Genomic DNA, 72,089 nt, shown 5'->3' on the forward strand with positions numbered 1-72,089 from the left:
GACCTTCCCTCAGGTAAAACAGGTCTAGTGCACGTGTTGCTCTTTTACAATGTTACTTGTGTGTCACACACCTTATTTTTCTTCTTGATCATGCTTCTTGTGTGGCTTGAATCTTTACTACTGTAGAATGATTCCTGCCATCCTGGTGAGCACATCTATGATCCAGACAGAAGGAAGTCACTGTCTTTTTCATTACCTTCACAGTCCTTTCCAATGACTTGTACTTCTCATTCCTTGGCTACACCTATCTGCAAAGGAAACCTATAGGTACACTCTTTGAGTGGGGGTCTATGAGTGATACCAAGTTTTGTCAGTAAGGCAGAATGGGACAACAGACATTGAGTGGGTCACCAGCAGACACTGCCATAATCACGGAAGTACCTCCCAGCTTTGGAATTGGTGACTTTAACCCCACAGGTGTCCTTTGGTCATGCAGTTTAGAGTCCAAAATCTCTCCCAGAAACTCCATTCCTCATGAACTTCCTATCACATTCTTCCTCATTTTCTTTTCTTCTGCCTCTTCAGTTTTGCCCTTCTACCTATTCTTCCTGGTACTTCACAAAGAAATTGGATAGAAAGAAATGAAGGAAATTGGCAACCATACCATCCCCAGAAAATAGGAAGTCACTGGCTAGAATTATCTTGTTCCATGTTAATGGTACTGAGAAGCACATGAGAAAGTGTCATATCTATAGAAAGAAAGCCAAGAATGATCAGAGACCCATTAGTAAAGAAAAATTCCAATAGACACTCTAAGAAGTGCTCAGGGCCAGCTCATATCAGAACCCATAAAACAGATCAGTACAACTGTAAGTCATAAAACATCCAAGGCACACAAAGGTAACAAGAGTATTTTGAACTATTGTCCAGTTCTTGATGTTGAATTTGGCAATCACAAAATCAAATGAAGCAAATCTTAAAGGAAGTTGTGTGGAATTTTTCCTATTGTCCAAGAATTAGCAAAGACTCATGCTTGAAAGCAATAAATACTGTGTACTCCACATTCTAAAGGAGCAATTGGCACTGAGCTGTTGGATTCCAGGAACCTACACAGAGACCTTATTAGAAAAGAAAAGAATCAGCCGTAGAAAAATCAACTATTGCCTTGTCTCCCCTTACCCAGTCAATAATACATAAAGAGAGATAAAGAAGGGAATTGAGAAGTGAAGTCTTGGAAGAAGAGGTACCTGTGACAATGGGAAACTGCACCCAGTTCTCCAACTGTGTGAGTTCTTGGAAGAGAAGACAGATTTCCAAATTTGTGATGTGTATATTTCCACAGACACTAGCACTCCATCTGCTCTGGAGATTTCTGAAGAGAGTAGACTTGCTGGAGTAGCCTAGAAGAAAACAAAAAGGGCTATGACCCAGGGTGCCTGTGAAGAAAGTGGGGTAATGCTGAACCTCATTCCTTTTTTCCGCAACTCTTAAAGGAACAGCAGCCCCCGCAGTTTTCTATCAGCTGAAGAGTGGGGAGAATGGAGCCTGTGGACTAAGCTCCATTTTCTCCCACACTTTCAAGTATTTCTTTTCTAGATTTTTCTAATATTCTTCACCTTTCTTCTTTCTCTTTCACGTTGCCTCTGGTGCCTCTGCAAAATGGTGCTATAATCCATGTTTGGGTTGACTGTTAGATAACCCAGCATGACCCGCTTCAACATTTTGCTTCTGGAGATCACAGATGCAAAGCTAGCCCCCAATCATGTCCACTTTTATCTAACCCCACTTAACCTAGACCATTATTGTTTCTGACCCAGAGTTCTCTGATAGTCTCCAAACTTTCTACTTGTAGTCTTGTCCTCTCTCCCCAACCTCCTCTCCATGGTATAGAAAAAGAAATTTCATTACAACATAAAATGCATCCTCACCTTGCTTTATGATGTCCATCATGATCTGGCTGCTGCTTCCCCTTCTGGCCACATCTGCTTGACTAAACGTTCTACTGAAGAACCTATAACTCTTCTTGTCCCGCTCTCCCCTTCTCACTGTTTCAGCCACAGATTTTTCAAATTGCAGTCATATGTGAAAGCTTTCTTACTTCAGAGACTTTGTTCAAGTCTGTTTCTTCCATCCCGGTCTCTCTTCATGACCAACTCCTCCTCTGTGCCTTTGATCACCCAATCTAAAGTTAACTCCTCCGCTGGGCCATTTTCTTCTACAACATCACAGCAGCAGCGTGTGGGGGAGATGTTTTTACTGTTGATCACGATTTTAGGTTTAGGTACAAGTTTACTTGTTTGTTTTTATTTCTCATTTCTTATCAATGTTAAATTTCAGGGTGCTGAGGGTTTAAAAGCACAGGAAAGAGGAACAGTGATGGAGGAAGGTGCCTGAAAGGAGCCAGCACCAGAAGACTTCTTCAACATGAATAAAGGAAAGCAAATGATAACAGTTGAAATGTAAACATGCCTGTCAGTGGAGGTGCTGGGGAAAGGGAAGAGGGGACTATGAGGGAGTCCTACTGATCACTTCTATCTCTCTGGTGAAGAGATATATAATAAAATATGAAATATATTAAAATATAAAGTAAAACTGAGCACCAAAATAGCAAAGCACAGGACTTCAAAAGAATGAAGAAGTTCAGTAAGAGCTGCTGAAGCAAACAGAGAAGGCAGCTGATGAGAGACATTCAAAATAGGTTTATATTATAGCACAATGAGATCAAGTCTTCATTTTGTTATCCATTCAATGGACAGAGTTACAACTCAGTTTCAGGCACTATACTTATTTCTAGCGTTGCAAAGATAAAGGGGTTACAACTTGTTAAAAATCCTCTGGATTGGAATTAGAGGAGCCTCCCGTGTCGGATGCAAACACACAGCTACCTCACTTTGCTCTTTTTGTATGTGGTCAGAAATAAGACTCTGGTCATGGAACTTCCTTGCTCAGGGTAGACTCTTGCAGTTCATGAAAGGGTTTCTTGTATGGAATCTACAATTCCCTCATTATATGAGCTTGTGATATTTGAAGATTTTGCAAAATATCCCCATTCCTCATTGATAGACCTGTCTCTTCCATAATTCCCATAGGGCACAAGAGCCTCTAGGTGGATGCCATCCTCAGGTGAAAAACGACAGATTATTCTGCAATTTCCTAAAATAGATATCATGACTATAAGAGCAATACTCAATTCATAAAAGTAAAAAAAATTCTGTACATTACCTCTTATATTTTTTAAAAGTTAATATCAGTAACATAAGCCCTCCTAAAATCTACCTACCATTTTTCCTGTTTAAACAGTATCAGCTTTGCTGCAGCTCAAGTTAACATCCAGATTCCTGAACAAGTCAACCCATTCCTACAACTCAGACCACATGGTGCCTGCCTGGAATTCTCCCTTCCTTCCTTTTCTCCTTTGCAGATCCTACCTATTTATGTTAAATCTCAAGCCCTTCATTTTTGAGATTCTCAACAGTTCCAGGTCATCTAAAAATTCTAGGATATCTAAATTACTTGATACATATTTTAATAATTAAATCTTAAACTGACAGTCCTGAGTTTAAAAGAGGAAACCCCCAAATCCCACAAAATCACAAACCCCATATAAACAACTAAAATACACAATCCCTTAAAAATTTAAGACTGGAGATATCTGGGTAAATAATCTCAGACTGAGATTTTAAAATCAAAATTGGGAGAACAAAAGAAACTATTGTTTAGAAGAAGCATATGTTCAGATCTTTTGGCTAAAAGTTAAAGAAATATTAGAACTAGGTTGTTAAATAGAATCAAAAGTTATCGAACCTCATCGGAAAGGCCACAATAATGTTCAGAAATAACTGGGACTTTGTTGACTCAGATGGCTTATTCCATCTCTCAGGAATGCAAGTCGTTAATGGTAGCATAAGAGATGAGGTGATCTACCCATAAACACAGGGCTCTGATTCAGCCTGAATGTTAGTGATTTTAATGCCAGACACATCCACTTTCAGCTGGAGGGTATTTGTTGAGAGCTGCCGTGGAGAATACCCACACTTAGAAAAAAATGCACACCCTTAGCAACCACTAATGAATAAAATACAAACCCACCAACCAGGATTTGGAAATGGCCAAATATATAAATATATATATATATATATATTGGTATTTCAAAGTAATTCCAGGTATACAAACAAAAATAGAAGTAGCAAGACAGGTTGGCTTCTGCTGGCATCATCCAAGCTATCCTTTCTTTGTGATCCTTGGGAATTTTGCCCAAATAAGCTCTGGGAGCTCAAATAGCATTTTTTAAAATTCTTGGACTGTCTTCTTCACAGTGTGCAAACCGTATTTAGCAGTGGGATTTTTTCTGAGTGGTGGATTGAAACCTATGTCATGCCGACTGGAATTTGTCTGCCTAAAGAACATATCCACCGCCAGAAAGGTATAGAGAAATGAAAAACCAGTTGCAGATTGGAGTGTGCCCCAGTACTTCTCCACTTCCACCTGCTCATCCCACCCCGGACGTTGACCCAAATAACTATTTTACAGAGATAACAGAGACTGAGATTGAAGGAAGGTCCAGGGAAAGCACTCTGCATTAAATGACCCCCGACATCCTCCTCCTTCCATGTCCATTTCCACTACTGATAAGGCCTATGACAGAGGTGGTGGACAAGTCATATAACCAGTTTCCAAGTCGTATTCCCTATTGGTGAAGAGGGACTCAAGTGCTTGCTTCACCATAACTCATTTACCTGTGCTGAACAATGAGTATAGGCCAAGGGAGTTAGTGCACATTATGCCAAGCATAATCTCTATTTTCAGGCAGCCTACTATTTATTCGGAGAAGAAAAACAAGCAACCATACTATCAATGTATAACTACTTGATAAAAACTGCTATAAAAAAAGTATTAACAAATAGAAATAAAAGTAACAGGAAGATTCAACTTAATTGGGGAGGTCAAAGAATATCTCCGTAGGGAATGAGATTTAAGCAAGGCGGGTGGGAAGGGAGGGGGTGGAAAGAACATTCCAGAACAAGAGGATAACATGCGAAAAGGCCCCAAGGCAAGGAGGAGTGTAATGTGGTCCAAGCACAGCAAAGGTTCATGTGGCTACACTGAGGGGGAAAGTGGCAGGAGATAAGGCTCATGATGTTATTACAAGAATTAAAAGAGAAATGTGTGCGAACATGCTTTTCAGAGTACAAAGTCCACAGTACTGTGAGAAGTGACACAGGGTGTATCAGGTGTACTTTCCTCAGCAGAAGCCAATCAAAAGGGAGAAAAAAGACACTTGAATTTAGATTTTACTTCTAGTCCACCCCTTTAAAATCAATGATTTCTCTCATCTTTGTCATCAACCAAAGCACAAGACAATTTTCAATTTGCACTGATGCCAGACTTAAAACAAGACCTCATTATCTCACATTTACCAAACTGGCTTTTTAAAAGCCAGAAAACAATATGACTGAAGTTCTTTTATGTCTAAGCAACAGAAAGCAGAGGACCTTAAATAGCTAGAATTCCACTGTATTTCCAAATACAAAATTCCATATTTTCTGTAACACACAGAAAAAAATGACTGTGCATGATTCCTGAGGATCATGCAGAAAAAAAGAATGGGGAAAAGCTAAGACTCCCTCTGCTTACTGTTTCATTCTCCTCTCCCACTCATTTTCCAGTGGAATTTAGAAAATGGAATGTGGGAGGAAGAATGATGGGGCTTTCTTCCAACAAATGCACTCACTCATTAATTCATTTATTCAATAAGCAAATATTTACTGAGTGCCTATCAATCCCTGTTGATGTTGAATGTGGGGATTCCAGAGGCTGACATTTATTGTGTTGAGTTAGTTTCACAACTATACACAGGAATCAAGAACCTGGGGAAGATTCCCATTTAAGTTATCATCTTGTCTCTTTTGTGTAAATATATTGTTAACCCATCAGGATGATATGGATTTCAGCTTCCTGGACAAGGGCCCAGAAATTGGCTATTTAGCATCAAGAAGCCTTAAAAATTAAGGGTCAAGAATGGAGGGGTCTTCTGGTATGGGGGCATAGGGGGCACTGAGGTGCACCCAGGGTACACTGGTGACAGTATATGTGGACAATGTGGGTAGATGTGAGCTCACTTTTCTCTGAAGAGTGCATTAGGAGACAGCCTTGCTTGGAAGAGATTCTCAAACCAAAGTCATCAATAAAGCTTGTGCCTAGTTCAATAAGTGCTGTCTCCAGACCATTTTGTCTTCTGTTTCCTAAACACTGAATACCTTGGGAAAACCAAGCTGACAGTGATGAATAGCAAGATATTAGGCAACTGTTGCAACGAGAAACAGAATGAAAGAAGAGCTTCTGAAAAGTTTCACATAAGGAAGGATGCAGAGAGAAGTAGAAAAGAATTATATTAATGGGGTGCTGTTCCTGGAGGAGGAGTATGGAATCATTTGGGAATATTTATCTGCATATGATAAAGCTGACGTTTGATTGAAGCAAACAAGCAACACACAGATTCAGTAGTTAACTCATCACAGAAAAACTTCCCAGAGTCTTGGGAAAATCCCTTTAAGTAGGGTATGATAACACTGTATCAGCCAACCCCTTTCTCCACACATAGGGTACTGGTATTAGTGGGGCAAAGGAAATAGCTAGACATCAAATCATTTTTTTTTCTTCTGATTTTTCCAGAAAGAAAAGCAAACAATACAGTGTAAGTGTAACACAAAAACTAGTAAAAACTGATAAAGAGAAGTCTCAAGAGCTAAGCTAGTTTACTCTTAAGGAGGAGATAACTTCATATTTCATACCATATCAAAGACAAAAGAAGAAGTAGAAATACAGAGAAGAGATAGAAAAATTTTAAAGGATACACAAAAAGTCTATTACAAATAAACACCTTATACTTTACAGAACTCCTTTCCCGAACACTGTGAGACTACAGGAAATCTAAAAGGAACATGAGCTCTTACCCTGATTTCTCTCTTGCTTTGCCTCTTTCCGTACGTCAATTATCCATTACTCTCCTTTCGGTTATTCAACCATTTTAAAAGGCGTTGAGAAGGACTTGATTACAGTCATTTCACTGTCCAATCCAAATGATAATTTTGGTTATTTAAATTAGCTTAAAAATGAGATTAGATGTTCCCTGAAAACAACTACCACTACAACTACCTCTTTTGCCAAAAATGCTTTCAATAAGATTTACCAAGTCAGTGTTAAAATGAGGTTAAACCAATGTGAAAAGTCCTCTTCACCAACAGCAGGGAATTAACGCTGTCCATCTCCTTTGGACACATATTAAATATTTATCTAATTGGACAAGCCAACTGCTAGTAAACAAGATCCACTTGTAGAAGTAGCAATATTTAAAAGGGCAAAATGCTTCATACTTAAAGATTCTTTTTTATCTCATTAGCTAGTAAGAGACTTAAGGAATCACTTTCAGATACGTCCATGGGGCAGTTTCTTTTCTGGTGCTGGGGATTGAACCCAAGGCTTTGCACATGCTAGGCAAGCTCTCTACCACTGGGCCACATCCCAGCCTCTATGAGGCAGTTTCCAGTGGTTAGTTTGAACTATAGGTTGTGATAGAAGAAAAATCACTTACGAATGTATGTATAAACTGTACCCTTCTGCATAGACAACAATAAGCATGCAACTTTGCTAAAGGCATCTACCTATTAGCCAAATATATTTAGAGAACAAAGAGCTATTGTGTTGACAAATTCTCCCCAATCCTTGAATTACTCATTCAACTCAATCTCTTAATTGGAAGTGTTTATAAACTTTATAATGATTTACTAATTGTGAAATATATTCCTGAGCTCTTTCATCAAAACCTGACTTCTCCAATCAAAAAGCATATTGTCATTCCCCAGTTACAAGCTTTAAATTTTTCTGATTTCAATGATCTTAATAATCTCTTAATTGGGCTTTCTTCCTCCAACCTATCTCTGCTGAATTCACACTCCACAGTGGCAGGCTATCTCTCTTCCTAAAAAAAATAATAAAAAAAAAAAACCTAATTATAGATTTCTTTTTCCCCTCCCAATGATGCTAGAGGATAAAATCCAACTCCTCAGTCTGTTACACACCTGCCTCCCACATGTGCCCCTACCTGCCTCACACTCTCACTACCATTTGAGTCTCTGCCACTCAACCTTCTTGAACACTCCATTTGCTTTCAAATGCTTGAGCCTCTTTCTTGCATTCCCTTTGACTGAAATGTCCTTCTCCTCACCTGGACCCATAAAACCCTACTCTTCCTCTACAAACCAAACCTTGGTACCACCTCTCCTATCCTCAGAACCTTTAAAACATTATTCCCTTGTGTATACTTTGTCTTTAAATGTTTGGAATGTTTGTTTTTATTTTTATTTTTTTTTTCTTGTTGGAGGACAGGCCAGGTAAAGCTTTATTTTTCAATGTGCCATATAACAAGAAGCTGCAAAGCACCCTTCTGGATACCTCACTTAAGGCACCTTATATTGGTTTTTTACATTACTTCTATTGATCCTCTGTCTCCCAGGGAGGCTCTCTGATGCTTGAGGTTAAATTCATCCCTTTTGTGTCAACTCCAATGCCTCTACGAGATTAGGTATTTTTTTGGATTGTACTGAACTAGAGTACAACAAATATTTGTTGGATTATACAGAGGTGAAAAACATGTGCATTGGCAACAAGGACAATTCAACCTAATCCATAGTCAGAGGAGGCTCCCATAAAAGCCGCTGTTCATGGACATTCTGTCCAATGGTAATTTTTTTTTTTTTTATAAACTGGGAATTGAATCAAGGGATGATTAACCACTGAGCCACACCCCCAGCCCTTTTTAATGTTTTATTTTGAGACTGGTTCTCATTAAGTTGCCTAGGCCCTTACTAAGTTGCAGAGGCTAGCTTTGAACTTGCAATCCTCCTGCCTCAGTCTCACAAGTCACAATGATAATGGTATTTAAACTTTTTTCTCCCTTCCCTCCTTCTTCCCTTTCTTTTGTAAAGTAACACAATTCTGTTTTCAACATGAAGTTTACTCCAAAGTCCAAGATGCAGATCAGATAACCATCATTCCTGTTAACACAGGGGGAGCCCATTCATGTGTTTCTATCTCCTCTTAAAAAGAACAGTTTAAAGTACACTTTATAGAAATTAAAAACTGCAGGGAAAGAATATATACATCCAAAATTGTAGTACCCAGATTATACTCTGTCTAGCTGTATCAGAAACAGACACTGAACACCGTAAACTGTCAAGTGGAGTGAGTTATTAAGAATGTGGGAAACTTGCGGCTTCTCAGATGATTCCTAATAACAACCAATTTCAATATGCTCATTTTTAAAGCTCTTCTGGAAAATGATTCGCTCAAAGGCAAGGTCCTGCTGTGTTTCTGTACCCAACACTGTCATACCACCTTTTTGACAAGTTAGGCTCCCTACTGTCTCCTTATATTTAAATGGAGCAACAACTGTACCTACTTCCTAGGGTTTGGGTAAAGATTCAATAAAATAATGCAAGCATGAGCTAAGAACAGCTACAAATGTAGGAAATGTTCAGTTAAACTGGGAAAGTTCGTTAAGGTTCATGACCAGGAAGTCAAATGAAGAGCACCACAGGAGCCACTGCTGGGCTCAGTGCTTCCCAAATGAAAAACGTAGTGTACCCACTGAGGTTGTAAATATTTGCATGTTGCCTAAAGTTTTCGTTGTTCACTTTGCCAACCTAAAGAAATCGACAACTGGTTGAATTATTCTCTTCCTTTAAAGTAAAATATCTGATGATAATAAAAAAATCCAACACATATATGAACACATTTACAGGGTTTCCAATCAATAAGTCTTGCTAAGTAACAGCATAATTATCCCGATATTCACTAAATGCTTTGTTTTCTAGTCATGCAGACTTCTGTCAGGGTACGTGACTCTTTAGGTACAGATGTTCTGCATCTTCCTTAGGGTAAGCCACTTTTCATCACTCCAAAAGCAATTCCTAGTACTCATTGGAGCAAAAGTCCACCAAGGAATAGGAGGAGAGCCTAAAGTGGGCAGAAGAGAAAATGTATTCCAGGTAGTTACTCTGAAAATAAAATATCCTGGTGACCCCGTCATCATGAAGAAAAAGAGAGGATTGTCTTAGAACTTCCTCTTAAATTATTTCACTGAACTGGGAAAGCAAAGTGCAAACTTGGATGAAAAATAAAAACAATCAAAGCAAAATAATTAGACGGTGGTCACCATTGCACATTTCAGAAGCTCTGTTTCATACTGAACAGCTGGGCTGCCTGATGCTTCTGCAGAGCTGATGTATTGTCCTTTCTGTCTTTAATTACTAGATCTCTGCAGAGGCTCAGCACAGTCCAGGGAAGGTGGGAAACTGAAAAAGGCTGGTCTGCTGGGATATTTTTGGGTGACTCAAACATTCAAAAGTGAGTTTGGTTGAACTTGTGGACCAAACTGAGAATTAGGATAAGGAAAGTTCTCTTCCAGCAGGAATTAAGACAGCTGGAGACTTAAACACCTATTACAGAAGCCTGACAAACCAAGGATGCTCAAATTTAAAAATGCAAATGAATTGTCTCAGCAGTTTACAAAAATACATAATCCAAATTTTAATAAAGAGGGTGGACTATATTCTTATTGTTTGACACTTGAGAACTTTTAGATCCCTACCTCTACTCCACATTTGGGCAATCCAATATAGAGGAACTACATATCCCAATAATTCTTTGACACTGGAGGGAATTTCAGATGTCTCAAATCTCCAGCTCTTGCTTCCAACTCTTCCTTCATTTACACCATCATTATTATAATGACCCAACTTCCTTTTGTTTTCCTATGGACCAAATTTGATGCCTTCTCCTTAGAGAATCCTGCTATTTATTCTGTATACTCTATTGCATATCTATATTATTGAGATATACATATATATATATGTATGTATCCTTCATTTTTACCTCTATAAGTTTCTGATCTGGGGCTGCTCAGCATCCAGAAAAGGATAGGTACCCACGCCAAACACTGGGACAGATGTCAGGGATCCTAACTTAGTAAATGATGTACTGGAACATTGGGCTCACTATCACTACCTGAATTCTAAACAAGTATCCCAGGTTAAACTGTTGCAGGTGATTGACAAACTACTTCAACCCTCTTTGTTATGCTTGTTCAATCTTCAATATAAATTGTATGCCTGCCCTCACTTTTCCACAGAGCTGCATCAGATGTTCCAATACACTCTTATGGCCCCTCTTTCTTCACCATTCCTCAATCCTCTTGTAGTTCTTTTTCCACCAGATATCCCCTAAATAAGGGAAAAAGAGAACACTAGAAAGAATCACAATGTGCTTTATCCTGGGCTTACTTCCCTAAAGATGTACTGTTTATCCCTTGTGATATCTCTTCATGGACTGCTCTTAAATTTAGACTCCATAAGAACACAATTATCTGAGGTTTAACAAACCAATAAAGTGAATTTAAAAGACTGAGAGATTGTAACAATAGAAATATAGAAGGGCACCTTGGCTGGACTTGACTGAGTCATCTGATGACTATGGGATCCTGGATCTCCCACCACCACCACCATCACTACAATGGTGATCAAATGATCTTTTGGCATGAACTCATTTTCTAGGGTCTGAGTCAAGGTAGAAAAGTCCATAAAATGGAGGTAATGGGAGAGGTACTTGGGAAGGGAAGCAACAGTAGAATGAGGCAGAATAATGTGACAGTCATAGATCTGAGTGCTACAAATAGAGACAGCATTCTTATTTCTGTTCAGACCACATTCTGATTCTAGAGGAAAGAAATTTGAAGATAAGCTGGTAGTACCTTGTGGTGTGTTAGTACCACAAGGATTTTTCAGTTTTGGAAATTCAGGAGGACACCAGACAAGGCATACTATTTTAGTAGTAGTTGTAGACACCAAATAACTTCAAGTGGCTTGCTGGCAATGGATAGTAACAGCAGGCCTGACTCAAAGTATGTGAAGAGACTTGTTCATAAGCATATTGGAGACTCAAGTCCAAGATCCCTTGGCTGCAATGGGATCACAAAGCTAGTGACATACTAAGTACTGAGAGTGCATGTTAATAGCCTCATTTGCATACATTTATCAATTATTACAGTTGTACAATGAAAATAAAACTGACAAGTATTCTGTGAAACATATCTCCTCTAAAAGAAAAGGGTCTACCTCCTTCCAAGGTCTCAGTCTTTCAGCTTTTCTTGAAAGACCAAGGAAGTTTTATATAATAGATAATGTGTAAAGTAACTCTGAATTTGTAATTTTTAGTATACCTTTTGAATTTGTCATCTTTATCATTACTTAGAAAGGTACTACATATACAACATAACATAGACATTTTAAGAAATCTGGAGGAAGAAGCAGAGGTAAAGGCCATTTAGAAGTCATCTCAAATTCATGTAACCACAAAAAAAATTTTCAGGAAAGCTTCATTGGTATCCTGGCTAGCAGGTCACTATACTTCAAAAAGAGAGAATAGAATGTTCCTCACCAGATTGTAATTTTCATTGCATCATACTCTGAAATATGCCCCTGTACAATACAAAGGGTATCTGCATTGGCAGTTAGTTGCAAAGACCCAAAGTCTCAAAGGAAATCACTGGGAATTTTGTGCCACAGAAGCACTGCTGTCTAATGGACAATGCACCCACACTTGTTTAGCTAAGTAATGAGATTAGAAATAGGTGGGGTATTTTTTGTTTGTTTGTTTGTTTGTTTTCCCTGTTAGGAAAGCAGTCTCAAACACCAAAGATACACAATCAAAGAATTCAGACCCAATGGACTGTTAATTGCCTTTTACCTCCTACAAAAATCATGTCTGCTTGAAAAGATGCCCAGGGAATGTATCATCTAAAGGGAGATTGAATTTGCTATGTCATAAAAGGTTTGACATGCTTCATCTCACTCAAAGACTATATTCTAATTACACATGTGTTAAAGAGATTTCATCAGTACCCATAAGGATTAGTGTTTCCAGTGTCTACAGAGACAGAAAGACATTTTGGAAACTACCCTTGTAAGAAAAGGGTTTCCATGTGTAATAAATATTAAAGTAAGTGATTCCCACAAGAATTTTTTAGGAAAATAAATGGAATAATGTTTTTTTTTTTTTTTTTTTTACTTTTCGACATTTTGTCTTATTTTGAACCAAGATTCTCCAAAGCAGAAAGGAACAGATCCTATCTGATGAAAGTAAAGTTTTATATATAAAAGCTTTGGTGTTTTAGGTTCCAAGTTATAATTTGGAATATAAAACAAAAATTACTTAATTAATTAATTAATTAAAAAATGGGTTTAAAAATAAGATTCCCAAACAAATACAGAGCTCATGATTTTGTGTAGACTGAGTATAAAATGCAGTATTTTTTATTTCTAAATTTTGATTTCAAAACATGCATTTCTTTCAGTGACAGAAGTTTTATTTAGGAAAATACAAGTTCAATAATTTTTTTTCTTCCTTCTTGCAAGTTAAGATATGTTAAAGGTAGAAATTTTTCAAAATACAAAAAAAAAAAAGAATATTAAAACAAACAAAAGAATAAGAAAAGCAAACCCAAAGAATTCTGTTGTGAAACCAGAGATAGAATTGGGAGCACATAGCTTGGAGATGACAGAGTGCCTTCTGGATTCTCTTTCCCAAGTACGTGCCTTGCTCCCAGTGGCAGCTTTAGTTTCTCATCTTGGCTCTGTGTGGGACATCTGTGGACAGCCAGCTCTTAACAGGCCGGGAACTTATAACAGAGAACATAGGGAGTCTTCACCTCTATCTCTGGTTGGACAAATTTCAGGGAAGGACCCTGGGCAACTCAGTTTGAGTCACATACTTAGGCCTGAAACATGGTATCCTCTGTATGACCCAGTCAGATTCACAACTCTCCCCTATGTCCTCGTGAAGAGGTAAGTTTTCTCCTTTGCCAACAGAGAAAAAGATATATTTCTGGTAAATAAATAAAGCCATACCCTTAAAATATGCTATAATAAGTAAAATAATCAGTTTTTTTTAAAAATCTTCTCTAAATATGTTTGACAAGATGATATTCCATAATATTCCAAACTAAAGTCTAAGCTAAGGAGACAAAGCTAAGGAGGGTTTCAGTTAATTCTGTCCAACTTGGGCTGTGTTGAAAGCTGTCAGACAGACGGAGAGATGATGCGTAGGTGATCATGATCTTTCAGGTGTGCTACATTGCTTACGGCAGATAGGTGAATTCTGACCAGGTCATGCTCTGGAAAGCAAGCCCTGACCTCAATTAGAAGTGTTTTATAAACCTCAGGCCAGGAACGGACATACGTAAAATACCTTTTTAAACCAAGAGTATGCCTTGAGGTCAAGGTCAAGAGAAGGTGTGACATTTAGTCAAATAAGGTGCTGGAGTTAGGCAGAGACATTACAAGTCAACAGAGAGTAGCAGCAAGGAGAGCAAAACAGAACCGGTCACTGGAGAACAGTGACAGAGAGTGCCTTGTTTGGAGACTTACTTATACAGTACTAGCATTGAGCAAGTTACCATAAGCATTTAGCATTCAAAGAATAGTTATTAGAGTCAAGCACAAGCCTATGGGAATATTTCCTTTACCTGAAAAGTTGAAATACCTTTGAAAGGTTTTCTTATATCTTTCCTTCTGTATTGTGATAGAAGTCTTCTGTTTGGGCGTGAACCAAGACATCAGGAAAACCAGGAAGGAAGGTAGTGGAACACATGGCAAAGAGGAATTAAACAACAAAAAATTTCTGCCCTCTAGCTACTTGCACCTGGTAGGGCATGTCCAAAAAAAAAAAAAAAAAAGAGAGAGAGAAAGAGAAAAACCCACAGATTTATGACTGGGGCTTTGCAAATTAAACAACCAAAAAAAAAAAAAAAGTGCATTAATTCTTTCAACAAATATTTATTGAGTATCCATTACCTGTCAGTTTGTTAGGAGATAGGGATAAAAAGGCATACAAGACAGTCCCTTTTCTTAAGGAGATTACAATATCAGGCTGAGGCCAGCAGGTAAAATGTGCATTCTGACTAAAGCTCTAACAGAGGTATACATTACTAAGAAAACAGATGAGAGAGCATTTAGCTCTATTTGATGAAAATAAGTAAAGGGTCAGAATCAACCTATAAAGAATGATCCAAGACCCATCAAGACCTATACAAAACTAAGGCAAATTGGAAAGACTGGGTTTAAGTTTAGAAACTACCAGTGGGTAAGGAAATCATGTTCAAACAGATCTCTTATAAATGTCGAGTACTTCCCGCTTTGGGACGGGCTAGAAATACCAAGATAACAAGTTTTGTGTATTCTGCTGAAACTAGGAAGTAAAGAGGACCATGAAAATGAAACCTTTAAAAAAACATAATAATAATGAAAAAAACATTTAAAAGATTTGATGGGTCTGGGAGAATAGCATGAATTGCATAGCATGCACAAGCCCTGAGTTCAATTCTCAGAACCACTAAAAAATGAAATAAAATAAAATAAAATAAAAAAGAAATTAAGAAAAGAGAAAAAATAAGTTGATGGACAAAAATTGCTTTGAATTTGGAATAAGACATAGGAAACTGGCATACTACACAGTTTAGAGATATCAGTTCACTAACTCAATTTAATATTTGCCTCCTTCAATCTAGAAATCTTGCAAAAGATTAACAAGTATTAATTTTGTCCCTTATTCAGCAAGAATGGCAATACAGAGAACTTAAAAAAAAAAAATCTTTCAAGCTCCCTCTCCTCTCTTCTCTCCTTCCATGACCTCTTGTAAGTCTTTGATCATTTGAAAGGAATGTGTGGGTGGTGTGTAACCTTTAGAAATGCTTTTCTGCCAATTTACTAGAGGGAAGATTTTTTTTTCTCCCCACCCCCTACACCTTGCCCTAAGCTCTGCACAAAACCACATCTCACTGCATTGTACAAAGCTGCTCAGAGGTGTCCTTGAAAAGACTCCAGTGAAGAGAAGGGAGTCCAGGCTGTGAAACCAGACAGCACCCCCTCAAAACCAGATTTTGGTGGCCCAAAACAATCCTGTCTCATTGTGTGGGATGCCTAGTGGTTGGTGAGTCATACTACCAGGTGTATTTATAGACCATGAACTAAAAAATAATAATAATAAAAGTGGTTACAGCCTCTTTAGAATCTCAGAAGCAAAGAGACTAGCCAAAGGAATAGTGGAAAATCAAAAATGTTGCTATTATTAAGAAAACAGCCCAAATTCAACAAATCATCTAATATAAAAGAGTTCATTCAAAAGACAGGAATCCTGGCTGAGTCCTCTGTCAAGTCTATAAGAATCTTCACAGAGTAGCTAACCCCAAAAGATGATCAACAATTATTTCTTGTGGGAATAGCTAGTAATGATTATCAGGAACAAATTGGGTCTTATTTATTTCATTTATCTATTTTTCATTTCAATTTGAAATATGAATGGCATATAGGAATGATATTCTCTTTCCTTAAGTTTTTTTAATATTTACTGCAGATTAAAGTTATTTTCATTAAATATAATGATTAGACTCCTGATAAATACTAACCTGGATGTTATATAGGCAGAGAAGAGCCAGGAGTGGTTACTGAATCATGAAACCTTTCTGTCCCCAAATCACCTATTGATCTGATAAGCTGAGTTCCCAACCAATGACCTGAGTTGGGAAGGTGCCTCACTTTTAGAGCTCAGAACCACTCAACCAGTTGTGACTTGCTTCACAGAGCATGCTCCTCCGGTAGGAATCAGTAACATAGGAAAGGATACAAAAGGCAGTTTCATTTTTGAAACAGGAAAAATTTAGATAGTGGTGGTAAAATGGAATTGAAACAATCAGATTTTCAACAAAAATAGCATCAGCCATTGAGGTCACTGTAGACAGTTGCTTAAATTACTCTCCAAATTGGGAGGCACAGATCCAAAGCATGAGCAGGTTCTTCCACTGGAATGAGGGGGGAAATTAGAAATCAACATTGATATGTATTTTGCCTAAGAAAGTAAAATTTTATGACTATCCAATATGTAGATTTAAATATATACATATAAATATGTACATATATGTTAAATACATTCCTATTTATAGGTTTTATGATGTAATATTTTTCATTGGTTGACTTTGTTTCTCACTAGCTTGTTCTATCTTTCTATCAGTTTGTTTATGGATGCTTCCCAAGGTTTAGAAGAGTGCCAGGCTATGGAAGCATTCAAAACATTGTTTTCCAGTGAACTGGAATACATTTGATCACCAAGATTAGAGAACAGAGGTTTAAAGTGAGTGTGATAAAGGTGGGGTTTTTCCAATGATTAAATCAGCTCTAAACATTGAATCATGCTTTTGCTCTGGACAAATGTGTAGATTAGAGAAATAGTCTTAGTCTGTTAAGGCTGCTATAAAAATGTTCTTGTTATTCCCATAGGGTGTCTCATAAACTCCAATATTTATTGCAACTGTATTTCTCACAGCTCCAGCTGCTAGAAAGTACAAGGTCAGGGCAGTGGCAGATTCAGGGTCAGGTGAAGACCCACTTCCTGGTTCTTACACTGCTATCTGTTCATTTTGCTCTGACAAGGCAGAAGGGACAAAGGTTCTAATCCCATTTATGAAAGCTCTGCCCACATGACTAATGAAAACTGAAAAGTTCCCACTTCCAAATAATACAACATTAGGGATTAAGTTTCATCATATGAATTTGGGGATGGGGGGACATAAACATTTTGCCTATAGCACTCCTCAATGGATAAGGTAGGAGTAAGTAAAATGATGTAAGGCCCCAAATGAGCCTGTTCAAAGGCCAGAGAGGAAGTAATTTCTTTATCTGGAACTAGAGACTAGAGAAGACTGGAGGAGGCTTTTGTAATGGAGGAGGATTCGGGAGAGTTGGTAGATTCTACAGGATCCTAGGCAATATGATCCCAGTCATGCTCAGCCCAAAAGACATTAAGCTGCTCAAAACTACACAGTTGACCTTAAACTGGACCAGAAAATTTTCCACCTTTTCTCAATTTAAGAAGAAAGGGGAAAACATTAAACCCTAGGTAAAATAAAATAATCAGATCTCCCATTAGGAAAGTAACATGGATTTTTTTTTTTTTTGGGTACCAGGGATTGAACCTAGGGGCACTTAACCACTGAGCTATATCCCTAGCCCATTTTTATTTTGTATTTTGGAATAGGGTCTCACTAAGTTGCTTAGGGCCTCACTAAGTTGCTGAGACTGACTTTGAACTTGTGATCCTCCTGCCCCAGCCTCCTGAGCCACTGGAGAAACATGGATTTTTGAGTTATAAAGTAAGGGATTCAAATACCAGCTCACTTACTTATTATTCTTACAATATTGGGAAATTTTCTTCTCCAGCTTCTCTCCTCATTAATTAAAAAAGACATTATCTCCCACTGATTTATTTTAATTAATGGAACATTTCTCACACCTTAGTCTTTCTTATCTTTCACAAATTTTATTAAGTCCAGTTAATACCAAGTATATTATTTATTCTTATTGTGTTCCTTAAACACATTTCAAAACTTTGTATCTTACAAAAATTATCACTTCATGTAAACAGAAAACATCACAAGATAAATATGCATTGCCCAACATCAGGGGGATCACATTTTTCCAGTTGTCTGGAAAGTTTATTTCTGCCATCCTGGTGTAATTATTAGTAACATTACTTTTGCTCTTAACTCTGTTCCAGTCTAGACAATCAACGATATGATCACCTACCTAAAGCTACCTGTGTGCCCCAGGGTGCACATACTATGGAAAAACACTGACTCACATGTAAAACCTGCCTAGCTGAGCACCTGGGAGACACTCAGCCAGGACAGGTGTCTTCCTTCCCCATGGTGCATGTGAGATGGTAACCACAGTCCTAACTAGAACTGTAGGGAGCACATACACACTGGGGGAAGACCGGCAGAGAGGCCAAGAGCTATGGTTGTTGATCCTCTCATGTCCTGGTATTCACACATGCTAGCATCAGAAAAAGACATGCACTGGATACCAGGTAATTTGGCATATTAATGAATTAGCATGATTTGGCAACTCTGAAAGAAAAAAAAGTAGTTAGATTTCTAAAGAAAATGGGTAATAAAATAAATCAACCACCTATCTCTTTCTCCACCCTTCTCCCTTCCTCTCTCCTCTCTCTCATCACCTCCTCTCCTGTCCCCTTCCCTTTCCTCCTCTCTGTCCTCTATCTCCACACTCTGTGTTCATGTGGCACATGTATATGTAACTTACGTACCTGAGAGCAAGGATGAAAAATTATATGAGAATTTGAAAGACTAGCTGGGTGTGGTGGCACACCCTTGTATCCCAGTGACTCAGGAGGCTGAGGCAGGAGGATGGCAAGTTCGAAGCCAGCAATTTAGTGAGACCCTGTCTCAAAATAAATAAAAAGGATTGGAAATGTTGCTCAGTGGTCAAGGGCCCCTGGGTTCAATCCCAGGTACCAAAAGGAAAAAAAAATGTATTTGAAAGACTAGAAATTGTGACAAAAATCCCATTGTTTTATTTCAAGTTTAGACTGACTTAACTTGGTAGGGATAGAGGAGGAGGGTTGATCTTAGACTCTCTCCTGTATCTGGAATCAAGGATGAAAAGTGCATAAGAATCAAATTCATAAACCAAATCAAAGCTTTCTAAGCATCCAAATCTAGGTGTCTTCCATATCCTAGAAAACATTTTCTTTAATGAATGAATAAAATAGCTTTGGACTATATCTGAAACAGAAAATAGTGGAACAATAATGATTGAAAGAAATTTTTGAATTATGAGGAAGGAATATAAACCAATCATGAGAGACACTGTTTGCACAACTCTGTCTTCCTGTGAGAGTTACAGTCTTTGCAAATAACACATCCTTCATCTTGGGGATGAATACCAAGAACACTTGTTAGCCAAAAAGAATGTCTCCAATAGTATAGAATAAAATGAGTAAACCATTAAAAAAAAAAAAAAAGAAAAGAAACCCAGGTTTAATATCTTGCATGCTTGATTAATTGGAAAAGTACCTTTTTCATTCAGTAATTATCTCAATTCCACATCGTGTGTTGGTTTGTCCTATTCATAATAGTGCTGAGGAGCACTACTCTACTTTCAATACGTACTGAGTGTTACAAAGTTCAGTTCTAAGTAAAAAGTGTCCATGGGAACATACTAAACTCCAGAAAATTAACAAAAATAACTCAGATTTGCAAAAGCAGATGAAGGAAAATATTAGCTCTTTAAAGGTCAAAGAAAACTTTCAAATAGCTATGGTTCTCTGCATTTGCCCTATGAGGCTTTCTGAAAACTCCTTTAGAGCAAAATATCTTTCCAAGTGAAGTAGTTTTGAAAGTAGTTTTAACTCTTCTGATGTGTTACTATCTAAATCAAGAAAACACTTCTTTCTGTTCATCAGTAGGTGCTGAAGTTTGCAGAAAGGATGAGGTTCTGAGTGGAAGGTACTTCCCCAATCAATACCCAGTAACCTGAACTTCTAAATGCTGGGCTATTTGCACATTAGAAGAATAGTTTTTAAAACAAGTATGAGCATTGTGTGCAAAAAAATATCCTGTGTTTTTCGTTGGGGTGGGGAAGGGTAGAGAGAGGGAAGATTTCAAAATGTACTTCATTATAAACTGAAATATTAGGTAAAGTTAAGTTTATGTTGTTTCCTTATAGGAAATTTTTATTCAAAGTTTATTTGAGGTTACCTCCGAGCAAAATACTGGAGACATAGAAGTAGTTGAAATCCATGTTAGACCTTTTTCTGCTTTTATTGCTAAGTCTGACTTACTCTCTACTCTAATACTAGTAATTTGTTGTTACTCTTTTTAGAACCATTTTTAAAGAAGTATCCTAGCTCCAAATTGATCTAGAGATTCAATGCAATTGTGATAAAAAATTTCCAAAAGGCTTTTTTGTCAAAACTGACAAGCTGATTCTAAAAGTTATATCGAAATGCAAATGACTCAGAATTGCCAAAGCAATTTTTAAAAAGAACTAAAGTAAAAGAATTGACTACTTGATTTTAAGATTTTATGATAAAGCTGTATCAACAATATGGTAGCAGCAAAAAGTAGACTTACTGAGAAAGGGACAGAAAAATCCAGAAATAGAACCATATATATACATTGTCATTTGATTTCATTAACGTTTTTGGTGGGGGATAGTGGGGATTAAACTCAGGGACACTCGACCACTAAGCCACATCCCCAGCCCTAGTTTGTATTTTATTTAGAGACAGGATCTTAATGAGTTGCTTTGCTCATCCCTTTTGCTGGAGGCTGGCTTTGAACTTGCAATCCCTCCTGTCTCAGCCTCCCAAGATGCTGGGATTACAGGCGTGCACCACTGCGCCCCACTTAATTTCATTAATTTTTAATGCACATATTGACAAAACTATATATATTTATGATATACAATATGACATTTTAATATATGTATGCATTGTATAGTAGCTAAATCAAGCTAATTAACATTTTTATAATAATAAGAACTCAATACTCATCATTTTTGTAATGATAAGAACTATAGCAAAGGAAGTAATCAATAGAGTGAAGAGTCAACATACAGAATTGGAAAAAAACACTTGCAAACTATTTACCCAATGGGATTAATATTCAGAATATATATGGAACTCAATTCAGAAGCAGTAATAATAATAATAAGCTAATTTAAAAATGGGCAAATGATCTGAATTGACACTTCTCAAAAGAAAATAAGCAAAGGACCAACAAATATTTGGAAGAATGCAAAAAAAAAAAAAAAATCACTAGTCATCTGGGAAATGCCATTAAAACACAATGAGATATCACCTTACCCATTGGATTGGCTGTGATCAAAAAGACAAAATATGAGAAATATTGGTAAGGATGTGGAAAAAGGGAAACTCATACACCATTGGTGGGAATGTAAATTAGCATAACCATGATGGAAAACAATATGGATGTTCCTCCTAAAACTAGACATAGAACTGCCATGTGAACTGGTAATTATGCTACCGGGTATATACCCAAAGGAATGAAATTAATATGTCAAAGAGATACCTGTGTTCCCATGTGTAAGACAGCACTATTTATATTAGCCACAATATCAAATCAACCTAGGTGTCCATCAACAAATGAATGGATTTTAAAATGTGATTTATATATAAATAATAAAATACTATTCAACCACAAAAAGGGGATGAAATTCTGTTTCTGGCAATAATGGATGGACCTGGATTTCATAATGTTAAGTGAACTATAACAGGTGCAAAAAGATAAATACTGCATGACTTTAGTCGTAAATGGAATCTAAAAAAGCTGAGTTCAAGGAAGAAGAGAGCAGAATAGTGGTTACCAGAGGCCAGGGTGGGTAAAGGGGGAAATGGGAAGAGATTGTTTAACAGGTCCAAGTCACAGCCAGGTGGGAGGACTAAGTCCTGATGTTCTATTACACAAAATGGTAATTATTTTCAATAATATGTATCAGATAATTAAAAACTGAATTAAATTAAATTAAATAAATAAAAATTAAATAAAAGGAAAGAGAGGATGTTCAATGTTCTCATCACAAAGAAATGATAAATATTTGAGATGATAGAAAACCTAGGTATCCTGAGTTGATCAATTCACACAATGTATAAATTTTGTATGACATCACATTGCAACCCATAAAGATGTGCAGTTATATCCTGGCAAGGAAAACTACTCTTTTTGTACTTTTCAAGAATGTAACATATTATCATTCACCACAGTCACCATGATATACAACAGAGCCCTTGAACTTCTTGTTCCTATCTAACTGTAATTTTGTATCCTTTTACCATTATCACCCCCGTTGCTCTTCAGTCGCCAAACTCTTAATTACCATTCTACTCTGTGCTACTGGGAGTTAGATTTTTTTAAACATTTCATGTGTATTTGAGATCATGTGGTATTTATCTGACTCACTTTACTAAACATAATATTATCGAGGTTCATCTTTATTTTTACAAATGACAGGATTTCCTTCTTTAAAAATTCTGAAGAGTATTCCATTGGCTATGTGTGTCACATTTTCTTTATCCATTTACTATGGTTTGAATGTGTCCCTCATGCAAGTGGTTATTGCTAACTTAATCCCCAATGCAACAATGTTGGAAGATGGAGCCTAACAGGAGGTATTTAGGCATGAAGTCACCACCCTCATTAGTGAATTAATACCCATTTTTTTTTTTTTGAGAAAAGGTTGAGGTTTCCAATTTGATCTCTTGTTCTCATGTGCTTTCTCTCTGTCCTCATAACCAGAAGATACTGCAGCAAGAAGGCCCCTGACCAGATACCAGGCCCTCAGTATTAGACTTCCCAGCCTCCAGAACAAGGACCCAATAAATTATCTGGCCTGTGATATTCCGTTATAGCAGCATAAAAGGGGCTAAGACAACATTAATCCATTGATAGATATTTAGGTAGATTATATATCTTGATGATTGTGAGTAATGCTGCAGGGAACATGGGTGCATGGTCACTTAATTTTAAATAAAAGTGTAAAACTAATGGGAAAATTCAAGAGCTTTTAATAAACTAGAACACTAGACACTTGTACAGAAAAACTAAAAACAAAAACCCTTTGACCCTTAGACCTCACACTTCAAACAAAAATTAAATGGATCCCAGATCTAAATATAAAAACTAAAATGTAAATTTATAGAAGAAAATATAAGAAAATCTTTATGACCCTGCATTGAAAAAAATGTTTTCTCTTTTAGATAGAACACACACACACACACACACACACACACACACAAACACAAACACACAGAGCATGAATCATAAAGGAAAACAGAAATCCAAGCCACAAAAAATATGAATTGTCAGTATAACTAGCCAATCAGCACTTAAAAAGATATTCAACAGTATTAGCCATTGAAAGTTCAGAGAGATTTCTATGTGAACGTTCTTGGAAGCTTTGCTCATGATTGGTGACAAATGAAATTAATACAAATCTTTCAAAGGAAGCATTAATAAAATATGGTATATTTACCCAATGGAATATGACTCAACAAGAATGATCTATTGAAATAAGCAACAATATGGTTGAAGCTCAAAATCATCACGAGTTGAAAATCTAGACAAAAAAGAGCACATATTGAATGACTTCATTTCTAAAATTATTTTTAAAAAATACCAACCAATATACAATGTTGGGAGGCAGGTCAGTAGTTGCTTGAAGCAACTGGAGGGAGAGTGGACTCCAAAAGGAGTAAGAAAATTTGGGGTCTGATGGACATTTTCTGCATCTTGATTGTGGTGGCGATTTTATGGGTGTTCGAAATGCCTTAAATTGTTCAATTTAGCTGGATACAATTTATATAATCCCAAATTTGATTTAAATTTGTAATGGTAGGAGAAAAAAATCATGAAGAGATATTATTGATTCATTATTCCTGTATCAATTTACTCATTCATGTAATTTATATTACTTCATTCACATGAGTACTATTAAGTTGTTTTCACTTATAAATAGAACCTACTATCCAAGTATTGTGTTCAATTATAAAAATGCATAGTGACTTAGCACCATCTTAGTGGAATCCACAATCTCTTTCAGGAGGCAGCTATGTAAATAAGTAACACAACATGATTAGCCATAATGCAGGTAAGAACAAAGTGCCATATGAACCAAGCAGAGGGAGAGATTAGTTTTGCTTGAGTTTCAGATACAGATGGAAGGGAAAGGAGGCATCTGAGGAAAGAATTGACAAAAGTAAACTGAACCAGACTTTGAATAGGATTTGTAGGTTGATTATGTAAATGCTATAAATACAAAATGCAGCATGTTAAGTAGTGTGGGTACAGTCATTCCTTTTATCTGGGCAGGGACTGATTTCAAGACCCTCCTCCCTACAGATACCAAAACTGATGGATTCTCCAGTCTTGTATGTAAAATGGTATAACATTTTCATATAACCTGTGCACATATGCTTTAGGTCATCTCTACATTACTTATAATACTTAAAACAATGTAAATGCAGTGTAAACATTTGTTCTGCTATGTTGTTTATGAAATATGACAAGGAACATGTTCACTACAATGTTCCTACAATTCTTTTTGTTTTGGTTTTGGTTTTGGTACAGGAGATTGAACTCAGCATCACCATACCTCTGAGCTAAATTACCAACCCTTTTTATTTTAGACAGCATCTGGCTAAGTTACTGAAGCTGGCTTCAAACTTCAGATCTTCCTTCCTCAATCTCCAGAGTCACAGGGATTACAAGTGTGCACCACACACCCGGCTCAAGCACAATATAGAAAATTACATATTTTTCATCCATGGTTTGTTGAATTTGCAGACATAGAAATCACAGATACAAAGGGGAAGATTCTGTATGTTTTGTTTTCCTTTTCCTTTTTTTGTTTTTCCTTTTTTTCCTTTTCCTTTTTTTGTTTTTTGGGGTTTTTTTTTGTTTGTTTGTTTGTTTTTCATTACTACACATGACAGGCAAGTGCCCTGTCATTGAAGTATATAACCAGCCCTTTTAAAATTTTATTTTGAGACAGGGCCCCACTAAACTGCCCAGGCTAACCTTGAACTTGCAATCCTCTTGCCCTAGATTCCCAAGTAGCTAGGATTACAGGTGTGTGTCACCACATGGGGCACTAGTTCTTATATTATCATAAATTAGAAGAAATCTCTTAAAAATCTACAACAGCATATCCCCCATCTACAAAGGCTGACTATCGTTCTGCCTCTACCCCAGTATTATCCATAAATTAAGTGACCTAGCTTCTCTTCACAGTTACTCAGAAACCTGGACCTGGCAGGTTGAAAATAGAATATCAAATTTCATGCCATGTGAAAATTCGTATTTGTATAAAGGAGCTGTGATAAAGGCTTTGTTGAATCATTTCAGGTTTTCACTCTTGACTTGAGTAACCTGTGAGTTGAAAGCAAACAGCTCTCAGTCTTTCTTGCCCTGTTCCTGGCTTCATCTGAAGTGATTAAGGGCAACAGGATTTTCAGAGAAAAAGAAGATTTCCAAGAAAATTTACCCTGACAAAATTCCAAAAGCAAGTTCACATTTTAGATAATAATATAAGTGCTCTCTTTTGTCTTCATTAGAGCTTTTGATGACAAATAATGCAGATAACTATCCTACATACTGATGGATTTTGATATTAGATTTTGATTTGATATTGATTTTTAAAAAAACTAATTTTCATGTGTTAGAGCTATATGGATTTGAAAGTGTTGAGATAGGTACCAATTTAACAGGTTCTCCAGAATTTCATTTTTGAAGAATAATCTTGAGACAAATCTGAGCGTGCAGTATATAAGTTTGAAAACATAAGCTTTTTATTTTGCTTTTCGTATCAGATAATAAACTTTGGAGGTATATTGAAGCCTAGTTATTGGTTATTTTGATTCAATTTAGAATAAACAAGTTATTTGGCAGGTGTCCGGATACACTGACTAAAATGGATTGAAAAGCATGATTAGGGTCTTAATTGAAAAAAAATTCTTAGTTGGCATAAAGGCAAATCAAGTATTATACTTACAGAAAATAATTTACTTATCATTTCCTCTTTTTAACATTTGCTTTAGCTAATCAGTGATCCATAATATTTTCTTTACTTTATATTTCCATAAGCCATGCCAATGAAATCCACAATTTTGGGTCTTTGTTATTATCATTGTTTTACACACAGGAATGTGTGTTATGTGCCTACTGTGTTAGTAAATAAGTGTGTATGTGGTGTATGTGTGATTCTTTCTAACAATAAAGTGACTATCTTTCAGGCTAATTATTGGCATAAAATATAATAATCTGAATGCAAATAAATTGAATTTATGTCCTATGAACTTAATTACTTTTAATCTTTCATTGAACTTCTATGGACTTAACACTTAGCTAGAATCTACAAAGACTATGAAGAAAACAAATTCTTCAATCCACTATTTCTTAAAAACTTTTAATCTGACTGAGAAAATCACAGAAAATACATAAGGCAAGAGAAGGACATGGATATATTTAAGATCATGTAGAATAAGAGTTGAACCTGAGAGAATGTGAGATAAGAAATGTTTAGTAGAGAGGGATCCAGGAAAACAGTCTTTTCTTCTGTCTTAGGAAGGTATGCAAGATCAGGAGCATTTTCTCAACTCACTCCTGGGGCTTAGGATATACTTTAAAACACAAATAAAACCTATATGAGAAGTCTCAGTAAGGTGGTGACAGTAATCCTGATATGGGACTTGAGGTTTAGTTCAGTTATGAAATAGTTAGGGACTCTATCAACCAAAGTGTGACACACAAAGGGAGTATTTTAAAGGCTTTCTGAGGAAAACTACACTTGCAGTCTCTCCTTAACTTTCATGATCTAGGAAGGCAGTTGTTCACTTGGGAATCCTTTGAAGGTCCTGTTTTATTGACAGATCCCTTTTGTAAGAATTATTCCCAAGACAGGTTGATAAACTGTGTGCAGTTTATGCCTGTGTGCAATTTAATAGTTTAACTGTGAATTTTAACTTAGTACTATGGAAAGTATCAAAATATATCATAGTTCTTAAAAATGAACCTGCTTTGACAGGGCTCTTTCCACATGGGATCCATTCTACTTTCTTCTCAATCCTCAATAGGGCTTGCTCTGGTAGTTTGGATGAGATAAGCTGGCTTTATCATTTTTGGTCATGGATTTTGTCATATGGAAACAAAATTGTTCTGTAAATGAGGTGACAGTGTTGCTCTAACAAGCTCTGAACTGTTCTCTGACTGGGATTATTGCTCCTCCTGGGCAGAAACCATGACATGTGGCCCGATTGATTTACCAGAAGCAGTAAGTGTTTAATGTGAAGGTTGTCGGGTTTCATTTTCCTGGTGCTGCTGTGCTTGCAGAAATTTGGCTAGTGAGTGAGAACAGAAGTCAACTGGGAGAGGAAATCAGTGCCGCCTGAATGCCACCTTCACACTCCCCAAGACACCTCTTTTGCTCTTCTCCTCAACTCTGTCCTTGGCTACCTTGTGTTGGGCCATCTTCAACTCAAGGTTCTACCTGAGGCACACACCTCAGCAATAACTAGAATTATCTACTTATCCTACCAGATAACCACTTGACTGGCCCTTCAGAATCCCAATCTCAATGTAAAAAAAAAAAAAAAAAAAATTAAACTTTCCCTGAGAAATCAGTCCTCTTTTCCAGACTTCTATATTCCTGTTCATTGCTGGACCACACATAGATATGACTCCTCAAGATAACTTCTGACCAGATAAGGGGAACTAATTAGGTGAGAGAGTAAGGAAAACTCTTAAAATGAAATTGAAGTAATACAAGTCAACACAAAATGTAGAATCCTTTCCACATTTAATTCTGCCTAATATATAAAATGAAAATACAATATTCCAAGTTTAGTTATGAAGTCCAATGTAATTCTAAAAAAGACACTTAATATTTTAAATTTCTGAGTTATTTGCAGTGATAATGAACTATAAAGTTGGTAGAATATAGAAACACAAGCATTAAAGAGAAAGAATTTGCCAAAATTTCTCAATAGTACTAGGAAAGAAGATAACCTGAGACTGAATGTTTATGTTTTAAGAATCCTGACAGTCATTTCCTGGAAGAGACAAATGCATTTACCTATCAAGACTTTCATATACTAGCAATTTACACCATCAAAACTTCTCCTCCAAATTAGTCAACTCTCTGCTAATTATTTCCACATTACCTTAGCTAAGCAGACTGCCATCCATACGAATAGAGATCAAGTCATCTCCTCCAGGATATTATGAGAATTCAATCAGTGATCTGGTTGAGTAGGGACTAAGAGTTGGACATGCCTGGTATTTACTGGAAGCAATCAATATGCACCCCCACCATAACCAACTTCTTCACCATATCTATTTGCTAATTCCACTGATTTCTGTGGGGCCTGAGAGATGTTTAATTCTCAAGAGGCAAGCATGTATGTAAAAACACATTTGTTTTTATGTACACGAAATATGTACCAGACTAAGACTTCATCCATCAAATCAAGAGTAAACACAAGTAGCCTGTTTCCACTCAGGACCATTTAAGGATTCTAGGATTTAATTTTGTGCAAACTCACAGTCTGAGACACCCACTCGCAAGTGGTGAGGTATTTGGATATCTCCGAGTCTGCAGCTGCCACTGCACTCTGCTGTCGCCTGTGGCATGAATGCTAGCTCTCTACTATCCTCACAGAGCTGAAATTCTGAGTCCCTGGGAAGCCCTGAAGAGGAAAGCCTGGTCCTTCATGGAAGGAATATTGCCTAGCACCTCTGCCTTCTCTGGGTCAAACTTAACTACAGACAAGCCGCACCCAGGTTCCCAAGGCTGCAGCTCTTGATTCACTGTTTTTCAATTCCATACACAGCGTTTTTCATCTTTTCCAGCGTAAATTCAGACGTCTGCCCTGATGGGCCTGAAACTACCATCTCTTTTCTCACATTTGTGTTCTCAGTCTCACAACAGTCTGTTTTTCTTTTTTGTCCCCCTCTTCCTCTTCCTATAGCAATGGTTTTTAATTATCTATCAGGATCTCAAGTTCTCGGACTTTAGAAATTCAAAAGAGCCTGCATGATTTCCTCAGGGATAAAAAAGAACTCAGATCTTAGACACAAGAATTTCTGCTTAGCTTGTCGTATGGGATAATTTTCATTCTTTCCAAACATGCAACTCTATCGCAAGGAAAAATTGGAGACCCTTTCCCTACAGCGGAGGGAAAAATAAAAAATAACAAACAAAATCAATTAATTAATTATTTTCTAAATGGGTCACACTACTAGAGAGATATTAGAGTACTTAAGGTTAATTTCCAAATGGGTCAGGCTGCTACTGAGATAAAAGGTGTGTGGCAAATCTGGGGCAGGTACAGAAGCTAAAGCACAGGTATAGAGAAGTTAGGCATTTGGCAAGGCATGATGGCACATGCCTGTAATCCCAGTGGCTCATGAGGCTGAGACAGGAAGATTGCAAGTTTGAGGCCAGCTCTAGCAACTTAGTGAGGCTCTCAGCAACTTAATGAAACCCTTTCTCAAAATAAAAAATGAAAAGGGTTGAGGATGTGGCACAGTGGTTAAGTGCCCCTTGTACCGGAAAAAAAAAAAAAAAAAAAGTCTGGGTTGAAGATCTGAACTCATCCACAAGACTGAAATGTCAAAGGAGACTGGTAGTCTGCATCCAAGGGAAGAAAAAGGTATGCCTGTGTGTATGTGTGTGTGTGTTGAACAAAGTAAACATAACCGAGAAAAACTTTTAGTTAACAGGGCTCATAAATTCTTATGTAGGAATAAATCACAGAGAAAGGGATAGTATTTTTGTTTAGCAGGACTGAGGATAAGGAGTGAAGTCCAGAACACCCATGAAAGTTCAGTAATCCAGAGCTGATGATAGCTGTGCCAAAAGGAACAGAAGCAAGTCAAAGGCAGATCATGGGCAAGTAGTGAATCATTTCTAGGGGAGCCCCAAATGAGAGTTTAGCAAATTTAGCAGCCACATGGGCAAAGTCAATAGTGGGGGAAATTTGGAGGTAGTAAACTTGAGCAAATCACCTCCACAACAGCAATCCAAGAGTCTCTGCAGGGTCATTCAATGGAAGATCTTCCCAAGACACAGTCATGAAATAGGTTGTGGGGACTCCTAGAGAGAGGCTTTAATAAAGAAAAACAGTAAATGTCTGTGAATTTGGTATACCAAGAAGGTATGGAATAAGGCCAAGGAAATAGCCATTTCGGATTAAAAAAAAAAACCTGATTTTGTTTGAACCCACAAACAGTCCAAGACAATTTTTTGCATTTAAATATCTCTAAAATAGTAGAAGCTAATCAAACTTTCATTATTTTTATTTTCCCTGTGACATTTTCCTTGTAAGTTGTCCAAAACTAAATTGGCTTTCTTATTTCTCTCATGTCTACCTGTGTGCATTGTGTGTTTGGTTGTCAGTTCTCCTGAGCTGGATTACCTCTGGATAAACTGGTAAAATTATTAATTTTTGAATGATCCAAGCTGAGGATAGAAATCCAGAGCCATTATAAACCAAGGTACATGCATACCATGGGCATCGGACATCTAGTGAGTCTTCAGTCTCGTTACCCTTTCATGTATTGACTCCATTTTCTACTGTCATAATTACAACCTAGGCCCTAATTAACTCTCATTCCAATGAATCTTACATACTGCTTCCATTATACCTTTTATAATTCCATTACTTCTACCTAAAATGCTTTACCCGTATTTTAAGGTCCAGCTCAAATATTACCTTCTTCATAAAAATTTCCATATTATCCACTCAGGAAATCTTAAGTCAGTTTTTTCATGTTACACAAATGAGACTTTTTTACCTCCTTGTCTGGCAACTAGGACATGAGTGTGTATGTGTGTGTGTGTGTGTGTGCATGTGTGCATGTGTATGCGCATAGGATCTAACATTTACTTGCTAATTATTTGGAAAATTCCTAAGGACAAAAACCACATCTTTACCTCCCACCACAGTATTCTTTGCTCCTGTTAAACTAGCCCTCTACCCTGTTCACTGCAGATCTCAAGCTCCCTGTTGAATTTTTATTGCTTTTTTTTTTTTTTTCTCTCTCAGGGTCATTTTTAATCCCTAGGTAAGATATATGTCATATACATAAAAATATGGAAGGTTTGAAGGGGAAAAAGGTCAGAAAAGACTATTTGATTTGTACTGAATTACATATTCCCTCACTCAGAAATGTATTTGACCCTACCAATTTCCTACATTTTAATAACTTTTCTTCAGCTTTTTTCAAAACTCCCATATTATCCATAGGCAGAAATGCCTGAAAAAAATATAAAATAGTAACCTAAATGAGTTTTCCTACTGTTTCTTGCATGATTCTTTTATCTAGAGATTTTCCTATCACAACAATATTTTATGAGCAACATTGTTGATGACTCACACATAATTCAGGATCAACCAAACAAATAAAGTCAAAGCTAAATGAGTCATGTTTCAATTTCAGTGTTGCAAACTATACTGACACTTGAAAATTGCTTTCAGTACCAACTGGTTAACTGAACCATCCCTGAAAGGCATGATTTAAGGAAGGCCAACTGCTCACATCTTCCAATAGGCGAGTGTAGTTGTGCCCCAAATCCCTTCATCAGTATTTGTACAGTGAAAATTTGGTAAGTCCTCCACAATCTTGCTAAATTCCATCTTATAATTTAAGTACACCCCCCACGAAAAAAAAAGAAAAGGAAAAAAAATCTAAAAACATCAAACAAGTAAAACTAATTCCCGATTCCACAACAGGAGAATACAGCTCATAGGTGTGCGTGGCTCTGGAAAAAAATAACTTTCACTTAAGTTTCACTCACTTGAGTTATAAGATACTCAATCCAAAGATATAAAAAAATAAAATCTAAGCTGACCTCACTCCATTTCCTGTTAAGCTCTTCCTACCAGGATTTGACAATAGTCTTACTATACTTCTCATCTGGAAAAGTGATATTAAAACTAGTCCTTCTTTCATAGACTTGTTTTGAAAAATATAAAAAATCATCCATATAAAACTAAAAAAGTATTTAGGCCAGAGTTTGTGCTCATTACATGTCAGGCATTTTTATTTTTATTTTTATTTTTTTATTTTTGTAGTGCTAGGGATTGGACCCAGGGGTGCTCTACCTCTGAGCAACATTCTCAGCCCTTTTTATTTTTTATTTTGAGACAAAAATCTCACTAAGTTGTCCAGGCTAACTTTGGACTTATGATCCTCCTGCCTCAACCTCCCACATGGCTGGGATTATAGGCATTCACAACCACACCCAGCTCAGCTATTATATTTATTAGATAACTATTACATTTACGCCAAAACTCTGTCTATACAATGCCAAAATAAAACAATGAAAATATAAATATTGATAATTCATTTCATTCTAGAAATTGAATTGTGAAGAATAAAAGGATAAATCAGCATGAATCTAAGTCCCATATTTTTGTAGGATTCAAACATTTTAAATTTCACATTTACTTATTTTGCTTTAGAGCATGTAGATCTATTGTAAATGCTACACAATTTGTTATCCTGAATGAAATCACACTATCCCTGATGAATACCAGTGAAAAGCCAAGCTAATCTATTACAGCAGATTTAACAATGACTTAAAATCTTCTAATTTTCACCCAGTTCTCTCAGCTACAAACATTAACCCTAGTTCACCTCCTCATTTTTTTGGAAATTGACAAACGTATGGATGATTCATGGAATTTTTCACTTTTTGCTTGAAATAGGTCATGAAACTCTGATTGACTTACTGATGGGGATAACAAGCACTTAAATAAACAATTTATATTTCTGTTGGTCACACTATTACCTTTCTCAAAAACAAAACTTCAATTTTCTCTTATTATTAATTGAATGTCTTTCATTAGTGGCGATAGTATAAATGCCATTGACCAGTTAGACTGCTAAGTGTCCATTATCAAGCGCTGATGAGCCGCAAGAAATTGCCCTTCCTTCTGCAGTGTAACCTGAATGCTTTCCACACTTCCACCAGCTCTAATAAGGTACACCAAATTATCTTGCCAACTACAGTTGTGTCACCTGAATGCAATTAACACCTTATTAAGTGTTAAGGCATTTCTACAGGAAATAAATTAGTCATGGCTCAGAACCTTGCAACACTTCTTTAGTACAGTACTTTACACACTCACTGTAGGCTATGAAAAAAGCTGAAAACAAATTCTTTAGAGCAATACAATTACAGAGATAATTTTATATTTGTTTTAGTAATGCTGATTGCATAAACACTCGAAGGGAGGAAGGCAATAATTTGAAGACGTCTATTTTTATGGTCACAGGGGTTGTTTCTGAATTCAAAGTTTAGTGCCAGAAAGCTGACTTTTTTTAGATAGAATGTAATCTATTTATTTGTTCTTTTTTATATATATATATACATGAGAGTAGAATGTATTTGACATATTTAACATATGTGGAGTACAATTTCCCTTTCTTCTGGTTCTACATGATGTGGAATTGTATTGGTCATGTATTCATATATGAACATAAGAAAGCTATGTCCAATTCATTCTATATTCTATATTTTTCATTGAATTTAATTCATTAAATCATTCCTTTATTAGTTTCCATTTTTCCCTACAATAAAAGTTTTTAAAGCTCAAAAATGAACTTCAATTTAAAAATTGTAAGAAGTACAAAAAGCATATCTTAACATTATAGAATTTTTAAAATTTTATAACCAATTTATATATGTAAAACTTTGCCCATTTTTACCTCACCTATATTTTTGTTCCAAAGTTCAAATGTAAATATTAACAATTTGTTTCATCAACAAAAATGGAGAGATAAAATGTCCTTAAAAAAGAAAAATATAAATATTGCTAAATAGGGCTTATACCCATCCCCAATGTTACAGTGATTTTTTTTTTGGTGGTCCTGGGCCTTGAATTCAGGGCCTCATATAGGCTACGCCAGTGCTCTACCACTGAGCTATATCCACAACCCTAATTTTTTTTTTTTTTTTAAATAAAATTTCACATGGTTCTTTTCCCTCCTGTTAAAAAATCATACATGATTAAAGACAGGCACAGAATTTGTACGACATAATCACATCAGTTCTTGCAAGGGAACTGGAGAACCTGGCTAGGTTCAGATGTTAGAAGTTATAAGATAATTAATTTCTCCACTAAATATCACCTGGTGATATTTCTATTTCTAATGCTATAGAAGTGAGTTTGCAGAATATCATGCATATAGCAGTAACAAATTCAAAAGTTATTTGCAAGTAAGCAGATCTTTAGAATTCTCCTGACAGATGTTTTAAATTTAAGCGACAGGACTTTTTTCTTTCTTTGTCAGGAAACTAGGCACTAGTATTAAGTGCCACATAAATAGCTAATTGAGTGGAATGATCAGAAGATTACAAACCACTTTTCAGGTAGAAAACTCTAGACAAGCTACCAAGTAACATGGGTCAAATGTTTAATCACCCTCCTCTGTACATATAAAATTAAAATTCCTTAATGGAATTCCAGAATGGTGGTTTTCAACCTTCACATTAAGCTGTGAATCAAAACATGATCACAAAATCCATTAGAATGCTGAGATCACTCTAGTCTAATTCCTGATGTTACAGTTCAGAAACTAAAATCTAAAGAGGTTAAATGAGTCCCTCAAGGTCATGTAATGAGAACCTGGATCTTATGATGCTTCAGCTGAAGTTTTTACACTAGATTACAGGGTGTGGGGTTAAAGGGGAAAGCATCACACCAACCTTCCAAAGAACTTTTGGGCAGTGTGGTTTATTACTAGTTTCTAGGAATAGTACTTAATAGATTAAAGCATATTCTTCTATTCACACCGTATATCCTAAACTTTATACTAATTTTGATTTGCCCTATACTAGTTTTAATAGTATAAAATGCCTTCCCCACATTGTGACCTTTTTTAGATAGAATGTAATCTATTTATTTGTTCTTTTTTATATATATATACATGAGAGTAGAATGTATTTGACATATTAAACATATGTGGAGTACAATTTCCCTTTCTTCTGGTTCTACATGATGTGGAATTGTATTGGTCATGTATTCATATATGAACATAAGAAAGCTATGTCCAATTCATTCTATTAATTTTCTTACTCCCAATCTCCCTCCCTTCCCTTCATTCTCCTTTGTCTAATCCAAAGTACTTTTATTTTTCCCTACTCTCCACTTATTGTGAGTTAGCATCTATATAATTTGTACTTTGGTTTTTTGGGGATTGGTTTATTTCCCTTAGTATGATAGTCTCTAGTTCCATCCATTTACCAGCAAATGCCATAATTTCATTTATCTTTATGGCTGAGTAATAGTCCCTTGTGTTATATGTACATTTTCTTTATCCATTCATCTGTTGAAGGGTACCTAGGCTGGTTCCACAGTTTAGCTATTGGGAATTGAGTTTCTATAAACATTGATGTGGCAGCATCACTATAGTATGCTGATTTAAGTCCTTTGGGTACATACCAAGGAGTGGGATAACTGGGTCAAATGGTCCAGTCAGAATGGCAATTATCAATAATACAAGTAACAAATTCATATTGGAGAGGAGGTGGGGGAAAAGGAACACTCATACGTTGCTGGTGGAACTGTAAGTTGGTGCAACCACTCTGGAAAACAGTACGGAGATTCCTCAGAAAATATTGTGACACTTTTATTCTGTATAAGGTTTCAGAATATTCCCATCACTTTTTAGATAAATCAGGAATAAGACAATAGAGTTATCATGAAGTTTCAGTGTTATTAAAATTGCTCTAACAATTTACAATTTTAGATCAGTTTTCCCTTGCACTTTTCCAATATGACTTATCCTATCCTAAAATTAACTGAAGATGAACTACAAATACTACACATGAATGTTTCTTTTTTATCAAAATACAATGATGTCTATAAGATAAGGAATAGTTGAATATACCTGGGAGGGTGGGGATGAGAAAGACAATATTTAAGTGAGTAACAAAATACTTGTAAAAACGTTTTAGAAAGATTCTGTACCTTCTACAGTTATGGTATTCTTACTTCCGTCTTATTTTTTCCACAATGAACCAATATTGGGGTTTAAATATTATTATTTTTATAATTTTTGTTCTAATTAGTTAAACATTTTGACAGTACATTTTGATACATCATACATAAATGGAGTATAACTTCTCGTTCTAGTTGTACATGATGTAGAGTTACATCAGTCATGTAATCATATACACACATAAGGTAATAATGTTCGATTATTCTATTATCATTCCTACCCCCATATCCCCTCCCCTCCCTTCACTTGCTCTCTCTAATCCAAAGTATTTCTATTTTCCCTAGCACCCCCCTAAATATTATTTTTTAAGATAGCTTTTTTTAGCTGTAGTTAGTTAAAAATTGGGTTAAGGGCTGATATCCTCAGAATTAGTATATAATTATTCCTTTGGGCCACTCATATTTTTCCCATGTAGTAGTCATGAATATCTACAGGTATGATTACTAAATATAGTAATTAAGTGTCCTTTTCCTATTTCTATTCTTTACCCTGTTCTTTGAAAATAAATCTGAGATATATAAAGAAAACCAATAAAATATAAAAAACAACAAAAATAACAAACTATTAAAACTATTTTTCTTGACTATCTAAGGTAAGATGCCTATAATATAGCCAACAGATTATTAATCAATTTATGAAAGAAAACACACATTGAAGACTATTTTTCTGTTTAATGATTAAAATTCCACTGGGTAATGGCACTTCTAGAAAAATATATCATAGAAATCAAGATGTATTCAAAGATTTATGAGAATTTTTATTAAGGCATGATCTAAGATACCAAACAAAGGGAAAAAAATCCAGAACTGTTATCAAATAAATCATGGCATATAGTTCTACTTGATTACCTTTGCTTCTTTTTTCAAAATTCCCTTAATGAATATCTATTACTTTTATTATTCTAAATATAGGCTATAGATGTGTTTTTTAAATGTCCTTTGACAAATCTGAAGAGTTCAAAGGAATCACAGTACTAAGTTGCCATTGCCAGAAGCTATATCTGTGAATGTATGCTGAGACGCTATGTTCCAAAGAAGGCCAGTACAGAAGGCCAGTATCATTCATGTGACCTCCTAGGGTGTGACTCCTGCCCCAAACCTCAGCTGACATTTGCAAGCACCTCCATCAAGCAAGGATATTGAAATGGAAATTGTGCTTCATTGTTTCTGTAGTAGGATCATGAAATACCATGCATGCACTCACTTCCACCTTGTTTTTTTTTTGTTGGTTTATTTGTTGCTTGTTTGGAGTTTTTTTGTTTGTTTGTTTGTCTGATTTTTGAAAGGTTCTTCTAACTTTCCGCCACATTGTAAAGAGTTCCAACCCAGTCCATCTGAATTCTCAGGCCTAAATCCCACAAAATAGCCAATATCAACCATCAGCCATGTGACTAAACATACAGGGAAAGTGTCTCCCAACTATTGAATTATCTGTCTTTGAATTTTCCCAGTTGAATCCCCAAACAAGCAATCCCCACTATGTCTCTTCTGAGTTCCTGAAACTCATACCCCACGTACATAATAAAATGGTTATCATTTGTATGACTAATATTGGGATGGTTTGTTTTGTGGCATTGACACATATTTCAATGGCTCCCTAAATGTAGTTCAGTGGTACAATGTGTGCTTAGCATAAATGAGGTACTGAGTTTAATCCACAGAAACAATAAATAAATAATTTGGAACACATGCCTCCTACAGAGAGAAATAATCACTTTCCACCAAAAGAGAAGAATTAAAAAAAAAAAAAATCAATAAGGTACTCAATTATCCAAATACCCAAGAAAGCAAATAAAAAGATTGGAAGAAATCATTGCATTAATAAAAATAAAACTATAGTGCTTTTATAAAAAAATAAGAATCCATTCATCTTGGTTTAAATGCTTAGACTCAAAATCAATTTTCAGAAAATACATTGAGTACATAGTGAATTCCTTACCACAAAAGGAAAATCACCAGACTTCACTCGACGGGTTGAAGAACAAACCAAAGACTACCATAGGAGGAAAGAGAAATGCAATGATTTTAATTTGAGAATATGAATAGCAGTCCATAAGACATTGCTACAATCAAATAAAACATAAGAGTTCTTGAGGATAGAAATCAATTTTCAAAAGGAAAACAAATCACTTTTGAATAGAATTTTAAGCTATATTTCTGAGAAGTCACCAGAGTCATAAGGTGGATAAAATGGAACCAATTTTAGTACTGCCACAGTGAGGAATTGTTATAATTAATAATTTTGCATCCATCAGATAAATGGAGGGGTACATTCTCTTCTATGAATGTGTCATTTAACACTCTTTGATAAAATCTGAGTGCAATTTACTTGTTCCTTTGGATTAGTGATTATTGTCCCATCTAGACACACAAATGTCAGATGAGACTAAAGTGTTATTTGCCGTATATAGGTGCAAACTAAAAAGTCATGAACTCTTCCATTAACATAGTGAGATGAGTGTTTACTCAATAGTAAGCACGGGGTTCTAAGCCACATGTAATAAAATAAAATAAAATCTTGGGTAAGAAGGAGGAGGGTTAGGTCCAAGTTAGTTACCTGAACAGCACATAAGACTGAATCGGATGGAGACAGTGGTGAGATGCCCCAGTTTCAGGTCCTGAATAAAAGTTCAAAAAAGAACAAGAGTATATAGCACACTGAGGGCACTCCAAGTAATTTGATGTGGTCGGAGTTAAGACTACAAGGTAGAAGGTGATGGTGAATGAGATGAAATAGGGCAGCAGGGTCAGAATGTGACATGCCCCATACATCATTCTGTGTTTAGGTTTTATGCTATGACTTTGTAGTGATTTAGGCAAGGAATGTCATGATTAGACTAATTTGGACAAAGATCTCTCTGGATGGGAACAAAAAGATCGATTAGAAGGTAGTTTGTATTGATCCAGTCAGAAGATAATAGTGGCCTCAAATAAAAAAAATAGCAAAGGAAACAGAAGTGAATAGATTAGAGTGATATTAAGTAAGACCATCAGTGATATTTGTTTAGTGTCTGTAGAGCTGAGGAAAAGATTATAAATTGAGAATATACCAGTATGTCTTGCTCAAACTACTGAAAGCCTGATGGTACTGATCCCAGCAACAAAATCCACCAGCAGGATGTTTGACTGGGATGGAGTCGAGACACCAGTTGTCAGACACGTTCACTTTGAGTTGCCTGTGAAACATGCAGGTGGAGATGTTAAGGAGATCCTTGAGTCAGAACCTTAAGGAAGCAACTCATTCTAGAACTGGTATCTGGAGGAGAGTTCACAGAGGGCACCCAAAGCCTCAAAGATGAGTGAGGCCACCTGTAGGGAGTCTTCCAAGTGAGAGACGTGGAGAATGAAGTAAGTGGAAACCAGCACTCTTTAAGGCAGGGCAGGAAGAAAAGAACAGAAAGGGTGGCTAAAAAGCAGCTATAATAATGGTAAGAGGAAGTCCAAAAGTAGATGAGGTCACACATAAAGAAAATGGAATCATTTATTTAAAAAGAACAGGTCATCAACAGTTTAAATGCTACAGAGAAGTCAGCAATATGAACACTGTAAAATTTCTATTATGTTAGCCTTTTTCCTAGTCCCAAACATTCATTACTGTTTACCTAATCTATCTCTGTAGTTTCCACTCATTCTAGAAGGAGAATCTACTAAATTATTGCAATTAAATGGACAGGGACATTTGGTATATACAGGGCTTTAAAAATTATGAGTATGCCAGTCAAAATATATTATATGAGAAAAGAATAACAGACACTCCCTACCACTGGCTTCTATAGTTGCTGTCTTACAAATTTAGTGTGATAATTACTCATGTGTTACAAGTTTCTTCTTGGAAAATAGGGAAACTGAAACAGAGAGACATTTAATGATCTTCAAAGGTTTCTAAAAGTATAGTAAATGGTCTTTGGACAGGGACTTAGGTATTCTAATGTATAATCCTATGTACAAAGTCCTAAGAATCATAGGGTAAAGAAAATAATCTTTTAAATTTCCTTTAGAACATTTTTACAATGCCACATTATTCAACAGGTATCATTTAAAAAAATATATACACAACTTTAGCATTTCACATAATTAAAAGTTTCACTTTAAATGTGATTCTTTAAAGCCACCATCAGTTTATCAATTAACAAACAAACCAAAAACCTCATTTATTCTAGTTATGCCTGGAAGCTAATGTTCCCAATAAAATCTTCTTACATAAATAAAAGTAAAGGCCTTAAAGAATTGACTTTCCCCAACTTCCAGAATTATAAGTCAGTTGTTATGCTTTCTGAGTACATTTGGTACTTCAAGTGCAAAACAGAGAAGGAATTTGCTAACCCTTTCTGCGTTATAATATTGCTGTGTTTAACCACACTGATCTATGTACTATTTCATGAAGTGGGTAGCAATACAGACCAAGCTGACTCCCACAACTGCTACGGAAACCTACTATCTATCTGTCATACTATCTATCTGTCATAGGCTTACTCACCACATCCAGCGGAAGATAAATTCAAGGCCTGGTCAACGAAATGCACTCAATGTGCCACATTTAGGCCTAAGCATCTAGAAGAAATTTGTATAAGAAGGAAGGTAATTTTCATTGCTTAAATGTTCAACATGCTCTATTCAAATGAAATATGTAAGAAAAAAGAAATCAACCATTCTAATGTTAATGTATGAAATGAACATATGTACCAGATAAGACCATATCTAACAATACCTTTTAAAAATCAACAATCAGCCAGGCATGGTGACTCATGTCCATAATCCCAGTTACTCACAAGACTGAGGCAGGAGGATTTCAAGTTCAAAGCTGGGCTCGGCATCTTAGCAAGACTCCAATCAACTTAGTGAGACCCTGTCTCAAAATAAAATATAAAAAGGACTGGAGATGTGGCTCAGTGGTTAAGTGCCCCTGGATTCAATCCCTTGTACAAAAAGCCAAAACAAAACAGAACTACAACCAAAACAACAAATAAAAAGACAACATAATGATTTAAGGAACTGTTAATTTTTATTATTTCAATACATATTTTCTAGGTTTATAACTAAAGGCTAGGAGGTAGGATTACTATATTAAAAAGTCATGATCCCATCCTCAAGAATTTTTAAGAAATGCCAAGTGAAATAAGAAAGAAAGATGGGCTAGAGAGGTAGCTCAAAGGTAGGGTACTTGCCGAGAATGCACAATGCCCTTAGTTTAATCTCCAGCATGGGAAAAGAAAAAAAAACAACAAACAAAAAACAAAAAAAAAAAAACAAGAAAATTTGAAAGGACCCTACGGTAATATAGTAGACACATGGCTGCCTACTAACAGTTGTGGCCTTTCAAGCCCTCTCTTTTTTTCCCATCCAGATATCTGGTCTCCTGTCTCTAGGTACAACTTCAAGGGACATGGCACTCAGTCCTAGTTGCAAAGAATGATGATAGATCGAAGGCAATCATCATATATTGATTCCCCTGTCCAGTGATTGGTTTCCATGTGGGCATGTGATACAATTGTATTTATAAGATAGTATTCTGCTGGGGTCTTCTGGAAAATGCTTCCTCAATCATAATACAAATTATACAATAAGAAAAAGTCTCTGATCCCACTGGATGCTGCTGTGATGTAAGATATCTAGGCTGACCATAAAGGTTGCTAGCCCAAGGAATACCAAATATGCCAAAAATGGCAGGGAAAAGAAAACACACACACATGCACACAACACCAGCTTCTGATGCTGTCTTCAAACCACTAACTTCTTGTTATGTTAGGTAATCGATTGTCTGTAATATTTAAATGACATGAGTTAGTTTTTTGCTTATTGCAGTCATATGAATCCTAACCAATACAAATCCTTTTAAATTTACAGATGAGGCAACAGAGACCCTGAGAGTTGAAGACATCTGTCAGATGTGACAAGTTGTATCTAATAATCTTAATAGTCAATCTTCTGATTAATGGACATAAAATCTGAGATGAACATCTCTATCAATGCTAACCAGACTTTGATGAGTTAAGAAAATGTCCTACATTCCTGAGCCATTGTCTTGGTTTGGAAAGCACCATTCCCACTTTTATATTATAATCTACCACAGGACTGACAGGTTAACCAGAGGTGAGTAGGATCATCATGTATTAAAACCAAGATATAAACTGTCATGAAAGAATTTCTGATGCAAATTACATGTAAAAGCCATGTGGTGCCTATTATCACTTCAACTGTCAAAGGCAATGCCTTGATCTCTAATAACTGGAAAGTTTAAAGCAAGTTTTATTTTAATTCCAAAAAATCATAAGGCTTATTCTTGATTTCCCTATTACTAAAGACTGAGAGCACCAAGTTTTTATTTATTTCTGGTATTGTGTGATATGCATCAATTGACACTTAAGGTACAATGTCAGTGTTCACAATAGAAACAATTTTCCAATTGGAAACCCTAAAGCAACCTGTACTGCATGGAAAGACTGGCACACTGTCAACACCTCAGAAGAACAGGTAGGAAATTAATGTGAAGATGGTGCCGCCTTGAGAATCACAGTAAAAATGTAGTGAAAAGGCAGGTAGGCAGGGGATCAGTGGCAATGAGAGACTGATTACATACAAGGAAATTGAGTTAATTAGTAAATAGATTAAGGATAATGGGAGTCATACTTCTTGCAGGAGTAAAAGAGTTACAAAGAAAAAACAGAAAACAAGAATAAATGCTATGGTGATGTTGGATCGGAATTACTGGTATGAACTTATGGTTTTCAGAATATACACAGAGAAATAAAAATAAGTATGTATGTAAATATATGTTTGTATACCCATATGTATGTATACCTATTTATATAGCTATACACATATACACACATACATATAGATAAATATGAATATCCATATATATGTTTCCTAGGTCATCTGCTAGAGGACCTGGGAGCAGTGATACCTCAATTGCATTGAACACACCTAGCACACAGATCATAGCAGGACTCTTTGGAGAAATAGTTGATACAAGTGCTGGGGCAAGGAAAGTACAAGATAACTGGAATATTTTATTATTGGAAGTAATAAAATGCTCATTTTATTACTGAAAGTAAGAAAATGCTCAGAAAATCATGAGGACCTGCCACAAGAACACAGAAACCTGCATGATAGGGTTCCCACTGGTCAAACCTTGAAAATTTGCCCAGCAAAATAAATTAGCAAAGTGAGAAATCATGTCCATACTGATATCAATAAATGAAGAAGAAATGTAAAAGTTCAACCAGGAACACAATATTTATATAGTTGCAAAGTACTGCCCTGCAAAACACTTAAAAATTACCAAAAGGAATAAAAGTAACTTTACAGTAGATAAGACGGGCAAACATCACCTTAATCAAGTCATACAAATATCATCAGTAATGGAACAAATCAAAATTGTGTACCATCTGATATGATGCTATGAGAGAAATACAGTATTTCTCTCCTATGATATCCCTATTACAAATGCATAACCTGTATCTAATGATATTTTTCAATGTGGCTTTAAATCATTTTTAAATGTGGGTTTTATTTTCATTCAGACATCATGAAGCCAACAGATACAGAAACAATTGCCACTGAAAATATAGTTTGCTACTCACAGTTCCCAACAGAAGAGGCCCACAATGGCCATGCATAGCCACGTGAAGAACCAGGGTTGTTGAGGAGGCAAAATGTGGGTTTTACTTTCCCCATGAGAGAGGCAAGGAAATGCTAAGTAAGCATATCAAGGATTGGCTAAATAATTTTAGCAGGCTCTGAAGTAAAGGGTCCAACACTAGTTTTCTAGAACATAGCCCTGGGGTGATCACGGACGATGAATATTTCTTCTAGAAGAGTGCAAGCTAGAGAGAAAGTAGCTCAGAGCTTGGGCTCTGGACAGGTTTATGTGAATAGGAATGCTCCCTCTTAAGAATTGGCTAGACCAGCCAGCAGGGTAGTGTATGCCTATAATCCCCGTGACTCCAAAAGGAGGCTGAGGCAGGGGGATCTCAAGTTTGAGGCCAGCCTGAGCAATTCAGTCAGCCTCTGTCTCAAAATAAAAAATAAAAGGCGCTGGGGATGTAGCTCAGTGGTAGAGCACCCCTGGGTTCAAACCTCAGTACAAAAGCAAAAAAAAAGAACTGGCTGTCCCTGCGAAGAGCCATCTCTCCCCAGGTAGGAAGGCTCCAATGCCAGAACATCAAGAATACACAAAATAAGAAAATATAGTCAATACAGATTTTTCAGACAAACTTAAATTTAGGGATATAAAAAAATCATAATCTAAAAAAATCATAATCTTCAAATTTGTCAAAATTACAAAAGTCAAAGGAAGACTTAGAAACTATTCCAGATGAAGGAAACTAAAGGGACCAGACAACTCAATGCAATTTGTGAAGTAGATCCTTTAGATAAAGAAAAGTGACAGTGGATAACACTGAATGGGGTCTGAGGATTATGTGGCAGTACTGTATCAGTTTCTAATTTTGACAGGTTGTAACTGTGGTTATACAAGAAAATGACCTTGTTTGTAGGAGATCACATTGCTCAGGGAAAAGGTTTTTTGTGTGAGTCTTGTTATTATTGGGCTTACAAACCTTCTGCAAGAAAAATGCTTCAAACAAATTTTTAAAGTTATATATAAAAACACAGAAGTGAAGAAACTGTAAATCAGTATATTTTAAACTTAGAAAATATACTTATGACTCATTTTCGATCTTGAATATTTTCTTACAAACTACAACTGCTTCACACACATTATCACATTTGTTTCACAGCATGACTGCAGGTGCTTCCATCTCCAGTGTGCGATGACAGGGAAGCCAGTTAAGGGAGTGTGCACAGGGTGGAGTTCAGCCCAAGCAGAAATGCTACCCAAGGCTCAGGTTGCTCAGGGTAAACACTTTAAAAGTGTTTCCCAGCCTCTGTTGGGAAAGCCCACTTCAGGTCCACATCAAAGTAGGCAAAAGAAAGGGACAAAGAATAAAAAGCAGCTGTAGACTTGAAGGAAGTTTGGGAATACTGAGAAGCACCCTACTACTTCTGTAACTCCACAAGAGTCATCTCTTCTTATGTGGACACAGCCATGCTCTCTTGGACCACCTCAGGCCTGTGTTTTCAGGGTGGTCAACTGCCTGTAAACTCTACTCTGTTACTGTCTCACTGGTCTTACCAATACTCGTCCTCAGTTGGAATTTAATCGACCTGGGGAAAGAGCTGCCAGGAAAGTGTACCACAGATAGCCTGGTTTCTTTCTATGCTTACATCTTTAAGACAAATCTATTTTTTGGTGCTTATTTTGCTATCTGTCTTTATCTGAGCAAGGTTACAAATCCCTGGACTAGTTTTTCAGAACATATTTCTCTGTATCACCATCTTTCCCTATACTTTGTATTCTCAGGGTCAACAAGAACCTTAATTCTTCCCACAGATGTCATAGAGAAGGACATGTCTTCTATTTCAATAGCTTGGATTTAATTTTCAAAGCAGATGAAATTGATCATAATAAAGAAATTTTCTGTGTGTCAATTAATATACAGATAATAATTGTGGCGGGGTGATGTCTCCACTCCTCACACACATCTGCTTCCTGTAACCATAACATGACTGGTACCCAGGCTTAGATACTACAATTTTCATTTAACCAGCCATAATTTCCTGAGCACCTACTATATGCTAACCATTATACTAAGCACTTAGGGTACATCAGTAAGTGAAATCAATATAAATCACTGTTCATTTAGGGTTTATGTCTAGCAGAAGAGATAATGAATAAACAGTGAATATAATTAACAAGCACTTATGCCAGAAGATGATAAATGCTATGACAAAATAAATAAATAAATAAGTGTAGGTCAGGAAAAGGAGGGTTGGAATTACTAGGTTCGAGAAGTACAAGTTGAAACTTTAAAAACCAAACTAACAATAGAAGGGAGTTTACTTTGTCGGAAAAAAAGAGACAAACTTTCACATTATAATAATACATTAGACTGTGAAAAGTGGTCAATTTTAATAATGAAAAGGCTTATTTGTATCGTAGAACTTTCATTCTGAAGTCTCCACACACAGTGTCACCCTAGGCTCATGGACAGGAAAATGGAAAGAACTGAGCCGGGGCAGAGGAAAGGAATCTGCAAAACCTTGAAGAGAGAGCTGTGGGCTAAGAAGGTTGAGGGATTTGTAGAAGAGGAAGACATGAAGGAGAGAGACTCAGGAAGAAGAATTCCCTTAACGCTACCCAAGATGCACTTACAGTGGCCTGGTGGATGGTAAATCCAATGAGAACGTAGGGAGATATTTTACACTATTCCTTAGATTCACCGGTCTGCTTTATCACCCATTAGTAAGATTTTTCTGGAAAAGAAGCATGTCTTCTTTTCCTACCTTGTCAAGGCAACTATTGACCTCCAGGTTGCCATATCTAATGGCCAGTCCTCAATCCTCATCTTCCTTGACTTCTCAGCAGCATTTGGTAGGAGATCACTCCCTCCCATTAAATCCCCTCTACTCACCTGACCTGAGTGGCTTTGCTTTATGTTACCTCTACCTTCACCAGCCTCAATTATCAGTCCTCTTTGTTCACTCCTTCACACATCCTCAGCCTCTCTGAAACAGTGGTCCAGGCCTCTACATCTATATTCATCTTCAAAACAATTACATCCAGGTTCGTGTTTTTAAATACCATCTCAATGATAATGGTGGACAAATTCAAATCAACAGCCTCCAGCTTTCACAGCTACTTAACATTCCCACAGGGATGTCTGATGCACATCTCAAATTTAACATGTTTAAAGCCTAACTCTTGAATTTTCCTCCCACACACCAATCCTTCTCTAGAATTTCCCATCTTAGTAAATGGTTACCTCTTTCCTCTAGTTGCTTAAAACCTCAAGGTCATCCTTGTTTCTCTTCAAATTTATTGGGAACACTCCTTTCTCAGGGCCTTGGTAGAAACTGGTCCTGCCCTTTAGGACCTTCCTCCATCCACATAGCTTTTGGGAATGTAGTTGGGTGCTTTTGCCATACCCAGAGTTCACAATGACTTTGTACTTTTTACTTCTTCACAATTTGCAAAATGTCAAGAAGCCAACTGTTACGGTAGTTCAGTGCTTTATTTCCGGCACTGTTTTGATTCTGGACCTTCAAAGGGATCTGCTTTCACAACACTATGTGCACATGTACAAAGAAAAGCACCACAGTTTTTTTCCTGAGGGTCACTGTGTTCATGTCAGTCTACTGCCAGAGTATATGCCACACACCTTTACTGTTTTATGTCACTGGAACTACAAATATTTATTGAATGCCTCCTAGAAAGAGACCCCTACATTTGACCTTCAAGGAACCAGAGAGAACTAACAACTGGAAGTGCAAGATGGCTTGGAGAAGAGTGAGAATGGGGATGGTGCAGCCCATGAAAATACTGTCTCACTTTGCCTACCACAGAAAAGCCATCTGAACCAACAAGGTAGTGTGCGCCAAAAAATGAAGAAACTTGGCAGAAATGCAAAACAACATAAAGGAAAGTCAACAAGACAAAAAGACTGACTGGTGATGATAACGAGGAAGAATAAAAGTCAGCTCAAAGTCTTGAGTTGTGCGAGTCCCTACTGTGTGCACCATGCTGGCACTAGAAGTGGCCAAAGCTTAGGGAATTAAAGTACGATGGATAAAAAGTACAGGAGAAAAGGAAAAATTTTAGGTGCTTTAATAATATTGATTTGAGACAGTAATCGTAAGAGAGTCAACCAAACAATTTCCAGCTGGTCTAGAGGGTAAAGAGTTTAAAAATCATCTCTAAAAATGTGTGAGAATGAATGAGTAGGCAAAAAAGAAATAAACCTAGTGCTTTTCCTCCTCTTGAGTATCAGTACCTTCAGATATTTTTAGTTATAATGATATCACCCTCACTATCCCCCAACACCAGTTAATGTTTTGACAATCTTCACTAGGTCTCTCTTCCAAGCTTCCACCATAAATCAAACTTCTTATTCATAAGGTTATGATATTGCACTCCAGTGAATTTTCATAATTTGTCTACTCCTTGGTACAATCTCCTAATTACTCTTACAAACAGAAAAGTATTTTTATACTGTGGAAATGTACATGAAAAGTTTGTATATTTTGGAAACCGGCCCAGCTAAACTGCAATAACATAACCCATTAATGTATAGTTGTTTATATGCAATTCAGGCAATTAAGAATATCTTTCAGGTTTAACGAGTACTACAAAAGCAGCTGAAACTTTGTAGTATAAACTCTGTGGACTGATGATTGCTTTTGATGTAGAACCTGAAAAACAGCATTTCAAGAATGAGATAAGAAGGGTAAAGGGCTCTATTTTTGCTAAAGGCAAATGATATCTACATTATTTCTCTGAGTTTGTGACAGAACAATTTACATTATCACATCTCTGTGTTTAATGTGTATTTATATGTACCTTTTTACATTTAGCATAACCGCATTTTAATTAAGGATCCACTGAGTTCAACAGGACCATCAGTGAATCAGGATTTGGGTGGCCACTGTCTGCTTTCAAAAGAAGTAAAACAAAAAATACATATATAAAAACAAACAAAACATCTGAAAAATTCAAAACTATGCAGGAAGACCACGTGATTCAACCCATTCATTCATTTGATAAATGAATTGTTTTTATAATGAAGGTATAAAGTGACAAGGAATTACACAAAAGAGCCAGGCACAGAGGCACATGCCTATAATCCCAGAGATTTGGGAGGTTGAAACAGGAGGATTGCAAGTTCAAGGTCAGCCTCAGTAACTTAGTGAGGCCCTATCTCAAAAATAAAAAAAATAAAAAGGGCTGGGGATTTAGGTCAGTGGATTAAATCCCCAGTGCCAAAAAAAAAAAAGGAAGCTTAGTTTGTCTCATCTAGGCATCTAGGAAATCAGGAAGGACTCCCTAGAAAGCTACTTTTCAGCTGAGTCCTGAAGGTTAAGTAGGAGCCATCCAGAGAATGGATAGATCTTATTCCTACAACTTCCCATCCTTAAAAAAAAAAAAAAAAGATGTATCACAAGTATGAACATAAGTCAACCACTCCAACAACTGGAGTAAATTATTCTAAAATAATTTCTATGCCCTTTGAAAAGGGCATTAATCAACTAAAGAATTTTATTTTTTACAGTTGGTCACATTTCTCACTCAAAGAGTAAAATCATCCATGTCTTCTGTGGGGTTTCATTGCTATTAATGGAAACCCACGGATAGGGAAACTTAGAAGAGTATAAATATTTGGCTCATGGTTTGGAGGCTGGTAAGTTCAAAGAGCCTGATGCCAGCTCCTTGTAAGGGTTCTCTTGTCATTTCATACACGGCAGAGACACAGCCAGTATGACAGCTCAGGTCTCATTTCTTCTTCTTATAAAGTCCCTAGTGCCATGCTGGGAGCCCCACTTACATGACCTCCTCTAGTCCTGATTTACTACCAGAAGCCTCACCTCAAAAATCATTAACATACATATTTAGGGATGATACTTCTACCACATGAACTTCTGGGAGATACATTCAAACCATGGCAATCCCCAAGTACCAAGAAAAAGAATTTGATGATACTACCATCTATCCCCAAGAAAACTGTTTTCAGAGTTTCCTCATCTTTATAACTTCTGGCTTGAAGAACACTATCTTTTTAGGATATATCCAAATATGAGCATAAGTAAACAGCAGCTAGAGATCCTAGAATTCATGTGTGGTTTTAGTTGCTTTTACATGGATCAGGCTACTATAGTACTGGGATCTTCCTGGTGATTTCTAGACCATCAAAATGATTAAAAATCACTTTTGAACTATTGTTTCTCTCCTAAATTGGTTATTTATATGTATCTCTAACATGTATAATTTTAAAGTTCAACCTACATTAGTAAATGTGAATTTGATCTTTTTGTCCAATGAAGGAGACTATTACTAGAAAATTTTTTTTAAATTTTCCATGTTACTATAACACTTAAAATCATTATAACAAAACTAACAAAAAATTAAATGAAATAAAAATTTAGAGGAGATCCAAGATGGCAGACTAGAGGGAGGCTGCGTTCCTTGTCGCTCCGTAACTCCAGTTTCAAGCAGAGGATATCTGTTTCTTGATTGCTCACTGTCAGGCACCTATCATCCGCCAATTGCCTGCCTCTTGCCTGTCTGTCCATCACCTGCCTTACACCTATCCATCACCCAACGCACGAGGTTCACCTCCCGATCGTCCGACAACAGTCAGCAAACTGATCGCCGACCGCCAGTGGAGCACTAGCTGCCTGCTATTGCCTGGAAGTTCACTGTTACAGTACTTGCAGGTTTGATTACACGTGGCTGCTGCCATTTTGAGACAACAGCTAGGCCCCGTAGGACCCCTGGCTGGACTGACTGAGCCCCATCTCCAGGATCCCTCAGCCCGACCGATCACTCCCTGCCTCTGGGCCCTCACATTGACTGCTCCCTGCCGCCAGGACCCCAGACCAACTGACTGCGCCCTATCACCGGGACCCTAGACCCACTGATTGCAACCAGCCTCCAGGATCCCACAACCACACCAAACACACCCAACCTCCAGGACCTCCTGCTGACCACGGCCACACTCTGAGTTCCAGCTCCCCATTTGCCAAAACATTTCAAAGCCAGAGTGGCCATCTTGGATAATCCTGGAAGCCATAGCTCCGATCTTTAGGTGGGGCAAAAACCATCCTGAGATGCCTGCTGGAGGCTTGAAGCTCATTGTCAGGTACCTCTCCTGCATTAGGCTACTGAACTCTGAGAGGTTTCATTACTATATGACTGTTATACTGTAGATTTTCTTTTTTCTCCTTACTGAAAAAGTTTAAGTTTTTATTTCTTTACTTTTCTTGCTCTCTTTTCCTTTTGTTTACCTGTTCCCTCAGAGTCTCTTTCTCCCTTTTTTGCATGCTAACATCCAATTTCTTTTGATTACACTCTCACCCTTTCTATTATCTAGAACTTCTGGATATTCTTTTCTTATCCCATTAACAGCCACATTCTACATCCTTCTGCATCCTCTTTGTCCTCCATTAGAAACTGCAGACCTTATTGCAAATCTGTTTGTTTTACTGAAGATAATATTTGAACTCATTTTGTTTATTATGACAATTTTGTTATTGTCCTCATAGGGGCTATTTGGTCTAGGATTGCATAGTGTCTGAATTGGGCACTGCTAATATTGATCTCCCCTTAAAGAAAGGGTTTTGGAAACCTATAGGGCCACTATAAGCCTATAGGGGGAAATCTGCAATACCCCAGATCTGCACTGCTAGAGGGGAAGCTACATGAACAACATGAAAAAACAAGGGAAGAAAATGACCCAAACAAATCTAGATTCTATATTAATAGAATCCAATGACAGTATGTTAGAAGAAATGTCAGAAAAGGACTTCAGATTATACATGATTAAGATGATTCATGAAGCAAAGGATGAGATAAGAGAACAAATGCAGGCAATGAATGATAATACCAATAAGCTGAAAGAGCAACTGCAGGAAGCAAAAGATCATTTCAACAAAGAGATAGAGATTCTCAAAAAAAAACAAACGGAAATCCTTGAAATGAAGGAAACAATAAACCAAATAAAAAACTCAATGGAAAGCATCACCAAAAGACTAGACCACTTGGAAGACAGAACCTCAGACAATGAAGACAAAATATTTAATCTTGAAAATAAAGTTGCCCAAACAGAGAAGATGATAAGAAATCATGAACAGAATTTCCAAGAACTATGGGACGTCATGAAAAGACCAAATTTAAGAATTATTGGAATTGAGGAAGGCACAGAGATACAAACCAAAGGAATGAACAACCTATTCAATGAAATAACATTATAAAATTTCCCAAACCTGAAGAATGAAATGGAAAATCAAATACAAGAGGCTTACAGAACACCAAATGCACAAAATCACAACAGGTCCACACCAAGGCACATTATAATGACAATGCCTAACATTCAAAATAAAGATAGGATTTTGAAGGTCGCGAGAGAAAAGCATCAGATGACACATAGGGGGAGACCAATACGGATAGCAGCCGACTTCTCAACCCAGACTCTAAAAGCTAGAAGGGCCTGGAACAATGTATTTCAAGCTCTGAAAGAACATGGTTGCCAACCAAGAATCCTATACCCAGCAAAATTTATCTTCAGATTTGAAGATGAAATAAAATCCTTCCATGATAAACAAAAATTAAAAGAATTTACAGATAGAAAGCCTGTGCTACAAAATGTCCTTAACAAAATATTCCATGAGGAGGAAATGAAAAACAACAATGTAGGTCAGCAAAGGGAGGAACTACCTTAGAGAAAAACCACTCAAAGGAGAAACCAAGCCAACTTAAAAACCAAAAATAAGTCAATGACTGGGAATACAAATCATATTTCAATAATAACCCTGAACGTTAATGGCCTAACCTCATCAATCAAAAGACATAGACTGGCAGAATGGATTATAAAGAAAGACCCAACAATATGCTGCCTGCAAGAGACTCATCTCATAGAAAAAGACATCCACAGACTAAAGGTGAAAGGATGGGAAAAAACCTACCACGCACATGGACTCAGTAAAAAAGTGGGGGTTTCCATCCTTATATAGATAAAGTGGACTTCAAGTCAAAGTTAGTAAGAAGGGATAAAGAAGGACATTTCATACTGCTTAAGGGAACCATAAATCAGGAAGACATAAAGATAGTAAATATTTATGCCCCAAACAATGGTGCATCCCTGTACATCAAACAAATCCTTCTCAATTTCAGGAATCACATAGACCACAACACAATAATTCTGGGTGACTTTAATGTACCGCTGTCACCACTAGATAGATCTTCCAAACAAAAACCAACCAAAGAAACCATAGAACTCAATAACACAATCAATATCCTAGACTTAATAGACATATATAGAATATTCCATCCATCAACGAGCAGATTCACTTTCTTCTCAGCAGCACATGGAACCTTCTCGAAAATAGACCATATGTTATGACACAAAGCAGCCCTTAGGAAATGCAAAAAAATAGAGATACTGCCCTGTGTTCAATCAGATCATAATGGACTGAGAGTAGAAATCAATGACAAAATAAAAAACAGAAATTACTCCAACACATGAAGATTAAATAATATGCTATTGAATGAAATGGGGACAATAGAAAACATCAGGGAGGAGATAGAAAAAATTCTTAGAGGTCAATGAGAATGATGATACAACATATCGAAATCTCTGGGACACTAAGAAAGCAGTACTAAGAGGAAAATTCATTGCATGGAGTGCATTCCAGATAAGAATGAAAAGTCAACAACTAAATGACCTAACATTACAGCTCAAAGCCCTAGAAAAAGAAGAACAGAATAACAGCAAAAGTAGTAGAGGATAGGAAATAATTAAAATGAGAGCTGAAATCAATGAAATTGAAAGAAAAGAAACAATTCAAAAAATTGACAAAACAAAAAGTTGGTTCTTTGAGAAAGTAAAGAAAATAGACAAACTCTTAGCCACACTAACAAAGAGAAGGAGAGAGAAAACTCAAATTACTAAAATTCGTGATGAAAAAGGAAGTTTCATGACAGACACCACTGAGATACAGAACATAATGAGAAGCTATTTTGAAAATCTGTATTCCAACAAAACAGAAACTACCGAAGACATTGACAAATTTCTAGAGACATATGCTCCTCCCAAACTGAACCAGGAGGACATATACAATTTAAACAGATCAATATCAAGCAATGAAATAGAAGAAACCATTAAAAATCTACCATCCAAGAAAAGCCCAGGACCAGATGGATTCTCAGCTGAGTTCTACAAGACCTTCAAAGAAGAACTCATTCCAATACTTCTCAAAGTATTCCAGGAAATAGAAAAGGAGGGTACCCTACCGAACTCATTCTATAAAGCTACTATCACCCTCATACCCAAACCAGGCAAAGACACATCAAGGAAAGAAAATTTTAGACCAATGTCCTTGATGAATATAGATGCAAAAATCCTTAACAAAATATTGGCAAATGGTATCAAAAACATATTAAGAAAATTGTGCACCACAATCAAGTGGGGTTCATCCCTGGAATGCAAGGATGGTTTAACATCCATAAATCAATAAACATAATCCATCATGTCAATAGACTTAAGGATAAGAATCATATGGTTATTTCAATAACCATATGATTATTTCAATAACCATATGACACAGAAAAAGCGTTCAACAAAATACAACATCCCTTCATGCTCAAAACACTAGAAAAAATAGGGATAGTAGGAACATACCTGAATATTGTAAAGGCTATTTATGCTAAGCCCACAGCCAACATCATTCTTAATGGAGAAAAACTGAAACCATTCCCTTTAAAAACAGGAACAAGACAGGGATGTCCTCTTTCACCACTTCTATTCAACATTGTCCTTGAAACTCTAGCCAGAGCAATTAGGCAGACCAAAGAAATTAAAGGGATACGAATAGGAAAAGAGGAACTTAAACTGTCACTATTTGCTGATGACATGATTCTATAATTAGAGGATCCAAAAACCTCCTCCAGAAAACTTCTAGACCTCATCAATGAATTCAGCAAAATAGCAAGCTATAAAATCAACACGCATAAATCTAAAGCATTTTTATACGCAAGCGACGAAACAGCTGAAAGGGAAATGAGGAAAACAACTCCATTTGCAATAGCCTCAAAAAAATAAAATACTTAGGAATATCAATCTAACCAAAGAGGTAAAAGATCTCTACAATGAAAACTACAAAACATTGAAGAAAGAAATTGAGAAAGACCTTAGAAGATGGAAAGATCTCCCATGTTCTTGGATAGGCAGAATTAATATTGTCAAAATGGCCATACTACCAAAAGTGCTATACAGATTCAATGCAATTCCAATTAAAATCCCAATGATGTACCTTACAGAAATAGAGCAAGCAATCATGAAATTCATCTGGAAGAATAAGAAACCCAGAATAGCTAAAGCAATCCTTAGTAGGAAGAATGAAACAGGGGATATCGCAATACCAAGAACTTCAACTCTACTACAAAACAATAGTAACAAAAATGGCATAGTATTGGCACCAAAATAGACAGGTAGATCAATGGTACAGAATAGAGGACATGGACACAAACCCAAATAAATACAATTTTCTCATACTAGACAAAAGGCCAAAAATATGCAATGGAGAAAAGATAGCCTCTTCAACAAATGGTGCTGGGAAAACTGGAAATCCATATGCAACAGAATGAAACTAAACCCCTATCTCTCACCTTGCACAAAAATCAACTCACAATGGATCAAGGACCTTGAAATCAGACCAAAGACCCTGCATCTTATAGAAAAAAAAAGTAGGTCCAAATCTTCAACTTGTTGGCTTAGGATCAGACTTCCTTAACAGGACTCCCATAGCACAAGAAATAAAAGCAAGAATCAATAACTGGGACAGATTCAAACTAAATAGCTTTCTCTCAGCAAAGGAAACTATCAGCAATGTGAAGAGAGAGCCTACAGAGTGGGAGAATATCTTTGCCACTCATACTTCAGATAGAGCACCACTAATTTCCAGAATAAAGAACTCAAAAAACTCTACGCGAAGAATACAAATAACCCAATCAACAAAGTGGCTAAGGATATGAATAGACACTTCACAGAAGAAGATCTACAAGCAATCAACAAACATATGAAAAAAAATGTTCACCATCTTTAGTAATAAGAGAAATGCAAATCAAAACTACACTAAGATTCCATCTCACTCCAATTAGAATGGCAATTATCAATAATACGAGCAACAATAGGTGTTGGCAAGGATGTGGGGAAAAAGGTACACTCATACATTGCTGGTGGAGCTGCAAATTAGTGCAGTCACTCTGGAAAGCAGTGTGGAAATTCCTTAGAAAACTTGGAATGCCAGCTATCCCACTCCTCCGCCTATACCCAAAGGACTTAAAATCAGCATACTTCAGAGATACAGTCACATCAATGTTCACAGCTGCTCAATTCACAATAGCCAGACTGTGGAACCAACCCAGATGTCCTTCAATTGATGAATGGATAAAGAAACTGTGGTGTATATATATATATACACCACAGTAATATTCCATTGTGTATATATACAATGGAATATTACTCAGCTATAAAGAATAATAAAATTATGGCATTTGCAGGTAAATGGATGAAATTTGAGAACATTATGCTAAGTGAGATAAGCCAATCTCAAAAATCCAAAGGACGAATGATCTCTCTGATAAGCGGATGATGACACATAATGGGGGGTGGGAGGGGTGCAAGAATGGAGGAAGGAGGGACTGTATAGTGGGGTGGGAGGGGTGGGGGGAAGGAAAAAATAACAGAATGAATCAAACATCATTACCCTATGTAAATGTATGATTACGCAAATGGTATGCCATTACTCCATGTACAAACAGAAACAACATGTATCCCATTTGTTTACAATAAAAATAAATTTTTAAAAAATTTAATATATTAAACATTTCTTAATATAAAATAACAAAATATAAATATTAACAAGATTACCATTCAATGATGAATAAAAATATACACAGTCTACCTAATAGAACCAAATCATTTTGACAAATTACTGGCTACATATTCAGAGGAATTGTCTTCAAATTCTATTTTACCTGGTTATGTTACTTTGGACAAGGTTCCTGTCCTGATCTCTTCAAACTTTAGTTTTTTCATTTCTAACATGAAAGAAATAATCTTTAATCTGTAAGTTTTTTGTAACTAGAAAAAAAGTACTTACACATTTTGGGGCAATAAACATTAATTCCTTTTTCCTCCTTTTCTTTAAATATTGGGTTGAATTCTATTAATGACAGTAAAACTACTGCTGAGACATGGAAATCAACATACTACCAAGAACAACAATATTGAAATACTTAAACCTATCATTGAATTAATCCTGATTATTGATTTTTAAAATTTCATTCTTTCCTAAAACATCACCCTATATTGATGCTGCCCAAATTAGCGTTAATACATAATACATAGAGCTAGCTGATACACTGAAAGAGTACTTGAGGTTTTTATGAGTATTCATTTTGCTTCATCTGTTTCAATTCAGCATACAAAAAACATTGAGTTTTCTCAGGCTAAATTTCAGGATGAAACAGAAACACTATATTTCCCTCAAATATTTTCACTTTAAAATATGCTTATATTTTCCTATGGTTGGGTTCTGGAACTTCAAACTGTCACTTTGCAGGCAATTGCTTTTGTCTTCCTGTGGTGGCTGTTGTTGATGTTGCTGGAGACAATAGCTTTACTGGTGTCCAAAGGAAGTTCAATAACTGAAAGTCTGTAGAGAATGTATTATGTAGTGTATGGAAGGATATCAAGGTAATCTACTCAAAACAACTTTACGAAGATTTGCAACTTTGTAGCTAGCCACAGATACGTGTTTTTTTTTTTTTTTTTTTTTTTTCACAGAAATCTAACTCTGATCTCTCACATTTACAGGGTATTTTAACATAAAAGTGAATCCACAAAATTACTGATATTTGCAAACCTTATAACGATTTTATAAAAGGAACTATAGTATGAATTACAAAGACGTGAGAAAATACTTTTAATAAAAGCATTATTTTTCTCATAAACCTAAAATATAAATAAATTCTAAGATAAAAATTAGAGACTATGAAATATTAGCTATATTCCAAAAGATTTGTGGCCCCCAAGTGGTCACTACTTATTATATTCCTTCTATGACATTATGGAAGGTGTTTGAAATATATTTTACTAATTAGTTTACACAATAAGGCTATAAAATGGGAATGGTTATCTTTATTTTACAGATAAACTGAAACTCCAAGCATTCAAGAAATTTGCTTGAAATCACACAGTAACTAATGAAAACAGATGTAATCAAGTTTTTCTAATTTTATCATCCAAACTCTTCTACCTCCAAAGTTAGAATTTTTCAAAAGTGGTAAGACCTTAAGTTATGGCCCTAAAGACAACTATAAACAATTACGTGTACCTGTAATATACAGAAAGAGTCTATGCTGTAGTGAAGTGGGAAGTAGATTCCGAGTCCAGAAACGTGTTCATCCAAACTTTAGTAGGAAATATAATCACTATTTTATTCATTACTATGTGAATTTCCACAAGGCAATTAATAAGAAGAAACCTTATTACTGACCATCTAGTCCATTCTAAGTGCTAAAATTCTATTCTATTCAAATGATTTGCTAGCTATTTTTGCACAGACTTAAACTTTTTTCATGTTTAAAAAATACGCAAACAATATGTGCCAGTGGATAAAAATAAATAATAAGCAAAATCTTAAAAAAAAAAAATTCAAATCTGTAGTCCCACTGTCAGAAAAAGGTAGAGTTATTACATAAGTATCCAGCAAAGTTCCATTTCTATGATATGTTTAGAAAGTTTTTATTAACCTATAACACATAGAGGGATGAGTACCAACTCATAAATAGAGAGCTGATGAATCTCATAAAGTGAGCATATTCATTGAATTATTACCTGAATTCAGAAATGGACCACTGCAAGCATTCCAGAGCTCTCGCCCTGCCCCTGCCAATCATGCTCCTCTCCTTTCTCCCCAGACATAACTCTTATCCTGAATCCTAGGAACACATAATTAGTTTGCTTCAATAAATAGACTCATACAAAGTATATTCTTCTATTGGGCTATTTCCACTCAGCACTATGACTATAAAATTTATCTGTCTTTCCAGTACATTATTTTCTTGCTTTTGATACCATGATACTTCTAATGTACAGAAATACAAAAGCAAGACGTTTATAGAATATACTACACTCAAATATTTAAACATATCATAGCTTACTCATTCCGCTCTTGATGGACATATGAATTTCCAATTTGGGCTACTATGTACAATGCTGCCATAAACACTTGGCTCAATTCGTTTGCTGCACATATGTTTGGATGACTATTGGGTATTTATATGTAGTTATAATTGCTGGGTTATATTGGTCATACTCAACTTTAGGAGTATAATGCTAATTTTTCAAAGTTTTACAAATAATGTTGTTCTACCAGCTGTGAATGTGAGAATTCCAGTTGTTTTACATACTCCCTGATGGAACTATCACAATAGTGTTTGGTTTCAATTTTAGCCCATATTGCTGGCTGTATAACATCTTATTGTGATTTTAATGTTCATTTACCTAATGATAATTTTATATGTTTATTGACCCTTTGAATATCCTCTCGGGAAATACCTGTTCTATTTGCCCATTAAAAATATCAGACTTTCTGTCATCTTATTATTGTTTTGCAGGATTATGTAGGCATTTTTATTGTTACATGTAAGCACAACTTGACTTTTCTTATCATTCTTTTGGTGATACCTTTAATGATTAGAAATTTCTCCATAAATTGCTAAAGATTGACTAATCACACTACATTAAAACAATATCATTGCCAGGAGTGGGGGTGCAGGCCTGTAATCCCAGCAGCTCAGGAAGCTGAGGCAAAGTTCAAAGTCAGCCTCAGCAAAAGCGAGACATAAGCAACTCAGTGAGACCCTGTTTCTAAATAAAAATACAAAATAGGCCTGGGGACATGGTTCAGTGGTCAAGTGCCCAAGTCCAATCCCCAATACCCCCCCAAAAAGTGTCATTTATAAATTACATCAGAATATAAAGTGCATAGGAATGAATCTAATGAAAGATGTAAAATACTTAAAAAAAACTGTAAGACAGCGTTGAGAGAAATTTTAAAATACTTAATAAATGAAAGGCTAGGCTATGGTGCATTGATCATAATACAAAAGAGTCAATATTCTTAAGGTCTCAATTCCCAATTGACACATAAGTTCAATTGAATCTCAATTTTTAAATGAGTAAGTTTTATGTACAGAGTTGAAACTGATTTTAAAATTGGTGTGAAAATGCAAAGAGCCAAGAATATCCCAATGATCTTAAAGAAGCAGAGGTAAGACTGTACAACATATCAAGACTTTTCGTAAAGTCTAGAGTACTGATTCAATGTGGTATTGGCACAAGGTTAGACAAGTAGACCAGTGAAACAGAACAGTGAGTCCAAAAATGGAGCCACATATATATTCAGCCTTGGTTTATGACAAAGGTGAAAATGCAGAGTACCTGGGAAAGGAATGTCCTTTCAATGAATGACTATCCAAATGGGTACACACTGTTCTAAATTTTCCTTCCTTTCTACTTAATAGTCCATTTTAGCAGTCTTTCCAGTTGACAGGTATAAATCTAACTCACATTTAATAACTGCATCTAACAACTCATAGTATGAATATATTTCAGTGAATACACTCATTTCTAGCTTGATTAATGTTCAATTTTTTTCCAATGGACACTTGGGAAGCATATCTATACACAGAATGCCACATCAAAGGGTATGAAGAATTTAAAGTTACTGACATATTTCCCTCCCAAAGGACCACAGCCAAGTATGCTCTTAAAACGAGTGTATAAAAGGGCCCAGATTGTAACATAAATGACAGATGTTCCATATTTGTTCCACTTTTACTGTTCATGACTCACAAACGACTTTGTGAACAAATTTAATCACATTAACTACCAATAAGCTAGAATGAAAGTAATGCCATTTCTGCAGAGATGAAGGTAAGAGCTGAAAGAGTAAAGCGTTAGCTATTCTATGATCTTCATTTAAAAGTGTTCTTAGAGTAAAAATGGAGAAAGCACAGAAATACCCTTCTAGAAAAGCAGAAGGCAGCCACAGGACAAGAAGCCAGACTTGGGCTAGTGGAGAATGCTGGACCATGAGGCAATATGCTGACTGCGAGTAAAGCATTCCCAGCTTCTATACTGATTAAATTACACCCAATTGCCAGAGATTGAATAAATTGTGTCATCAAGGAATTCTGTAGTATTGAATATTGTGTGGTATTTAAATAAGTGGGTCATCTGCTGGGGTGCAGAAATCTCATTAAAGCTTTTCACTGGAATGGTATTTTTGTAACTGGATTGGACTTTTATTGCACCCAAGCAATTCAGCTCGTGCTGTCTTCCTTGAATAAAATGACTCCCTTTCTCAAACTATACATATCCTCCTCCTTATCTTTCAAGGCTCATCTAAGTTCCATTTTCTCCCCGAACACTGCTCTTGAAACTCCATTCCATATTGACAAAACTGTTCTTAAAATTCACAGTTGCATGATATCAAGTGCAGTTTTGCAGTATTTTCATTGTTTCATGTCTACTTGTATCATGCATGCACATTTAGTTTCCCAAAATTTACTATGAGAGAAGGATTAGATGGGAATGTACCTTGCACTTTTTTATGTGCCAGACACTTAAATGTCACATTTGATCTTCACAGTTACTCCCTACGGCATGTATTATCATCCCCATTTATCAGATGACAAAATAGAATTTCAGAGATAGTATATGCCTTAAATTATCATGCAGATGTGTAAGTGGCACACTGGAATTCAAACTCAAAGTAATTTTATTTCAAAGTCACTTATCACAATATCTTCCCAAAGACAACTATGTGTGCATTTTGTGTTACAGAAATCACACTTAGAATATTTGATATCACCATCAATATCACCACTAAAACGGAGGAAAGATCATGGGGTTTAGGACTGGAAACTAGAGCTCCAATTTTGGTGCCTTATCTCTAAACACTAACTTATACCCATATTTGAGGACTACATACGAAATCTATGCAAATACCAAAAGATGCATCTGTAAGTAGTATAGTCGGCCCTTGATACCTGAGAGTTCCACAAACATGGCTTCAACCCATTGCACATTTAAACTATTCAGGGGAAAAAAACTGTGTTCACAGTGAACACGTACATTTTTTTTCTTGTCATTATTTCCTAAAAATAGAAAATCATAACTATAACATAGCACTAACACTGCATTAGGTATTAGGAGTCAACTAGAGATGGTTTAAAGTATAGAAAAGGACGGCCTAGGTTAAATACAAATACTGCAACATTTTACATCAGGGATTTAGGCATATATGTATTTTGGTATTCCAAAGGGTCCTAGAACCAAGTCATCAGGTGATAACTGTACACTAAAAATGTAAATTTTTTAGAAGTTGGGTGTCACTGTGTTCAACTTGGGTCTTAGAGTAGAGAGAAACTGGCTTTGAAGCTAGTATCTTCCACTCCTGAGACATTTTTAATATGAGTTATTTAATTTCTCTAAGTCATATATCCTCAGTTGTAAAATATACAGAATCTCACTGGATCATTAGAAGGATTTAATGAGATTACATATATAAAGTTTTTAACTGAAGTGGAGCCACGGGTGAGTCTGCCCACTGGGTAAAGCTCGGCCCGGGTGGCAGGCCCAGATAGAGGTGGCTTAGCAGAGCCGGGCAGGGCAGCTTGAGTCTTCCCAAGGTAGTCTTCCACACTCCGGCAGTGGGCTCTTCCCACACGGCCAGCTGCACGGTGCAGGCCCACAGTGAGAGCATTTCCGCACAGAGCCAGTTCCAAAACGTGGAACCAGTAGGGGGCTAGGGGCAGTATTCTTCGAATGAGCTGCTTTATCAGATTCCTCCAAGACATCAGGCTACTGAAGGCTGGGAGGTGATACACTGGAAATCTACTGGGACACTATAAGCCAATAGTGGAAAACTGCAATATCTCAGGGTCCCACTGACAACTGACCATTATGAGAAAACAAGGGAAGAAAATGTCCCAAACAAACCTAGATACTACATCAATAAAACCCAATGACAGCAGAGCAGAAGAAATGTCAGAAAGGGAGTTCAGAATGTACGTAATTAAAACGATCAGGGAAGCTAATGAGGAGATGAAAGAGCAAATGCAGGCATTGAAGGAGGAGATAAAAGAGCAAATGCAGGCATTAAATGATCGCACCAATCAACAGTTAAAAGACCAAATACGGGAAGCAAGAGATCATTTCAATAAAGAGTTAGAGATACTGAAAAAAAACCAAACTGAAATCCTTGAAATGAAGGAAACAATAAACCAAGTTAAAAACTCCATAGAAAGTATAACCAATAGGATAGAACACCTGGAAGACAGAACCTCAGACATTGAAGACAAAATATTTAACCTTGAAAACAAAGTGGAACAAACAGAGAAGATGGTAAGAAATCATGAACAGAATCTCCAAGAACTATGGGATATCATGAAAAGGCCCAATTTGAGAATTATTGGGATTGAGGAAGGCTTAGAGAAACAAACCAAAGGAATGAACAATCTATTCAATGAAATAATAACAGAAAATTTCCCAAATCTGAAGAACGAAATGGAAAACCAAGTACAAGAGGCTTATAGAACTCCAAACATACAAAATTACAACAGACCCACACCAAGGCACATTATTATGAAAATACCTAACATACAAAATAAAGACAGAATTTTAAAGGCCGTGAGAGAAAAGAATCAAATTACATTCAGAGGGAAACCAATAAGAATATCAGCAGATTTTTCAATCCAGACCCTAAAAGCTAGAAGGGCCTGGAACAACATATACCAAGCCCTGAAAGAAAATGGATGCCAACCAAGAATCTTATACCCAGCAAAACTTACCTTCAAATTTGACGATGAAATAAGATCCTTCCATGATAAACAAAAGCTAAAGGAATTTACAAAAAGAAAGCCAGCATTACAGAACATTCTCAGCAAAATATTCCATGAGGAAGAGATGAAAAACAACGATGCAAATCAGCAACAGGAGGCGCTAGCCTAAAGGAATAGCCAAATAAAGGAGAAACCAAATCATGTCAAAAACAAATATGAGTCAATTGACTGGGAATACAAATCATATCACAATAATAACCCTGAATGTTAATGGCCTGAATTCATCAATCAAAAGACACAGACTGGCAGATTGGATTAAAAAGAAAAATCCAACAATATGCTGCCTGCAAGAGACACATCTCATAGAAAGAGACACCCATAGACTAAAGGTGAAAGGATGGGGAAAAACATACCATGCACACGGACACAGCAAAAAAGCTGGAGTATCCATCCTCATCTCAGATAATGTGGACTTCAAACCAAAACTAGTCAGAAGGGATAAAGAAGGACATTACATGCTGCTTAAGGGAAGCATAAATCAGCAAGACATAACAATCATAAATATCTACGCCCCGAACATTGGCTCATCCACGTACGTCAAACAAATCCTTCTCAATTCCAGAAATCAAATAGACCACAACACAATAATACTAGGCGATTTTAACACACCTCTCTCACCACTGGATAGATCGTCCAAACAAAAATTGAATAAAGAAACTATAGATCTCAACAACACAATCAGCAATTTAGACTTAACGGACATATATAGAATATACCATCCAACAAAGAATGAATACACTTTCTTCTCAGCAGCACATGGATCCTTCTCTAAAATAGACCATATTTTATGCCACAAAGCTACTGTTAGTAAATACAAGAAGATAGAGATACTACCTTGTACTCTATCAGATCATAATGGATTGAAATTAGAAATAAATGACAGAATAAAAAACAGAAACTTCTCCAATACCTGGAGACTAAATAATACACTATTATATGATGAATGGATAACAGAAGACATCAGGAGGGAAATAAAAAATTCTTAGAAGTAAACGAGAACAAAGACACATCATATCAAAATCTCTGGGACACTATGAAAGCAGTACTTAGAGGAAGATTTATTTCATGGGGTGCATTCAAAAAAAGAAGTAGAAATCAACAAATAAACGAGTTAACACTACAGCTCAAAGCACTAGAAAAAGAAGAGCAGACCAATACCAAAAGTAGTAGAAGACAGGAAATAGTTAAAATCAGAGCCGAAATCAACGAAATCGAAACAAAAGAAACAATCGGAAAAATTAACAAAATAAATAGTTGGTTCTTTGAAAAAATAATAAAATTGATAAACCCTTAGCCACACTAACAAAGAGAAAGAGGGAGAAAACTCAAATTACTAAAATTCGGAATGAACAAGGAAACATCACAACAGACACGAGTGAAATACAAAACATAATTAGAAGCTATTTCGAAAATCTATACTCCAACAAAACAGAAAACCTTGAAGACATCAACAAATTTCTAGAGACATATGAACTACCTAAACTGAACGAGGAGGACATACACAACTTAAATAAACCAATTTCAAGCAATGAAATAGAAGAGGTCATCAAAAGCCTACCAACAAAGAAAAGTCCAGGACCAGATGGGTTCTCAGCCGAGTTCTATAAAACCTTTAAAGAAGAGCTCATTCCAATACTCCTCAAACTATTCCATGAAATAGAAGAGGAGGGAACCCTACCAAACTCGTTCTATGAAGCCAATATCACCCTGATACCTAAACCAGACAGAGACACATCAAGGAAAGAAAATTTCAGACCAATATCCTTAATGAACATCGATGCAAAAATTCTCAACAAAATTTTAGCAAATCGCATACAAATATATATTAAAAAGATAGTGCACCACGATCAAGTGGGTTTTATCCCAGGGATGCAAGGTTGGTTCAACATTCGGAAATCAATAAATGTCATTCACCATATCAACAGACTTAAAGTTAAGAATCACATGATTATTTCAATAGATGCAGAAAAAGCATTTGATAAAATACAGCATCCCTTCATGCTCAAAACACTAGAAAAAATTGGGGTAATGGGAACATTCCTAAACATTATAAAGGCCATCTACGCTAAGCCCATGGCTAATATCATTCTAAATGGTGAAAAACTGAAAGCGTTCCCCCTAAAAACTGGAACAAGGCAGGGATGCCCTCTTTCACCGCTTCTATTCAACATCGTCCTTGAGACTCTAGCCAGAGCAATCAGACAAACCAAAGAAATTAAAGGGATACGAATAGGAAAAGAAGAACTCAAACTATCCCTGTTTGCTGATGACATGATTATATATTTAGAGGAACCTGGAAATTCCACCAGAAAACTTTTAGAACTCATAAGTGAATTCAGTAAAGTAGCAGGTTACAAGATCAATGCTCATAAATCCAATGCATTTTTATACATAAGTGATGAATCTTCAGAAAGAGAAATTAGGAAAACTACTCCATTCACAATAGCATCGAAAAAAATAAAATACTTGGGAATCAATCTCACAAAAGAGGTGAAAGACCTCTACAATGAGAACTACAGAACACTAAAGAAAGAAATTCAAGAAAACCTTAGAAGATGGAAAGATCTCCCATGTTCCTGGATAGGCAGAATTAATATCGTCAAAATGGCTATACTACCTAAAGTTCTATACAGATTCAATGCAATTCCAATTAAAATCCCAATGATGTACCTCGCAGAAATAGAGCAAGCAATTATGAAATTCATCTGGAAGAATAAAAAACCTAGAATAGCTAAAGCAATCCTCAGTAGCAGGAGCGAAGCAGGGGGTATTGCAATACCAGATCTTCAACTCTACTACAAAGCAATAGTAACAAAAACGGCATGGTATTGGTACCAAAATAGACAGGTAGATCAATGGTACAGAATAGAGGACATGGACACAAATCCAAATAAATACAATTTTCTCATACTAGACAAAGGTTCCAACAATATGCAATGGAGAAAAGATAGCCTCTTCAACAAATGGTGCTGGGAAAACTGGAAAACTATATGCAATAGAATGAAACTAAACCCCTATCTCTCACCCTACACAAAACTCAACTCAAAATGGATCAAGGACCTCGGAATCAGACCAGAGACCCTGCATCTTATAGAAGAAAAAGTAGGTCCAAATCTTCAACTTGTTGGCTCAGGATCAGATTTCCTTAACAGGACTCCCATAGCACAAGAAATAAAAGCAAGAATAAACAACTGGGATAGATTCAAACTAAAAAGCTTTCTCTCAGCAAAGGAAACTATCAGAAATGTGACGAGAGAGCCTACAGAGTGGGAGAATATCTTTGCCAACCATACCTCAGATAGAGCGCTAATTTCCAGAATCTATAAAGAACTCAAAAAACTCTACACGAAGAATACAAATAATCCAATCAACAAATGGGCTAAGGAAATGAACAGACACTTCACAGAAGAAGATGTACAAGTAATCACCAGATATATGAAAAAATGTTCAACATCCCTAGTAATAAGGGAAATGCAAATCAAAACCACCCTAAGATTTCATCTCACCCCAATTAGAATGGCGATTATCAAGAATACAAGCAACAATAGGTGTTGGCGAGGATGTGGTGAAAAAGGAACACTCATACATTGCTGGTGGGGTTGCAAATTAGTGCAACCACTCTGGAAAGCAGTGTGGAGATTCCTCAGAAAGCTTGGAATGGAAACACCATTTGACCCAGCTATCCCACTCCTTGGCCTATACCCAAAGGACTTAAAATCAGCATACTACAGAGATACAGCCACATCAATGTTCATTGCTGCTCAATTCACCATAGCCAGATTGTGGAACCAACCTAGATGCCCTTCAGTTGATGAATGGATAAAGAAACTGTGGCATATTTATACAATGGAATATTACTCCGCAATGAAGAATGATAAAATTATGGCATTTGTAGGCAAATGGTCGAAATTGGAGAATATCATGCTAAGTGAGATAAGCCAATCTCAAAAAACTAAAGGACAAATGATCTCGCTGATAAGCGGATGAGGACATATAATGGGGGGTGGGAGGGGCTAGCATTAGGTTTAGGGTTAGGTTTAGAGTTAGGCTAAGGAGAGCAGTAGAATGAAGGAAAGAAGGACTGTGTAGAGGGAAAAGAGGGGTGGGAGGGGTGGGAGGGGTGGGGGGGAGGGGAAAAATATAATAAACATCATTACCCTATGTAAACGTAAAAAAAATAAATAAATTTAAAAAAAAAAAAAAAAAAAAAAAAAAAAAAAGTTTTTAAGCATATTGCTGGACCTTAGTAAGTGCTTCATAAAATTATCATTTGTACTTATTCTCACTGAATTAATAGAAAAAGGGTTTATATGTTATAAGTACATTAATAATTATGCATTAACATAAAAACTGCTTAAACAAAACAAAAAAGTTTGCAAAATAGGAAAATATTATTTTTATTTCCTATAGTCTTGGTGTTCAATACTTAGTAGGTCCAATGCCAAAAACAGTCTATTAGGTAATTATGTAATTCAAAGCTACACAGTCAAAAGTATATTTGGAAGTTTAAAAGAAAAAATCACCTCTTCCTGAATTGATTAGGAAAAATATTATCTAATAAGTTTATCTCAGTCACTTTTCTTTGTTTTATCACAAAATTTAGCAAAATGAATACCTAGTAAGAAACATGTGGACTCAAGTCATAAATACACATACATTTTTAAATTTCTGTATATTAGCTGAAGTATAAAAAGAATGGGGGAAGAGGGGAGGAATAGATATTCAGTAGATTATATAAAGGGGAATGAAGGGAAGGAAAGGGAGATGGGAAAAGGAAAGATAGTGGAATGAATCCAAAATAATTCTCCTATGTACTTATATGAATATAACAGTGAATCCCACTATCATGTACATCCATAAGAATAAAGTTGTAATTAGAATAAGACATAGTCTGTGCTTCTATAATTATATCAAAATGAATTCAACTGTCATGTGTAACTAAAAAGAACCAATAAAAAAAGAGATTAAAAACATAATTATTTTTTTCTTACTCTAGTCTGCATTTAAACAATGAACATAAAAGTTAAACAGACCTAAAAGCAGTAGAACTGATTCAGGTAAAAATGGTAGATGTGGGTTTTCTTTCTTTTGATGAGAATGTTTTCAAAAATGTAAGAAAACATGTTATAGCCAGGCGTGGTGGTACACGGGGCACAAGTGGGAAGCTGAGGCAGAGGACCACAAGTTCTAGGCCAATCTTGGTGATTTAGCAAGATCCTGAGTCAAAAAATAGATGAATAAATAGAGCAGGGGAATATCTCAGTGGTAGAACATCTCTGGGTCCAACACCCAATACCACAAAACAAAACAAACAAAAAAAAAAGCAGGTGACGAAGAAAATACTACATTTAGATGTGATCCTATAGACCTTTTTATAGGGAGGAAAAAATATACCAATATTTTTTAAGTTCTTTTAACAAATTTGAAGTATCTAAAGGCTGCAGATTTAACTGAGTTAAACCTTATCCCAAAAACTTGTTTGCAAAGAATTCATTTAAATGCTGGCCTTTCAAGTCAAACACAGTTACTGGGGGGGGGTAGGGAGGAACAGCAGGAGTTAAATTTGATGTTCATTAACATGAAGGGAAATTTCTTGCCCCATTTAACTAATATCTTAGTTGGTACAGTGTGACAAACAAATTTTAGTTGTGAAAAATCTATTATACCTGCTTTAAATTGTATCTCCCTATAGCCAGAGTCTCAATAATTGGTTAAATTCAATTTGAGTTGCCAGGGGCTGTTAATGGGTAGGATGTCTATTTATTCTCTTAATTGTTCTTTATCTAAATTATCACTGATGATGAAATCTTATGTTTACTACATTTCCACATAATCAGAAGGCCTAAATAATTTTTCCCCTTCAGCATAATGATATGGAACTAAAGACCCATAAAAATCTTTAGGGATAGTTTTTTTTTTGGTTTTTGGTTTTGGTCTTTATATGTGCCACATTTAATTTCAAAATAAATAATTCCACTTGAACTTCAACAGAATTAATATAAAATAATAAATAACACTCAAATTATCATTGCTAAGCCCATAGTAGACTCTTAATAAAAGCAAAAATATGTGTTGACTGACTATCAGTTTATTTCTAATATCAGAAAGCCCTCCAAAACTTTGAAGGCTCAAAGTGCTGTCTCTAGTGCAGCTTTGTAGTTAATGTGTTATGTATATGACATGACACTGAAATTTCATTCTTAAATTAGTTACAGAGTTTATGATATAATAGCTACAGTAAAATGGAAACAATGAGTTGGAAAGGAAAATACAATGTTCATCCATACCTATAATTTCCAGCAGAGGTCTCTAGAGAGTAAGTAAAGTTATGGAAATAAGGGATATATGTTCAGTGATTTAAACAGAAATTTTAACTCTTCAGCTTTATGTGAGCCCTTTCTTTTCACCCACGCCCCTTTCTCTTTTGATGTCTGTGCTCCTTCATCAGATAAAAGGCTGTCTAAAAAACTGATCAGAAGTAGACACAAGAGAACAGGTTAATCCCAAGTGCACCGGTGTAATGTGTCACAAAACAGACAATGTAATTATCTCAGCAGCCTGTTTAACCAGCTAATTCGGCAGCTTTGCATACCAGGGGTGAGCTCATCTGTTCACTATATTGCCAGCCAGGACTTTTTCACCAAGATCACTAGTTTTTACAAAAGCTTGTAAAAGCCTGAGGATTGAGTATTTCATTGAATGTGGTTTAACAGTTTTTTGCAATCTTCTATTTATATGGAAGCAACAGACTAACAAAAAGAAGAAAATGCAGATTAGTATTGTACAATACTCCAAAATGAAGTCAATGATGCCAATATCCATATGTGGTGTTCACTGAAAATAAGATAATTCTCTTTACTGGGAATCTCTGAAGAAATGCTAAAAAACTTATTAGAAATGTGATTTTTACAGTGAAGACTCTAAACCTGGTTTTGCTTTTCTTAGAAGTAAATTTGTCGCCATCAGACACATTCTGCATTTTGCTAAACCAATACTATTTGGGGAATTTGTGTGGCCTTTGAAGTCATACTTACCCGGTCATGAGTTCTACTTCTACGTTTTCATCCCCTGAACTTGGGCAAATTAGTATTGTAGTTTTTTAACCTTTAAAGGGTGAATAATTCACATTGCATGGCTATTGAGGGGCTTAAATCGTGCATCAGGGAAACACTTGGCACAAAGAGATAGCTATGTAATAGTAGCTATTTTAGTATATGAGGTACATGAAATCACATGTATATACATATATTCACATATAAATGTATGCATACATATACAGAAACACATTGCATATATATGTATAAATATGCATATGCCCATTAACCAAAAACTCAGGACACATTGATTTTCACAACTCTTCTCCTCAGACATGACTAAGGAAAATAACTATCCCCTGTCCACAGCAAGATACCCCACACTACATGCAGTCCAGCAACCAGCACAGTGCTTCCTGTGCTCAAAAATATAAGAGGGGAAGAAAAATACTGCAGACTATATACACCTAATCAAAATATTGCCCCTGTTTTTAAGAGATGTGTTTTGCTGTTCAATATTTTCAGCAAATTAAACTTCTAAATCAAAGAGCAATAAATCTGTCATCTAACAGGTAAGATGTTGGAGCTTCCTGTAATGTCACATGTCTCATCATTTGGCATAATTAAATGTCCACAATGGCAGAAGAACCAAAGGCTTAGACAATGGTAAAAACAGAGATAAAGGAACTTCCTGATATTTAGAAAGTCCATGGAAAGGTCTCTTGCTTAACTAAAGTGGTGAGAAATGCACTAATGAATTACATCTGAGGTGCAAACACCCAGGGAGATGATATGAAAAAACTCCATAGCCAGAAGTAGAGAGAAGAGGGGGTCAACCACTATCTCCTCACATGTGCCAAGCAAGTGCTCTACCACCGAGTTACACTCCAGCCCTATCTCTCAGACTTCTGCAAGGCTTGTTCCTCCCAACCCCCAACAAACTTCTTTCAGGTCCCTGATTAAATATTACCTCCTTACAGAGGTGCTCGCTGCTCATATTTTCTAAAACAGGTTCACATTATTTATTTTCTTATGTATTTATTGTCTCTCATCCCACTCACTGGGATATTAGCTCAGTGAAACCAGAAACTGAT

The sequence above is a fragment of the Sciurus carolinensis genome, chromosome 3 (assembly GCF_902686445.1).
Source record: "Sciurus carolinensis chromosome 3, mSciCar1.2, whole genome shotgun sequence".
Taxonomy (NCBI): Eukaryota; Metazoa; Chordata; class Mammalia; order Rodentia; family Sciuridae; genus Sciurus; species Sciurus carolinensis.